The sequence below is a fragment of the Populus trichocarpa genome, chromosome 19 (genome assembly GCF_000002775.5).
Source record: "Populus trichocarpa isolate Nisqually-1 chromosome 19, P.trichocarpa_v4.1, whole genome shotgun sequence".
Taxonomy (NCBI): Eukaryota; Viridiplantae; Streptophyta; class Magnoliopsida; order Malpighiales; family Salicaceae; genus Populus; species Populus trichocarpa.
In genome coordinates, this window is record NC_037303.2 from 14,938,535 (window position 1) to 15,000,918 (window position 62,384).

Consider the following 62,384-nt stretch of genomic DNA (forward strand, 5'->3'; position numbering starts at 1 on the left):
TAGACATAAAATTAAAATAACCCCGTTGAAAGAAAATTGAAAAATAAAAACTAATTCCCAATAAATTAAATATTAAAGAATGGAGTTGAAAAAAATTATTTTAAAAAATAACAAAACAAAATTTTAAATCATCAAAATGTTAAAAAATAAGATTGAAAAAAATAATAATAAAAAATTCAAAAAACAAAACAATTCAAATAATAAAAATTAAATTTAATATAAAAATAATGAATAATTATAATAAAAAAACCTCTCAAGGTTTGATCGCGTGGTGGCTCTCCCACTATGCATCACTAACCAAAGAGATAAATAAATGAAAAGTTTTCAGTTCATTGGTGCACAGCTAGTATCCTGACTTTCTTGGCTGTCTTGTAGTGTCATCTGTTGATTCTCCTCATGAGAGAAGGAATCTATCACATATATTCATGTTTATTGAGCCATGAGATTAACATTAATTATAGAGTATTAGCAAGCAAGTGGGATGCTTTGTGCTCTGTGCTTAATTAGCACCCTCCATCAACAGCTTGCTTCACTAGCTATCTAGTCGGTCCTCGCAGTCTCAGTTGACACTAATTGTCTCGGGAAATAATTAATTAAAAAAAAAAAATAGAAAACAATTTTAATTACTAACAAATTAGCATTATAATATAAAGATTCCATTCTCCTTCCTCAATTCTTCTTTCTCTTCTGCATTGACTTTCAACCAAATATAGACTCGGAAAATAATCTGGAAACCATGGCTACAGTCCTACGCAGTTTTTGAAGGTAGTAAAACCACCATCTACAACAAGATTGTGACCACTTACATACTTGGATTCATCACTAGCAAGATAAAGAGCAGCCTCGGCAATATCCTTAGCTTTTAGTGTTGCTCCCTTTAGATTTCCAAGCCCTCTCACAAGTTCCTCCATCTTCTCCATTTCTTCCTCGCTTGGAGCACCAAAATCCATGCATTTCTCATCATCATCTCCATCTTCCTCGCAACCCCTCCATGCATTAACAAGCATGGAAGTAGCCACCCCGAAAGGAGATATACAATTAACCCTAATCCCATATCTGCTTAATTCACAAGCTGTGTTCTTTGTTAACCCTACAATAGCATGTTTTGAAGCTGTATATGCATGAGGTCCAAGCCCTCCAATTATACCAGCTACACTAGCTGTGGAAATGACGCAGCCACTTCGTCGAGGCACCATGACTCTTGCTGCATGTTTCATGCCAAGGGCAGCTCCTCTAACATTGATTCTCATGATATTATCAAACTCATCAGCATCAAAATTGATAATGCTTTTGTGCTTTGATTGATTGCCAAGAACTCCAGCATTGTTGAAAAGAATGTCCAGCCGGCCGTATTGAGAAATTGTTAGGTTGATTAGACTTTCTATTTCTTCTTCTAAACACACATCACAACGTACATAAACTGCTGAAGGAGATAAAGATTCAGCTAAAGCAATACCATTAGCATCCTCAATATCAGCAATCACTACCTTGGCTCCATGCCTCACAAAGAGTTTCACTGTGGCCTCTCCAATCCCTCTTGCACCGCCTGTTATAATCGCAACTTTTCCCTCCAACCTGTTTACGCAGAAGTAAAATTTAGAAATCAAGGTAACATTGAAGTATAAATAGTTTGAAAGACAAGCTATGCGTATCAGGTATTACTTTGATATATAACATCGATCTTACATTTCTGGCATTGACATGTCATATGCTAGCATGTGTAATAAAGCCACAAAAAAGAAAGAGGGAGAGAGTAAAAAAGGAGTGATGATCACCTTTTATATGAGAGAGATGAGGAGTTATCCTTGCCTATGACATGATCAATCCCTTGAACTTGAAGGGTTTGCTCTGGTATCACTTGAGCCAGCATGGTTGAAGGAGAGAGAGGGGGAGATCAGGGATCAGGGAGGGGGAGGGAGAGAGAGGTGATTTAATGAATATTGTGGTGAAAAAAAGGAAAGGCTTTTATAGGAATCCACGAAGGTATAGTGGCAGCCTGGGGTTGGCTTCTGTTGTCTAGTGGAAGGAGCTTTCTTAGTAGGTTCTCAAAGGCCACAAACCTCGCTTGTCCCTCAATTACCGTGCTTTTTTTATATAGATAATAGTCAATTATATTAAAAACAGTCATGACAAAGAAACAGTACAAGAGTTCCCTTAAGCACCCCATGTTACCAAAACTTTTACACCTAGTTATTCTCTGGCACAAAGTTTATCAATTATATCCCAGGATCTTAGATGAACAAGAACAAGGGATAATGTATTCAATGAATTAAGGGTAACTAACGATTTGATTATTGTCTCGGAGCAAGCATAGGAGACAAAGATTAAAATAATAAGTTTTATTGTATTTTCTGTTTTAAGAGTACTTAAATTTATTATATATAAAACTATTATATATAGAAATAAATTTATTTTATGTTTTTATTTTTTAAATCAAATTAATTTGTTTGTCTTCTTTTATTTGTCCTTAATTTCTTCTCATGTGTCATTAACCAAAGATAATCTAAATTAATTAATTTCCATTAATTTTTATCAACAAATAGCTGCCGCCGCCGCCTCCGCCGCTACCAATAACCTTTAGCATTTGAATCTTTATGGTGCATTCAATTCACTGCATTTATGTCACAAATACTACTTGGTTCAAGCTTATGAATTTCATGAATAGGGAAGGAAGTTAAGGTTAATTGGTTATTTATAAAAAAGAAGAGAAAATGGAAAAAGTGCAATAAGAGATTGTTTCCCAATTTGAAGGAATTGGTGACTTTTTCAAGCCTAGAGCTACGCTTTGTTGATTGCTCTTTTGTGTGCTTTTGCATGCTGATAAGATTGTTGCCTCCATCAGCATACAGGAGGATCAGTAGCTAGAGAACATGTATTGGTTGACCAAGAAGATATATTGGAGATAAAATGCAAACCGTTAGGCATGGCTGTGGCTGATACACGCAAAGGATTGAGGAGTGTTTTTAATAATGAATATTAATTTAAAATAAAAAAATAAAAAAAAATTAATTTTTTTCAAAAAATATTTTTAAAACATAAAAACAAACAGGCTATAAACCGTAAAATAAAAACTCAACTCCTTTATATTAAATAGGGCAAGCATGGAGAGGAACAACAAGAAATTTGTTTGTTACTTATTGGCTGTTGCTTCCATATCCAATGATTTCAAGATTTTGGGAACATGTAGTGATCAGATAAGCTCGATAAGACTTGACATTTACAAGATGCAAGATATGTTTTATAAGTAAAATCGTTGCTTTTATTTCATTAATTATTAGGCTAAATGTCCAGGAATGTTTTCTTTTTACTAGATCATATATAATTCTATGCTAATACGATGGATATATTCTTCAAATTGTTAGAAAAAAAAAGAGATAGTTTCGATTGACACATATGTTAATACGTTAGTATTTAATTAAAAAAATCACATCAAACATAATTTATGTCTATAAACATATTCAGTGACACTTGTCAATGAATTACAACATAACTTAAAGGGATTTGCACTAACTAGTCCTATTAAACAATGGTTGGTGCGCACTTGAGGTATTGGCTTAGCGGTGAAAGGGACTTGTTCTTTTTTTTTGTACCCGGGTTCGAATCTCTCTGTGCACGCCTGTCATCCCCGCGGTGCCTTACATGCTCACTGGTTTTGCAGGATATTTAATGGGCCGTGAGATTAGTCGTGGTACGCACAAGCTGGCCCGGACACCCACGTAAAAAAAAAAAAAAAAACAATGGTTGGTGCTATAAGTGATTGCTCCATTTTCCCATGAATGTGAATCAAAGTGTCTTACAAATATAAATAAAATTAACTAGAGCGAGGGAGCCAGCCACACGTTCTTTTATGATGGAACAATCACTGTAGTCAAGATTGGTCACTATGATTCATGGTGTGATGTGAGGGTTGAATATATTTGAGATTTGGGTTTAAAAATTCTTCAAAATTTGTATTGATTTCAACTATAATAAAAATTAATTTCAGCTCGTGAACATAGACACAATTGAATTTCGTAAAATCATTATATTGTTTGTTTGTTTATTTATTGTGATATATATTCTCTATAACTTCCATCCTTAACAAATATCCGTATTTGACCTGAGCTGTATGTGCAATGATCATAAAATTGCTTTTATCAACATCCATCCTTTTTAAAGGAAAAGAAAGATTTAGCAATCTTGAATGGTGTAATTCAACTGGTCAGATTCTAAATTAATTTTTTAAAGATTACCCGTTCGAGTCTTACAAATCTCAGGGTCATTGAAGATTTATATGGTCGTTAACTTTAAGCCCATAGAAATAGTCGAAATGCACGCAAGCTGGTCCGAACACCCATGTTAATAAAAAAAATTGAGCTATCATGATTCGACGAGAACCTCTCCTTGACCTAAAAGAATTCACGAAAATGAATGAAGCTGTTTGTGTTGCTTAATTAAAGATCAGCAAACAAAGAAAATTGCAGATTGTTGAAAATTAAAAATAATTAATACAAACTCTTAATTAATTCGTGCCGCTGATGTGTTTACATGGTATTATTATTATTATTATTATTGTAAGAACCATTTAGCAGGACCATTATGTCACTAATGAATGCGATACCCACCAAATTAAAGTACAAACCCTAGATAGTGCTTATTTAATTTAATAGAGGGTTTTTTCTTTTTTTTTGGATTCTAAACGCTAATATATATATATCTGGGCCCTGAATTCTAATTAAAGTTATCTTGAAATGAAATCTTAATTAAATCTTTTTGGCCGGCATGGATTAATTATCATTAACTGTTTAATTAATATTGTTGTTACGACTTATGACCTAATTTTGTTCATCCAAACTCCAACAATGCTGGTGCCCACAAATTCATATAGAACCATAGATGGATTAAAAAAGGAGAAGAGATTCCTGCTTTCTTCTATTAATTGGACTGGTCACTGTTCAGATTGCAGCCAGTTAGAATCTTTTTTTACGGGTTACGCAAACATGATATATATATATATATATATATATATATATATATATATATATATATATATATATATATATATATATATATAACATTTAACGATGAATTCCTAGCTAGTAAATACATGTCATCAGTTCATATATATCGAATATGTAAATGCCCATCATCCGTTGTTTCTTTTGATTGAATTGTCGGAAGAGCTTGTTTGGTATAGCTGTGATTGTTTTTTAAAGTAGTTTTTATTTGAGAATATATTAAAATAATTTATTTTTTTATTTTTTAAAATTTATTTTTAACTTCAGCGCATCAAAACAATTTAAAAATACTAAAAAAATATTAATTTTAAAAAAATAAAAATATTTCAATTTTTTTCAAAAGTAATTTTAAATGCAAAATAAAAAGAAAAAACTCACGTACTTGAATCACAGTGATGTGGGCAAGCCAGATAACGCTGTAGAATTTCAAGAACACCTTTATAGTTGTTGATAAAATCATATTATAATTCCAGTTCAAATCTAATTAAGGAAATTCAGAAAATGATTAATTGTGCTCATTAATTCAGATGTTTTGGATATGGATATAATAGTTTATATATATGAAATATTTTTTTTTTCTTATAAAAAAAAGTTCATACGAGGGAGGGTACGTAGTCCATTGAATTGAGTATACTAAATGCACAGAATAACAATCACATTTCCACAATTTTCTGAGTGGAAAGTAAGAAGAGGAATGAGCATAAGAAAAAGACAAGGCATACACCACATTTGATGTGGAAAACTAATATGCATAGTGGGAGGGACCAGTTTGTGTCGGTCCAATGCATGAGTTGGATGAAAATATATTACCAAAAGCATATATATATATATATATATATATATATATTGGGATCTTAATTAATATCGGGCAGTGCTCACTATTAAAGGCAGACGGTCCCAATTGGAAAAGCTTCGAAACAAGAATTGTTATCCCATATATATCACACAATCAAAACGTGATTGATATTAACAAAATAAAATAAAAACTAATTGAAAAGGCAACTTTATTGTTTCAACCACAATACCACCACACTTATTGACACCGTGAATTCACAAGAGTACCATTTTTTTTATTTGATTTATTCGTACTTGTTTTTTTTTATGGTTTGTTTCTAATTAGAGCTCGATATCAATTTCACAAGAACAAAATATTTGTCATTTTTATCACGCTGGATTATGCAAAAGATTGTTCGGTTTTTCGTCTTGGAAGAAATAAAAAAAATCAAGGGACAATAATTGATTATTAATAAGAAATCAGTCCTTAAAGGAAACAAATAGATTTCAAGGGGAGGAGAGAGAGAGAAAAAAAAACATTTATCGACGTTGACACAAGGAATCAGTCTTTTAATTTAGCAGGTCACTAGTGGGCTTTCCTGAACTGAACTTAGGTTACTCGCATGCCTAAATCAGCCCTTGTTTTTGTTTTTTTTTGTTCAGCCCCAAAACTTTGTTTTATCTCAATCAGCCTCTTCAAGTTTGAATATTCATTCAATTTCCCCCCATCTTTCCATTGAGCATCGATGATATGAATCCATTTTCGAAAGTATTCTAAGTTTCGATCTTCGCAAATCTCTGAAAGCATGTAGAGATACACTTTAGAAGGATGAAAATGAAATAGAGATAGCATTGTTCCACAAAAATATATATACTTATGTTGCAGGCCTAAGACAATAGGCAACTTTGGGTGGCAAATGTGTGCATAAAAAAACCTGGGGAGTAGTGATTTCTTGATCTTGAAGATGATTACACTCCTGTGAAAGGTAACATCAGTGGAGTTGCAGCATTTGAATTACTTGGATCTTAGTAATAATCAGCTCACGAGTCTTTCGAATTTTATTGGATCCTTAAGCGAATTAAGATACCTGGTCTTTACAACAATTTCTTTTGCGTAACTCTTCCATGTCAGCTTGGGAACCTTTCAAGATTGCAAACTCTTGATCTTGGCCTTAAATCTTTTGTTTGACTAACCTGAGTAAGGCCAATGACTGTCTTCAAGGGGTTAGCAAGCAATTAAATGGGGGTATTCTGCCAAATATAACTCCTCTCTTACTTTCATTTAACAGTTCTTCTAAATCTCTAGCTATCCTTGATCTTTCTTTTAGCCATGTTACTTCTTCAGTGTACCCTTGGTTACATAATCACAGTGAATAAGATTTTCAATCAGAAAGAACCCGATTATGATTCTTTATTTCTTCTCATCTTGACTAGATTATGTGCGGTCGAAAGCTCTTGACCCTGAGTTCCCTTATAATGCTTTAGACTTGCTGGTATCTGCTGAGGGATTAGTTAATTGGACCAGTCACAGAAAAGCTAGAATAAACATTATGTGGTCCATGCCTGCCATTGAAGAGCTAAAATGGAATATGGATGGTTCAGCCGTTGGAAAACCTGGTAAAGCTGTCATTGGTGGGTTACTGAGGGATCATAAGGGTGTGGTGTCGTGTCTTTTCTTAGCTTTTGTTGGAATCAAGGAGTCAAATGGGATTGAATTACTTGCAGTTTTGAAAACTTTGGAATTAGCAGCTTCAAGAGAAGAGTTGTGTGGAAAAAGATTTATCATTGAATTAGATTCAGCAAACATGGTTAACTGGATGAGGGATAAGTCGAAACGTCCATGGAAATCTCATGATATCTTCATGAGAGCTGCTAGATTTATACATGGCAGTGTTGAAACTGGTGCATTATGCTCATGTTTTGAGAGAAGGTTATATGGCTGATTCCTTGGCAAAGCAAGGCGCTAACAAAAAGGCAGTGACCTTGTAGCATGGCTCTAACAAATATTTTAATCTATTTTCTTTCTTTCTCAGTAATGAATTGGGTGATTGGTGGTCTTGGTTTTTCTGGCTCCATTCGATCGGAACTTGTACCTATGCATAGAGAACTCACGGGTTCTGAGTTGAATTAACTGTCTTAGATTATATTTTATTAAAGATCGGGATTTTTTTTTTATCAATTCTTGTAATTTTTCTTTTTTTAGAACTCTTGTTAGGCTATAAATAGTCCAAGTGTGTTGAACATTTACCAAGCAATAAAAATAAAATATCAAACACCTTTCTAAAACCTTAGAACATGGCTTTTGGCGCCACTATATCAACAGGGCCTGTGTTGAATAGAAAGGAAGACAGTGCGAGTATGACAGGATTCCTGGACTATTAAGGCTAATTGATTTTGCCAAAAGTTGTCATGCGAAATTCTGGAAGAACTAATTGATCTTCTACTCTTAACGGCATTGAACTTGTCCAGAAATACTTTGACTAGAGTAATCCCTCGAAAGATTGGTCACTTGAAACAACTGGAGTCGCTAGATTTATCAATAAATCGGTTATCAGGTGCAATTCTATGTCCATGGCTGATCATGGTTCTTTGAGTCACTTGGATCTCTCCTACAATAACCTGTCAGGAAAAACTCCATCAAGCAATCAACTTTTTTCCTGTAATCTAGCATCGTGAGGCTCCGCCTATCACAGAGACATGCCCTGGAGAGGATATGCCTAATTAAAGTCCACCAACCTATAATGACAGCCAAGACAACGAAGAAAATGTTGATGAATTCAAGTAATGGTTTTGAGACTGGATTTGGTGCATGCTTTGGGGGGGGGGGGGGGGGGGGGGATGTTAGCATTACAGCAGTGAACTTAAGGTGTAAGCGTGAATCTCTTCCTTTCAAATATCTGGGTCATTTAGCCATGTGGAAACCTGTCATTGACAAAATTAGCTCGAGATTATCTTCTTCGAAAGGAAGACATCTTTCTATTGGAGGCCGTGTCTGTCTTGTAAAATTAGTCCTCAATAATCTGCCAGTTTACTTCTTATCCATGTTTCCTATTCCAAAGAAGATCGCAACAAAAATAGAGAGGAAATCAGATCTTTCTTGTGGTCTGGGGAAGAGGAGGGAAGGAAGATTTGCAATGTAAAATGGGCATCAGTTATTCTTCCCAAGAGCCAAGGTGGTCTAGGAATAGGATCAATCTTAGCCAAAAACAAGGATTTTTTTTTTTTTTAGGGGAGACCTAAAAATGAATTACAAGAGTCTTTGTTATCTCAGATTATTTTTTGACTCATTGTTTTTGCAAATTCACTTTTGTCTCTTTTTTGTCTCTAATTTTTTTTTTGTCTTTTGATGCAATCTTATACTTATTAAAAAATAAATTTTTTATCTTTATTATCTTTGTCTCTTATGTCTCGAAATAATAATCAAATGCTACCTTGAACAATGATTATTACAGAAAAAACAAGACAAAAACATAGAGTTTAAATTTGATCAAAATGTAAAACAACAATTTGACATACATGATCATGACTTTTCAATTTTCTTCTATCAAAGAATCATCTCAATCCAATAACTTAAGTTGTTAGGTGAGGTCTCAGGTTATGATTTATATTATTCTCCAACACACCCCCTCAAGTGAAAGCCACATAGACTTGAAACTTGCACAGACCTGTATTATTTTATGCTTAATTTTTATCAATTAAATGAGGATGGTGAAATTCGAATTCATGACCGTTTGGTTATCAAAGCTCTGATACTTTGTTAAAAAATCATCTCAACCCAATAACTTAAGCTGTCAGGTGAGGTTCCAGAATATAATTTATATTATTTTCTAACATGTTTTATTTTTTTTATTACCCAAATCCCCCAAAGAATTCCATAAAACAACGATATTAAAATTAAAATTGCTCGTGTGTGCTACGCTCAAAGTCTCACACAAAGTAGATTATAAAGTGATATTACAACACTTCTAACCACATCAAGATATACAAGCCACATTGTGACATACCATGAACATTGATTAGTACTTTAATTTATTAATTAAGATATACTGATTGATTTAGAATGACAAAGTCCATGACCATTTTCTTAAGCTAATCATTCATTAGAGTGCCAAAACAAGACCAGGCACAGACTTATTATCAGAGACCTTGCTTTGCCAAACGCTTTGGCAATTAGCTCTAGGCGGAGAAGTAATACCCGGTGATGATGCTATTGATCCTCCATCTCCAAAACGGGTGACAGTGACGGAAGTATTGAAGTATTCTTTAACTTGAGTGATAATCCCATTCGTGACAGTCCATGCATGAACCCATGAAACATTCCAATCTTTATTAAACCCTTCAACAAGTACCATTGATCCGAAGGCAACAATATTGGAGATAGGGTGAAAAATGAAGGACTTGCTTGGTCTTGTTGATGAAGATGGTGATGTTGATTGGTTTGTGAGTAAGCTTATCAAATGTTGTTGGTGGATTGGTGGACCATGGAACCACCATTCTAGGTCAGGTGGTAGCAAGCGGTGTGCTGTTTTGATGTCTTTGCTAGCAAGGGCTTCATATAGGGCTATTACCACCCTCTTGTTATGTTCTTCCTCTATCTCCCCCAGGCTTGCTTGATTGGTAGCCAGTTTAAGCTGCAAAGAAATGTAGTCTTAGAGGAAGAAAAGAGAGGTGATTTGTGTTGTGCTTTTGTTGGTTTTGTTTGAGATTTGATGGGAGATATGGGGATGGCTTTATAAGGAATGTAAAGAGGATGTGGACGGTTTGAGCTGCGTGGGTGGTGATGAGTCAAGCACCTACTAAATCAAGCTTTAGTTGACATTATTTTGAGGCCAATATTAAATTATTTGCATGTTAAGTGAGAAACTTTTATATGGCTAATGATCGCTAAAATAAATGTTTCATTGTTTTAATATTATATATCATTTATATTTTAAATCAGAGAAATTATTAGGCATATCAATAATTATTTTCTTCTTTTTTTTCAATGTAAATATGAAATTCAACATAAAATTATATATGGATTATTACAGATATTTAAATCTTAAAGCACCGAGTAATTTCTTGATAAACGGAAAGTTTTGCTTTGATACATATACTTCTTTTTGGACTCATACACAATACATAGCAATTTTTAATTTTATAAAACTCCGTGATGATCCAATCTATTTATATTCTTTAAGTTTGAAATTGTTTTCAAGAGTACTTACACAAAAATTTTTTTTTTTTATTTCATAACACGTACGTACACCTTTTTTTTAAAATGTTTAATTAATGGGTCGATCTCCCCATGCTAAAAATCTTGCTCTATTTTAATTAACATGCATAATGTGATCATGTCCCTTAAAAGATTATAAAACCAACCATAGTCATCATGGATGGCATGGGTACTGTTGAAATCAAAAGCCATGTGAACATATTTGTTTTTACAGTGTCACTCGTGTGAAAACATGACATTACATATATACAAATCTTGACCTAAATCAATTTTGCTAGTTCATGATGAACCCTAAACTCAGAGAATATACTTTTTGTCTACGAACAAATCAAGTGTTGTACAAGTAACTTAGTTTTATATTGCCCTCCTTTAATTAGGTAGCTTTAATTTTGTTATGTATCTGTCTTCTTAGTAAAATGAAGGGAGAAGAGAAATGTTTGTGTCAAAGAATCATCTCAACATAATAGTTTAAACTGTTAAGTGAGGTCTCATGATATGATTTATATTATTTTCTAACACACCTTCTCATGTGAAAGCTCTTTGGGCTTGAAACTTGCACAGATCCATATTACCTTGTGCTTAATTTTTATCAAATAAATAGGGATGATGAGATTCAAACTCGTGACCATTAGGTCATCAAAGCTCTGATACCATGTTAAAGAACCATCTGAACCTAATAGCTTAAACTATTAGATGAAATTTCAGGATATAATTTATATTATTCTCAAACAATTTGTTCGTTGCATTTACAATTCAAAGGATATATGTGTTGTGTACCTAAATTAAAGTTCTAATGGGATTTTGGATAATTGATAGTGGCCTTGAGATTTTCCTTTTTTTTTTAAAAAAAAAAAAAGGCTTGATAACACTGAAATGAAGTGCTGCTTAGCAACTCTTAGGTAGCATATTAGGTAGACTAGAATGAGACGATGCCATAATGTTCCAAGCTAAGGTTTCCTATATTGGACAATGACATATACCTTAAACAAACATATTTTCAAAAGGCTCCTTGCATGCCATAACTTCCTATGCATTTCAAACCAAGATTTAATTAGCCACAAAATTAATCTGTCCAAGAGGCTCAACCAATAGGGCCAACATCTCTTCCTTTGACAGTGGACCAGGTGTCGAGCTTTTGCTTGTGTGCCTAACACTGGCAGAAATTTGACAATGACATGCATGACCTATAATAATTTAAATTTTCTGTGTGCCCACCAACTTTACAAGCTTTTCAATTATGTGCGATTTGGGCTTGAAAATAATGCTCATTGGAGTTCTCGACACTAATCTTTTTATAAGTTTCTCAAAAAGGTTGAACGAGACTAGTCACCTTTCGGCTATTTCTGAAGCCATTTTGGTGAGAAGTTACTGGTAGCGTTGATAATAGAATAAATTATATTTTGAAATTTTATTTAATAATTTAAAATATTGGGTTAAGATGATTTTTTAATATAGTATTAGAGTTTTGATGACTAAAAGGTCAAGAATTTGAAGCGGTCATGAGTTCGAATCTTACAATCTCTATTTATTTAATAAAAATTAAGCACAAAATAATATGAACATATGCAAGTTTCAAGTTCAAAGTACTTTCGCTTGAGGTGGTGTGTTAAAAAATAATATAAATCATATCTTGAAACCTCACCTAACAGCTTAAACTATTGAGTTGAGATGATTCTTTGACATCCCTATGTTATAACCTCAGCCCTCTAGGAGTAGTCCCTGGTAGCTATATTTTGATTGCTGTTATAATTTAACAAATTTTTTTCCTCTTCGATCGTTTGAATATATTTTTTTTGTGTGAGAACTTTTAAATCACATTTAATAAAAAAAATTTAAAAAAATTATACAATATTGGCAAGATTATTTGATTGAATAATGGATCTATTATAAGTATCTGGCAATAATTTGCTCATCTACCCTACAATTGTACAATGACTCTTGGTTTGCATTGAAGAAGTAGTTATGTAACTCCCTCGAATTATCAACAGATTGATTTTATGTTATAATAAATTTGATAATAATTCTATTTTTTTAAAATATATTATATCGATCATGGAGAGTGTGTTTTTAAAATTGCTCGAGGTTATCTGAATACCATGGAGCCAAAAATAAAAAATGAAACCCAATTTTCATTTGTGAGCAATAATCTCCGTGGACAGATCAAACTAATTGCATGCAGCTTACTAAAATTAGTGGGCTACAAATTAATTAGCATATATTAAAAGTCATATGCAATATGCAAACATGTACATATGCAATGCATTAATTTGAGGATTCAGACAAACAGTAAATTGCCTCGCTACATGCATGTCGTTAAGTGATTTTCGCATTGGCATCCTTGACATTATTGTGTTATCATTCTTGGACGAGCACTGACACTGAGAGGGCATTAGCTAGCTACGAGTCTAAAGGCGCACAATGAATCCATATATATATATATTACTAATTAAGGAATTAGATCTTACAATTACATAAATCATGATGAGCACTTACATTAATTATTTGTCTTGATTTACCTTTTCTCTTGATATTTACAAGTGGAGTTTACAAGTGGTGAGCACTTACGAGTCCATATATATATATATATATATATATATATCTGTGTGTGTGTGTGTGTGAGAGAGAGAGAGAGAGAGAGAGAGAGAGAGAAGGCATTCATAAGCTATGACTATGACTTGAAACTTTCAAGTCTTAATCACTTACATTTTTCTTGAGGGGTCAGTGTATCTCTACTTTACGGTAATTAGTTGTTTGATTATAAATCAATCTCTTGATTAACCTTGAAACTTCCAATTGTAAAATGGTATAATTCATTTGCTTGCGGTAAAACACCCACTTGATTAAATAAGATAATGTTTTATATACCTTTAGAGTGTTAGTGATTAAGAGCTTACTCAAATTGTGTAGTTCAAACAAACTTTTTTAAATTGGTAAAAATAATCTTTTGTAATTTAAAAAATTATTTTATAATAAACTCAAACTTATATTATGATCGGGCTATCTATGCACGCACATGTATATAACTTTAAGCCCAAAGTCTATTTTATTTAAGTTATATTTTTTCTAAAAACTTTGGATGTCATTTGAATTCAATATTGACTATTCATTTTCTTGAAATAAAAACAATAAAAAAGACTTATTTTTTTTCTATATAGGATATGGCTTTTAAAGGGTTTTGGGGTTATTTAAAATATATTATTCAATGATTTTTTAAAATTAATTTTTTATTCACTCATAATTTATTTAAATTATGTTAATTAAAAAAACTTATCTTGGTATTAAAATCTAATAAATTTTTAACTTCAAAAGTGATTGGACACCACTTTTATTTTTGCGTCAAAATGCCCATTAACCAACACCTCAGCAACCAAAAGAATTGCAATGGTCAGTATCAAATGCCCACCTTTGTCAAGTCTTTGATTCAACGTTCTGTTTAGCATTTTGTGGAAAATTTTACTGCTCACAATGTTCCAGCGACGTCTGAGATTTATGGCGTAATATCATTCCACTCTTTTTAGTTGAAATGAGCATGTGTATATATTGCAGATGTACCCTTGTAGAGACCTCACATTATTAGTCTATTGATCATCCTTTTACATGCCTCGAGGATTTGGCCCTTGAGATTTTGTTTTCTTCCACCTTGGACATCTTGAGATTTGGTCCTAGATAATCAATTTATCGAGCTCTGGACTGCTGGTTGGAGCTCAGTGAATGTGCACTTCATAACGGTCCAATTCAACAGCAGTTGTAAAGTTGCGCAGGGACTTGCCTCATGTTCCTTTAGATGCTCGTGTTAATTTACCTCGATATATTTTAGATGAATCAGATGCTGTTTGCCATTACCGTCACAGGTATGTAAAGGAATGCATATGCTTAAAAGGTAGGCTATATAAACGATGAAGCACACTTGCTTTCCCATTCAACAAGGCTGGATTCTTTCGATAATGCAGAACTAGCCAAATGCTTCCTCCCTTGTTATTTTCAAATGGCTTTTTGACCGTTGTCAAAATGAAGGGATTCTTGGTTTTGGACGTCATGTTCTCTTAAACAGCGTTTGGTTATAAAAGAGTTCCTGTTTTGATTTGAAAGTATATGAATTCAATGTCTCTATCTTTTATCTCTTGAACCAAACACGGGCAAAAAACTAAATGAGTAAACACTGAAACGTATATGAACAGTCGTCTGAACTAGTGGCAAAATTCTTGGGAAAATTTGATACAGAGACTAACTGTATACACTGCTTATAGTTGATCTATTTGATGGTGTCTGAGTATTTCACATTAATGTACATTAATCAAGCAGCCATGATTTTTCTAGTAGCATTGCTCCAATAACGATGAAAAACAAAAATAGTAAGAGAACTTGATAGTTCTTGCCTCCGAAGCCTGCATTTGAAAAGGGATAACAAATTTTGCCCCGTGCATGTTAACTTATTGATAAGAGTAGTCAATGTCAGAAAGGGAATTTCCACAAGATCTATGACTCAAAATTGATGTCGAGGTCAGAATGGAGACTGGCACAGTGGACATGATGATTTGTGAGAGGTTGAGAACCACTTGTAGAGGCAAGCCGAATGGAACTTGTGCTTGCAAGTTCTGCAAGCAAGCCGAGGAAGGCTGTGGTTGGTCGTATGAATGACACTATAACATATTGGGCACTCCTCGACACCTTCAAATTCCTTGTCGAAATTGCTTTTCCATGTCTGTATAGCTTCTGCTAAAGCTCCATTCTGCATCACAAATACGAAGCATCATGATCAGCTAAAATGTCTTTAAATTAATGATATCACCATTTATTGAAAACCAACAATTATTACCTTTTCCCATTTCGTTGTTACTTTCCTCTTTTTAAGACCATAAATGGATATGGTTCATAATTAAGATTGTAATATATGTCTAGGATTTCTAAGTTTTAAACTTAGCTTTAAGAACTTGAGTTTCTGGTCTATACAGGAAATACCCAGCTTTCTAAACCACACATAAGCTGCACCATAGCAGCATAAGTATCTCTGTGACAGTAACAGGAAATAAAAATGACATCCTTTGCATTTACCTGATTGCGAACAAACAACATCATTGACATCAACCATTTCCTCTGCTTCACCTCACTGATTCCCAGACTTCGCATACATTCAACATCCACAGGGCGCAATGGATAAGATGGAGGAAGACGAATAACTAGATCCATTCCTGTTTCATCCTTCATATATGTAGCAACGACTTCATTTGCTGATTTGCTCACACTGACTGAAAAATTCTCATCAGCAAAATTGGCTTTCTTTATCTGCATAAAAAGAAATTATATTAGATCTAAGCGATAATAAATTAGCATAGATTGCCAGACCTTTTGAAATTATCTAAAATGAACCTTCCGAGAATTCAAACTATCACCTGAGACAGTTCGTTCACAATAAGAGGAGGACTACACCATGTTCTTGTAAATGATTCAATAAGAGATGATGCAGTGCGGTCACGCAAGTCAGTAAACCATCCCCGAACATAAGCAGGAAGAATGCAAAGCATCAGTCCAAACAAAGCCCCAGCAAGCGAAGTCATTTTCTTGGGTTCAATAGGCCACAGTGTTTCAATGGAAAACAATAGTGACCCTGTTGTGATGGCAGTTTTTACTGCACTAGCAGCCTCTGAAATGTCTACAGGAAGCTCCATGTCTTTCTTCTTAAGATTATGTGCCAGACACAATTCCAGAGGAATATGCTGGAAAAGGCAATCTAATATCAATGAATTAGCAGAATCTTGCACATACTGGACTAATTGCTCCTTTGCAGATGATGATGATGATAATGACCACAAATGTGATAGCAATAAAGACCAAGCAAGGAACACATTTACCTGCAAATTTGATGATATTAGCTAGTGGAAAACCAAGCACACCTTCTCAGACTATTATTTGATCATACACTTCCATTTGATCGTTTTAAGTTTTTTGGTAGTTAATAGGGAATAGAAATTAGGAACTTCTCAATCCTCTACCAGTAGCAAGACGCTAAACTAAAAGGGAATTTAGTTTTTTTTCCTGTCCTCATCATTAGCTACTGCAGACATTTAAATTCAAACAAGAAAACAAACAAAATATAGCAATCAAGAAACTTTACCCGTTCTTGTGATATTAAATCGACTTCAAAAACTTCATCAGGTAGCTTTTCAATCATAAGAGATAATTCCTCCTTCAAACGTATGTTTCTTTCTGATGACATTTCAAGAGCACCTGAATTCCGGTCACCACTAGTCTCGCCATCCAAGGAACATGCAGTGTCTTCTTCAAGAATAGCCAACTGTGAAATAGGTGCAGTTGAGAGAATAACATAAGTAGCAAACTGCAATGGCGGAAATGGAGTAGAGGAGAACAGGATAGCATACAAAGAGCTAATCGGCCCTTTGATTAACCCCCAAAATTCAACTGATTTCACTGCTCTGTCTCTAGCATGTTGCGATGATTTAACCACGTTTGAGGCCACCAACTCCCAGAAGTAAGGATTATTAAACCGAGTTGCTGCTACAATGGATGCAGCTTCAACACTGTAGGAACTTGCTATGGACTCCGCAATGCCTGTGCAAAAGAACAACCGAAGAATGCCTTCTAGGATTCTATCTCTGGTTGAATCCCATCTTTCTGCTCTCAGGGGGTTATCCTCAGCAGGTTGTTGGAGTTCCAAAATAGCACAAAATAAAGAAAAGGATGCCAAGGCATTAATAGCAACAGTTATAGGATAAGAGTCCGGGATCAAAACAATCTTCTCAAGGTTCTTAAAAACATCCAAATTTTCAGAAGTAGAGCTGTTGGTGATAAGATCATTCACATTTTCCGTGACTTCCTCCATGATCACAACCGCTGACTGAATCCAGGACCTCAAATTTGAGAAGAAAAACTCCCAATCTTCTTCAGTAAATTCAGTCCAGCAATAACCAACCGAAAGAACCATTAACTTTGATAGCAACATCCGGAACAGTGGTAGTTGATTTGAAGCTACTAATGCACTAACACCATGTCTCTGCTTTCTGAATAAATCAAGTATGAGCATTCTCTCCTCAGGACTTATTTCCCTCACCAGCTTCAATGATTTTGTATCATCCATTGCACTAAGAGGATAGCAAGCAATAACCAGTTGGAACCATTCTTCCATATCTAAGATTGATAAAGAAGTTAGTTGTGTAAATTTCATTTTTTAATTCAAGGAAATATTTAATAAATGGATCCACTTGAATTTAAAATATAATGGCTAGACCGTACAAACACCCCTTGTAGTACAGGCCTACAATCTTATTTGATTCTAAGCCCTGAGGTATGGATGGGGTATAACCATAACCAGAATATCCTAATATCACTGAGGTCAAATTCAAACATTTTAATATTGACAGGGTGTCGATCAATGAACTATATTGCAGGGAGTGTTTCTGCATTTAGCCACAATAATGGTTCATCAACATTCGATGCTCCTGGATATGTCAAGTGTTTGGCAAATTAAGTCTTCCTCAATGTCACTGAGTGGCATATACACCAACCAAAAGAAAAGGAGAGAACGACCAACAGTAGCAAGGGTGAGTGTTGGTTCACTATCAATAGTGACACATGATCCTAATTCAGTTCTAACAATGGAACATTTCCTAAGCCAGAAAATGATACCAGACTATAACATGAACAAAACCTTGTATTTTTAAATAAGCATCATGTGTTTACCTTGTCCTGCCTGCCATGTAACTAAAGGTGGGTAGGATAAAAGCCTTCGTAGCCAGTCTTTAACAGTATCCTGCATCCGTTTTTCACCCAAAGAAGCAACTTGAGAATCACCGTTAGATTCCTCCGATTCGATGCTTCTCTGACATAATGGATGGACAAGAACACTAACAATCACAGGCAGAATCTTCAAACAATTTTGGTTTACTGCTTCACCGATAAAAAGCTTATGTATGAGTAGGTCAAAGAGTCTTATAGCTTTGTCTCCTTCCCATATATTTTCTTTGAACAGATTGACTAATAAAGATAAAAGAGCTCTCAAGAATGGTTCTTCAACCTTTTCCAATTCATCACCAAAAGCAGGCCATAGATTAAATGAACTTTGTGTACCACTTTCTCCGTGAACAAGAGCACCATCAAGTAAGATGTTGAAGATGGAATCTAAAAGGCTTTCCTGGAAAGGATAATTTCCACTCCGGCAACCTGCACTCAGAAGAGGCAAGAAAGAAGCTACAGCACTACCTCCTGGCCATTTCCATGTGCATAATATTTCAGCAGCAAGCCAGGCTCGAGAAGTAATCTCTTCTTTAGCTGCTTCCTTCAGGGGGGTTGAAAGAGTATTTTCAACATAGCCTGTTATAACTCTATTGATCCCAATTTTCAAGATGAGCTTGTCAACTAAAGAAACAAATTTGAGATTCCCAGTGGCCTGCACTCAGCATTTGATTGTAGTTCATTAGTTGGAATGAGTTATATGAGTTAAAATGATAAGACAATGTAACAAATCATATATTGAAGATGACTGCCTGAAAGATTGTACATAAATCTTTCACACAAAAAGATACTCGATTTCAATTCCAATATCAACCAAAACAGCATTCACGCATACAAATAATTACTCTCAAATTATGTAAATGATGAGCCATTTTTTATTATATAAAACTATAACCACTTAAAAGGGCTTTCCATACAGGCCTAAAGACCATCTAAAAATTTAAACCAATTTTGAAAAAATTGGAAAAAGAAAAAAAGTTCAGAAAATATAAGACAAAAAGCATACTAACTACAGGCTACCAAGCAAAATGAAGATAAGATAACTTGGAAAAATGCAGACTGTTAAACATGATAGAAATGCAGTTAAGCATGTTGGGGTGGAAAATAATAAACCAGCCAAATGCAAACTGCTTACACAACCAAGAAAGAAAAAAGTTAAACAATGAAGAAGCAAATATGGCATTATGACATATTTGGATTAAAGGACCAAGTTAAAAGGAACCTCTGACAAAAACCAATCAATAGAACCAAAGGCCCCCCCGGAGGCTTTCAAATGAGACAGAGAAAAAGATCTTAAATTCTTAAACCCAATAGGCATGTCTCATTTAAGTGTATTAAAGAATTGGAAACAAAAAGGAAAAAGAAATATATAAGAACAAATCAAACAAAGAACAAAAATGATCACAAAAAAGTAACAAATAACAATCCTTATTGCTACAAGTGAGCAAGAATAATGATCAAAATGCAACTCACATAGATATCAACAGAGACTGCTCCAGCATTTAAATTGACCAATCCTTTTGGAGCACTAAAATCTGGAATTATCCAAACCGGCCAAGTATCATTCTTGCTAAGAAGCTGGTCTAACAGATTTTGTTCCTCATCATGGTCATGGCAGAGACATTCAAGAACTTCAAGAACCCAAGAAAAGCACAGAGTGGTTATCTTATCCGCACCAAGTTTATCTTCCTTAAATATGACAGACCTAATAAAGCGAACCAAATTACTCCCCAATCTCTTTCTATTGTCAATGCCGAGGCTTTTCCAAAATTCATCATTCATCTTGGAACAGAAACCATTCAAAGATTCACCAAATCTCAACCTACCCTTGATTTTTTCCTTTGAATCATCATTAAGGACATCTTCTTCCAATGTATCCAAGCTATTCTCCCAGCCTATGATAAATACCAAAGTCAAAATACCTGAAACCAGCTCAATTTCATTGCTGACTGTCTTTAGGCAAAAGAAGCTGCCACCAAGTACTTTCAGAGCAAACTGAGCTGTCTCAGTTTTGTTTATGGAACTTTCATTTTCCACTGCGAAATTGGTTGATCCAGCAACTAATAAAGCACATGAATCTCTCACTACACTGAAAGAGGACTCAAGACCAAAAGCAACCAACTTTTTGAAAACTATCGTAAATATCAGAACCATTGCATTTTTGGAGGCGAACGAGATACAATTGTCTTTGCTTGAGCCACCAAGGACCGCACTGAAGATGAGACATATAAGAGAAGTCATGGAATGGAGTTAGCAGAATTAAAGACTCAGATTTATCAATTTATGCTCCTCTGGTACTGAAAATGCAGATTCATATTTAGGGAACACATTCAAAGTATGTCTATCTTTGCAGCTCAGAAATGCAGAAGCATAAATAAGCCAATTAATTAGAACATAATGTTTAATAACCTATACAGCGTAAATATGATCAGTGATTTTTACTACCATGGTAATCATTGTTTTAGCATTCAGTTATACAGAATAATGTATTATAGTGAGATTCGGTTCACTTACCACAAAAAGCGAGCAGAAGAAGTCATATGGGGAGAAGGTGAACAGGCAACAGCAACTGCAGCTGATTCCAGAAGCTCATGCTGCCACTTGTCTGGTGTGAACCAGAACTGGTGAATGAAATCATTATTCATCTTCCTCCTTGCAATTTCAGTTCTCGCTTTTTCTAAAAGCATTGCCAACAGATCTAAGTAATGAACTTCCTGTGGCCCAGGCTCAGATTCGGATTTTTCTTGATTAATTGCATATGAAAGGATCATCTGCCATTGCTCAGAGAAATATTCATCATTGAGCAATGCAAGCAATAGATCAAGTCGAGCATTGGGGGAGGAATTATATTCAAGCAAACACCAAGGAACAAATGTTCCTTCAAAAACTTGCATGAAAAGCTCTGGTCCCAATTCTTTGTCTTTGTGGGCAGGTACATAATAGGAGGAATTCGCTTCATTGGAGATGCAAAGTTCTTGGACTATCTTCTGCGGGCCAAATAATGAAACTGCAACTGATAAAAGTCTCACACCATCTGGTGTGTCCTGAGATCAAGAGAAAATTTAAGAGTAAATATTTGAGTAAGAATGTGATATTAAACAACAATATGAAAGAAAGAGAAAGTTGTCAACTTAAAAACAAAATACGAGCTCTCTTTGAGGATTCGGAAACAAAATTGAAAAAAATCATAAAAATCTACAAATACAATTCTTGCTAAGCATTTTAAGGGTTAAGTTGAGCAACATTAACTTACATGAGATCTTATCAACGGGAAAGACTTCGCCAACATTGGTCCCACTACATAAACCAAGGGCCAACTTTCACCTTTTCGCACAGAATGTTTTTCCAGCAGTGACAAGAACTTAATGACCTGTTCTACATTCTCAGTAGTACTTTCTGTGTTTCCCATTGGCTGAAACATCCGGAGGCAGTTTTCCTTAAATACCACAGAGAAAGTAGAAAGCAGATCATGCTCCAGTAAATAAACGCCAGATAGAATTTCCACAATACATTTTCCCAACTCTTGAAAATAACTCCTAGAATACTTGATCTTCAGTGGTTCTACTGACTTATGGTGAAAAGGTAAATTTCCATGCTCCAAAGAATTCCCAGGTGCTCCAGAGGTTACTCCGTCCTGATTCTTCAATCTGACAGAAAATAGGTATTCTTGCCACAGAAGTTTCACAAGAATATTGTCCACAAGACTGACTTGAAAATGATGTGTGGAATCTGAATCATCACAAATCCTGACATCAAAAGAGTTAGAATACCATAAAACTAAAACAAATACCCAAAAATACTAAACAAGATCACCAGATCCATCATTGGACACAAGCAATTGTATGAAACTGAAGATAGAATGTCATGAGAACAGCTAAGCAAAATCGCACCTAGATGCATTACATAGCCCCCATAGAAAACATTCTTTAAGTGCACGAAAAAATGCTAGACGATCCGGATTTGTTGCATTGGATGGGTTCCTTCCATCCCATAGGTTTTGGAAAAAATCAATAAAAAACTTTTCTCCAGAGATTGCTTTTGGAGGCAGAATGTCTAGCAATATAACTAGAGCAGGATAAGAGACCTGCTGAGATCCAAAGCACCCATTTCTAAGAAAATGCCACAACCGGTTTATTGCAGTTTTCTGAACATTGAACGAAGTCCAGCTGTCAGGAAATCTTTTTGAAAATAATAATATTGCATCCCACATTGATGAATGACAAGTAGGATCCTTTTCCTGAAAAGCACCAAGTATTGCAGCTGCAAGAGTTTTCATATTTCCTTCATTAAAAGCATCAGGAATATTTTTAATGAAACTCTTTAATGCAGAATATGTCGCTGACCGGATTGCAGGGGTTTTGGACTTCAGAAAGTCAAGAAAATAGTTCTGAGTAGAAAACAACTTTTCACCAAAAGAAATAGCAGTTTCCCTAGCCTTTGAAGCATGTTTTGGTTCTGAGGATATGTTCTCAAAACCAGGTCTCTCAGATTGCATACAGACCAAAACATCAAGAAGAGTGGCCAATGCCAGTAATGACGAAGATATCACCTAAAATCACACAAAAAAAAGTACCAACAAATTCATTAGTGGGAAAACAGCAAAACAGGGGCTACGTAAAGCAAACCCAGTAGCAACAATTGAGGTATGATTTTGAGCACAGAAACATCAGGTTTTAGAAAACACACCAGCTTTTAGAAGGAAAAAAAAACCATGATTTTGACTATTATCAGTCTTTCATTTCAAAGATAACATAAAAAATAAAAAATTTTAAATTTAATTAGTCAAAACTCAAATTTCAATTCTAAACAAATTTTATATATTCAAGGATTATCCAAGAATATTTTGATCAAGATACACATTTTTACATCACATGAACTGATTTGCTTTGAACTTAATGTTTACTGTCATTGAAGTAAACCCTTTACAGTTTTTCCTTTCTGTCATTTTATGTTCATTTTCTCCATCATTCAAGCTGCAGATGGTATGTTTTAATAGCATATTGAAAAACAAAAGACAGAGAACAAATAAGTGGTAAAAAAATATAGTTAATCAATCAAAGGGATAGAAACAAAGAATCATAGCATACCTGCTGGTACATCTCTTCTAATTCATCCAAAGCAGTTACTTTATCTGATGACATACTTTGTGGTGTGTGATTCAGGTTTTCTTCCAAATACATAAATATCTCAGATGTGCATAGAATTAAGGCATCTAATCTCTTTTCCTGAGCTGGGAAGGCTGCCTGTTGCACACAATATACAGTAAGACCATAACAAATTCATTAGCAACAAAAACTTGAACATTAGTTGCTTACTCAAAGCTCACATGAGCTATCATACATTAAAGGACTGTGCCCCAGAAATAAATGGAAGTAAAAGTTCATGAAGAAGCCAGTAACACTTTGCAAATACCAATTAAACATACTAATTCTTTTCTGAAAGGAATAAAACTAAAATATTTGTACCAGAGTAATCACGATCAAAAACCAATATATATAAATATCAGTCAATTTATTTTCTGCTAACCATGAGTATCCTTAGATACTTAGACAGAATGCAAAATGTCACTAATCAGATATTCATACTTTGTATGTATAATCAGGTATTCACAATGCAAAATGACAGAGAACAATTGTCCCAGGAGTTTATAGACCAGATTGACAAGGTCAAGCCCGAAAAGAAGTCCTTGAAGAAACCAAGAAGCATCTCATATGAAACTTAAAGTTACTGTTTTTCTATTTTAATTATTTTGCTAGTTAATTTTGGATTTTAATTTTTTGTTTCCCACTTAGCTTAGGACTTTTAATTTAATTAGTATTTTACTATTTAGGAATCTTAATGCTAGATGAATTCTATTAATTAGGTAAGTTTTAATTAGGAATCCTTTTCTTTAAAGGATTTTAGTAATAATATAAATAGGGATGTCTAGTTTATTTTATAGAGGTCAAGACTATTATTCACATTTAATAAAAATATCAGAGAATTTTCCCTAGATTTCTCAACAATTTGGTTTGTAACCTTAGGTCTTGAGAACCCTAGTTTTATCTTCGTTGTATGTTGCGTCACAAAATTTTGAAAAAGAATATATTCCTACTCTTTGTATAATCAGATATTCACGATGCAAAATTTCAGAAAAGAATATCAGAAATTCTGAGTAATTTCCAGACAAATATAACCAAAGTTGTGTTAGACTGAACCAGAATGCAGGCCCACATTATAAAACAGGTCAACCCCATCAATCTTCCAGAATACTGACTGGAGTGCCACCCAGCTTGATTTTCATTTAACTCTATTTGAACAGGCTTAATCAAATAAATTATCAGTGTGTTTCTTCCCCTCTTATAGATCATGAAAATTTCGATATTCACACCAGCAAACTGCTTTTTCAGCATCTGTCTGCTATTTTATTGACAGATTCCTTATCTGCCACTTCTAGCAAAAGAAACAATGGCAACCTTCTAAAGCTTGAATGAAATGATAGCAAACCTCCAATGATCTTTTGGCAGCTAAAGAAACTTCAGGAACTGTATCAAATTGAGAAAACCACCACGGTCCCATCAAAGACTTCAGATACGGAGCTAAATCTCTTCTGAGAAAAAATAAGATCCACAGCAAGTTATTAGCATGGACTAAGAATCATGCACCCTTAAACAATCATATTAAAAAGAAGCTAAAACATTCTAACAATCTGCCAACATGATGGCATCAGAAAAGGTAGAATACAAAGGATGTACAGAATTCCATCCATTTACTAATATTTCCAAACAGTTCTTATTTTACAGTAGGGAAAATCAAAAGTCCCCAGTAAGAATTATGAATGAGAAATGTCCTTTACCCAACTGCTGTAACAAGATTTGTCATGGTCTCATTTGTGGCTCGTCGAACTTCTCTATTATAGTCCAACAACAGCTTCTTGTATTCATAACCCTGAATGCAAAATAACATTCAAAAAATGTGAACTGAATAAAGTTTTCTTCAAATAAGAGTGAGACAGAGGAAATAGAAAACCAAAAAGAAGAAAAGAAACTATACCCATTGTGGAATAATCAGAACTATTTCCTTTCCAGACTTTTCCTTGAACAGAGCAGATAGAGTTTGCAAAGCTTTAAGCTGTCCAAAACATTAAAAACACCACAATAAGCTTCTTCTACTACTACTATGCAGTAATTCATAAAGCATGATCAAATATTCCCTTTTCTTTTGTTCATCTTAACAAAAAGTGGGATATATCTTACCTTTGTAGTAGGATCCTTCCTTCCTAATCGCTTTACATGTTGTGCCACTTCGCCATCTATATCCTACAAACAACCCAACCAAAATTTTTTTAAAAAAAAAATCCAAGAAACCATTATAGCAATAAGCTTCCATTTTTACACCTTCAGCATACAAATAATCACTATCAGCTTCACTAATTACATGAATCACCAACAAAACCAATCCATATCACAAAACCTGCATTTAAAAGCGCTTTTCAGAAGCACAAAATTGGTCTTTTTTCAGGCGGAAAGCACTTTACGTCCCAAAAGCAACAAACTTTCTAAAACTTCTGTTAGAAAATCCCTAAATTAATATCATTTAGGCACAAATAATCACTAATTACAAGAATTAACTAACAAAACCAATGCCAATTTAATTTAACTTCAGCAGAAGCATAAAGCACGCATACCAAAAAGGCGGTAGTATCATCTGTATCAAAACGAGAGCTACCAATATAACCACCGAACCCCACCGTTACCGCCGCCGGACCCGACGGCACTAGAGACGCCGCAAGACTGCAAAATCATATCAGAAAATCACAAAACTATCATTTAATTAAAAAAAAACTTAATTTCTCTTTAAGATTTAATATAAAAAAAAAATAACTAGCTAATTAATTAATTACCTGCTACTGGAAGCGCGAGACTTGCTTCTGTTAGCAGCTGCTTCTCCTTTCTGTCTGCCCATTTTCTTCGCCCTCTATTTGTTCTTAAACGAAGCGTCTCCGGAGAAGGATGATTTTTGGAGGTTTTAGCGAGAGAGAGAGAGAGATTTTCTGTGTGTTTTTCTGAATTTGAAGCTGGAGATACTTTTCTAGCACGGAAGGAGAAAGGAGGGCTAAGTGTTTGAACGACATGTCATTTTTCATGGAACCCATTGGATGATGAGTCGTCTAGTCTGATTTGGGGGAGCATGGGTGTATATGTTTTTTTCTTGAAGATAGATTTTTTTTATAAATACAATAATAAGAGTATTTTAAAACATTTTTCATGATAAGTTTCTTTTCTTATAATATTTTATTATATTTAAATATGAGACTATGTAAAATTAAATATTATTTTTCTTCAAGCATATTAATTCAATAGTTTGTTATTCATCCTTTAAAAAAAAAGAGAATGAATCATTAGTCTTTTAAATATTGTGAATTGTACATGCTAATTTAATTACTAATTAGATTTATGTGGATTAGAATTGTTTGATTATTAATACTTTTAATTATAATATAGTTATTGATTGGACATTGAATCTTTGTAACTTGATTGGTTTAATGCATATAGAACATCTAAATATAATAATGATATTTTTTTTACTTTAAAAATATAAAAATTACTTAAAACATTTTATAGAGAGAAATTAATTTTATATTTTTGTCCTTGTCTTTTCATCAAGCATATTTTCATGTTCTATATATTTTATTATTTTCAGACACTAACTAAATATATAGATGTTGAGTTGTGAAATTGCTCAAGTGTTATTACTCCATTTGGTGATTATATCAAGCAATAAATAACAGGAAATTAGGGCAAACAATTCCTCTAATCCAAGCTCAAATCAATTAGGTTTAATATCACCTGAACTTATATTACTTCAGTATTTGTTGCTTCGCAGCTCAGGATGTAAGCAAAACTTTAGCAATGTAGGATTTTCTGAAATAACAAGAATTAACATCACCATGAAACAGAAATTACATAGATTTTGAATAATCAAATGAAATTGGACAACCATGTGAGTTGATCATGAAGTAACCCGATAAATCAACCTACAACTTGATTAACCTCACCAAACTTGAATGAAACTTGATCAAGTTAACTATAATGAATTTTTAAAAAAAATTGGAATGATTATTTTTAAACAAATAATTAACTCAGGTCGACTTGATGATTTACTGGTTAACTTGGCAATCCAATGATAGAGGCCCTGAATTGAGTCAGATCCCATGCCAGGTTAGACAACTATCGCCAAGATCATTGCTTCGCATGTCCAATGTGGGATCATGAAGCACAAGATTGCCAGTTTCGTTACTTTTGTAGACTGAATTCTTAGAAGCTGTATTTCTAGCCAGTACGAGAGAAGAGTTGAGAGTGAGAGTTGTACACATACAAATCGGAAAAATGCTATAAATTATTTTTTGTTCTTTCAAAGAAATAATATATGCATTCTCGTGTGAGCATGGAGAAATTGATGTACAAATGTAAATGCTCAGAGTCCAATTTTTATTGTCCATATAAGAAAATTACAATCAAAGATGCAATCAAGGAATGATCTACAGATCCAGGAAATATGGTTAATCGATATTTACTCCGCCGGGCATAAATCTGGTGAAGCTTGTACATGAGACTAGTCTGCATCAAACCAAATGTGATATTAGAATCTGTATTTGATATCACAAAACAGTGATCATAACATGAACTTCCCATATCATGAAAAGCAGGAACTTCTAATGCAAGAGATTAAGCAGAATCCATGGCTGGTGAGCTATATACAGACCATAAACAGAAGGAAACCATTTTAACAGGACTGAACAGCGATGACTTTAATGAATAGTTCGAGAAAAGCATCCATTAAGATTGGAAAGAAGAGAAAAATCCATCGCAACAGAATAATATATGCACATGAATAGCACAAAGCACCCTGATGACTAGAGTGATTGAAATCGAACATTATAGATACTGCTGTGATTATCTACCTAAATATGGGGTAGATAATTCAAATGCAGAGGCAAGTACAGAAAATGAGTTTAAAGCAATCATTCAAAGTAGATGAACAATCCATAATTAAGCTAGCTTGCGAAAGTTGAAGCAGCTTATCAGGATTTTTTTAAGCGAAAAAGGAAAGATTAAAACAAAACGATTTTTATTCTTCCAACTAAATATAGTAATTGTTGATAATGTTCATTTCACCTCAACAGGCAATATTCTAAGCCTGTCTCAATTGCAGCTTATTAATAATACCTGGGCTACAATGGAATCGCTTCTATAGATTGTGCATGATCTTTGGAAAGGGAAACCTTTCACCTTAAAGTCAGGTGTCGACTCTCTCGAAATTTCTCCAACAAGAAAGACCTCAAGCTCAGTTCTTGTAAGCTTTTTCACAGTCCTTTTAACTCTGAAGATCAAGTCCTTCTCCCTATTATCACCACCCTTAAACCCTTGCCAAGAACCTTTCTGCAACCAAGAAATAAATCAAGTAGCTTCTCTCAGTCACACGGAAGGATAATCACACAGAATCTGCAACCAATGAAATGAAGCAATAACCTAATTAACTAATTAGGCATCATCCTTTATCAAAGAAAGAAAAGTCCATTGGAAAGATTTGGTTCTTAAATAAGAGATGCAAAACCATTACAATGATGCTCATGATGTCCCGGTGTTAACAAAAATGGGCATACAAGTTCAAATCACATATAGAAGAAACTGTCATAATAAGATAGAGACTTGCGTTTGATTAGTGTTCTAGAACAGAAGGTACAGATATAGAAGAAACAAAAATGTATTTGGTTACAGGGATGAATATTAAAAAAAAAAATGTTGGAGTGAATTTCTGTGCTTTCAAAATAAAAAATACAAGGGAACATGTCCTCATAAACTTGAAAATCCACAAGTAAAATCAGAAAATTTTTTGAATTAATCCTCACATCAATTTTTTTCAGCTAAATCATCATTTCTTCAAAGTTTGTAATAGCCATGAACTCAAGATAACATAAGCCGCGTGGGAGCCCAGCAAGTGGGTTGTTGTTTTTCCGTCTTTTGAAGACTCAACAAGAGCTTGAACACACACTACCACAGCATTCTCTAACATGTAAAAATCATGCAATTCAATGCTATAATAATCAACTTGGTTGGCTTAGATAATTACAATAATTAAACATTGCTAATTTACAAGCATCGATTTGTTGTCAAAGTTAGAAACTTTACTCAACAAAACATAAATCTCAATATCCATAGAAATGAACTCACACCATCACGAAACATGGTGATCAAAGGATTTCCTGATGCATCGAGAAGGACCCTTTTGAAGGATGACTTTGAAGACTTATCAAAATTGACCTTGAAAACAATATTTCCTAGAGAATCTGCAAAACCCAAGTCACCATTAAGACCAGGATGTTTCTTGGAGACAAAAAGATCAACCGGGATAGGCACAACAGCTGGATACACAGGAGCCCAAGAAGCCATAGAAAAGAAGAAAAGTCACCACTTTATGGTTTTCAATTCATTTGGACACAAAAGAATTATGGGCTTTGGGGAAGGGAAAGAGAAGAGAGTAAAGAGAGGAATGGAATTGGATTGGTGTTGATAAAGGAAGAGAATCAGAAATAAAGACAATTGGCAGACAACTTTGTTTCAAGACAACAAGATTGGGTGGGAAGAAGAGTTGAAACTCTGAAGGTAAATGACCAAACAGTTGAAAAGATCGCCTCTTTACAAAAGTTATTAAACTCGGCTGAGTCAGGCTCACGAATGGACAGGTTTGGTGAGGGCATGTCATGTTTTTCTAATCTACTATTTCTAGTTTTAGAATGTTTTTAAAAGTTTTTTTTAACTTAAAAAAAATATTATATTAAATTGATTTTTTCATATTTTATAATAATTTTAATATAAATCTTAAATAATTTTATTTTAATATATTTTTAAATAAAAAACTATCTTGAAAAGAAATTTACACCACAATCTTAAAAACACTCAAATTATAAAATTTATTTTTAAAATTTTAAAAAAATATCATTTTAAAATTTTAAAAAAATTAAATTAAATTTTAACTAAATCAATCCAGTGATAAATTTATCCATAATAATAAAATAGATTACACTAAATCAATTCTTATCTATTTTTTTTTAAACTCAACATAAACATCAAATTAACTTAAATTTAATAACAATAACACGGATAGTTTACAAGTACACCTAAATTTTTTTTTTACAGCTTTTATTTTAAGAAGTTAATAAAACTTGAATTAAAAATACAATATTAGATGAATCTTCATAATACTTAATCCAACTTTTTTAGAGGCATATCTTTGAGATCAGACATGAATGATTAAATATAAGGTAATGTAATATTATTAATTAATTATTAATGATATCTTAATTGTGGTTTAATAGCTACATTGCCTTGTACAAATAATTGTTAGTTGTCTCCTTTTGCATGGAAATGGATTGGTATCCCAATAAAAAAGTTGCCAAGCCTTTCTCCTTCTATTTTTGCATGGAAATGGATTGGAACCCCAATGAGCCATATTTGTAGTGGTCACTAATTAGCAGTAGAGGGAGATCTTCAACGCAATTTCAAAGATATTAAAAGGTATTTTTTATGATAATAGTTTATTTTTAAAATATTTTTTTTTGTTAAAAAATATATTAGAATAATTATTTTTGACATTAGCATATTAAAATAATCTAAAAATATTAATTTAAAATAAAAATAAAATTTAATTTAAAAAAAAAACATTTTAAAAATACAAAAATAATAATTAGTGGAGAATTTCTTGTTTCTCATGCCCTTGAAAGGATTGATCACAAGCTAGCAGCCCATCAAAGTTTGTGCGCCAGATATCATGTCAAAGCTTGTACAAGAAAGAATTTCTTGCATGTTATAGGCTTGTTTTCATATTTAAAGATTATAAAAATTTACTTTAAAATTATTTTGAATTATTTATTTTATATATTTATCTCTTCAATTAAATATATTTTTAAATCTTGTAATAGAAAGTTAATCTGCGCAGCGCAATCAAAGTAAGAAAAAATATCATCCAGATTAATTTATACATTCCCCCCGTTTAGAGGCATGAAGTTGATACATTACTTGGGCATGCATGATAATCAAAATAAAATTACAAGTACTTAGCATAATTTAGATATAGTACATACATTATGTTTTGGTAATTCCAAATCAAATTAATATGGCAGGTTCAAGCATTGGAACTATAATATCATCATCATCAGTACCGAGATGAGAGAGAGCATGCATCTCTTCCTTGAACTTGGGCATGACAGCTCTTGGGAGAGAAACAAGCACTCTAACCCCACCTTTTGTTGAAGGATCCAAATTGCAAGGAGGCAAGAAAATACACAAATAGACAAAACCAAACATCTTCAATGGCACTGGTATCATGTTCGCTAAGCCTTTCCATCCAAAATCTAGTTCCTCGAGGAGACCTAATTGTCTCCAATCAGTCAAAACCATGGATGCACCGTTATCTGAATCAATCTTGAAGTTCAGCTCCCTGACCTTGTCCAACATGCTTATTTGGCTCCAAATGTAGTGAGCATTGGAAGCATGTTTCTTGCTCTCTTTGATGAGCTTGGCAACCCTAGATAATGGTCCTTCGTCGAGGTCCTTCCCCGTCATGACCAGATTTGAGCCCACAAAAGCATTTCCATAGTATCCACTCGGCAATGGTGGATTCAAAAGGTGCCTTATCCCCATAGCTAGACAGAACAAGGTGTTTCCATCTGGGTTTAATTTGAAGGCTCTAAATCTTGATCTCCAGATATAAGCACCGAGAACTTCGATAGTAGTGAAACTTCCTTTCATCTCTTCATGATCTCCACACTCCTTCATGAGACTCATTTTGAGTCTTTTTATAGTCTCAGCTTTCACAAAAAAACATTCATGCAGAATGTCATTTGTTATCAAATACGGTGAAGATGCCAGAGAATTCTTGTCCACAGGAGATTGGAGAGGTCCCTGAGTAGACTTCGCTACCAGTCTCTCCCTCTCCCACACAGGTTTCACTAAGGGCTCACTTTTACCACTAGCAAGTTCAGCCATGGCTCTAAACAATTGTGATGCACCAAACCCATCACAAACTGAGTGTGATAAGCCCATTCCTATTGTGAAACCCCCACATGGAAATTTGGTCACCTGAAACATCAGAGGGTGGTAACCAAAGTCACTCTTTGATGGAAAATCAAAGACAAATTCTTCGGCAGTTTCAACATCAATCCCATCTAGGTATTTAAGAGAAGCAAGCTTGCAATTTGCTGTTGCCTCTAAGAATGGCACACCTTCACCATTGCAGTTGATATAAAGTTTTCCATCACTACCATCCCTCTTCAGCTTTCCAGCTAGAGGATAGTAATGAACCAAAACTTTAGATATTGCATCTTTAATTACACGAGCAGGGTCTGCTTGGCCATTAAGTTTTGATGCAAGATCATGGTCAGCAGTACTGCCATTATCAGAAGAAACAGAATTTGCTTTGTAAACATAAACACTATGACACACAAATTCAAGGTTGGGATCGTTGTCGATAGTAGAGAAAGAAAGGGTCTTTGAAGGAGTTGGTTTTGCTGGTTTAACAAGCACAACATCTTTTCTATCAAGCAAAAGAGGTGCACGATGGTGGGTTTCCATTTTGGAGTCTTGAAGTGTGAATGAACTCAAGCTATGCCATCATCATTTATATAGCCTTGAACCCTAAGTAATCACTGGCCTTATCCATTTTAATTATAATAATATCAATGGTATTATCATTTCCAGGTCCCCATCCCACAAAGAATTTCAAAGAATGCTGTTGATAGGGTTTGAATTTAGGACCTGGTTTAGAAATCTTGAAGTTGAAATCTTAGCAAACTCATTGCTTTGAACTGTAAGCTGTGACCAACCATACAAAAGATAAATTGTACACAAAGCAACTGTTAAGTGCCTACCACAGAAAAATGCACAAGGAAAGCATAAGGATTTTTCACTACCTAGTATAGATGCTACTATTATAAGACCTGAGACTCGAGACCTAAATTGGTTTAGGTTAAAGAAAAAAAATAGAGTAAGGAATGGAATTAGCCTCGCCTAGTTATAAATTTAAGTTTACCTGTCGCCTAGTTCATCCAGGATAAAACCCAATTAAAAAACCTATTGATTTTTTTTTTATTCAAACAATATTGTTTTGATGTTATTTAAAAAAAAAATTATATCAGAACTCAAATCTTACCTCAAATTGACCCTAGACTCAGATTTCATAACTATTTAATAAAACTCTAAATTATATGGTATTTTTATTGTAGCAATAGATATAGTATTATATGAATTGCTACAATAAAATTATTTATTTATCCTTTAGTGGGAAAAAGTTAAGCCTTGATGCTGGCCTTTTTTTTTGTCTTTTTCGCTGGCCTATTAGTCATTAAAAGATTATTTAGGAGTGCATGTATGTGTCTTTTTTATTTTTCTAAATAGTAAAAATATTTTACCCCTAAAATCAACAAAAACTAAAATTGTTGACTAAAGGCTTTCTTAACTTTTTACAAGCTTTTTAACAGTAAAAATACTTATTTGCTCTTAGGAACAAAAATTTGTTAGGTTGCTGGACAAGATTTTTATCTGTTTTTTCATTGTTTATGTACAGTACAAGTACGAATTTAACCTTGGACTAGATAAAAAAAAAAAAGTAGCTTTGCATTTAGGGTTTTTATTTTTTTACTTTCACACGGGTTTTTTGTGTAATTAACAATGTCATGAGGGGTGTTTTTGTATTTTCATGTTTACTTTTAAATATTTAAATTAGAAAAATTTTGGCTTGCGTTGATCACGTGTCAGCAAGTGGGTGGTGTCCGCGTCATGCAGGCAACGTTTGTGATGCCACCCGGTGGCCAAATTTGGCCTTCTGTTGTCTCTTTAGATGCGCAACTGTATCCTCTTCCACATAGAGTGGCGCGTATCTGCTTATGGTGGTCGGATTATCATCGACGATCATCTTTTCATTCTTTTCTCTCTCCTGACAAATAAAATATATTTTTATCCTTTTTGTTTTTTTTTTTCAATTTCAACTTTCATTCTTTTAATTTCTTATTTCGTTCTTATTCCTTTTATAGATTTTTTTTGTTTTGAAATTTAGTCATTCAATTACTTTCTCATATGTTTTATTTTTAATTTCAGTCCTTATTTTTTTAATTTCTGATAACATTCTTCTTCCTTTCATAGTTTCAGTTCTCATTCTTTTAATTTCTTATTCCTTTTAAAGAAGTTTTTTTTTCAATTTAGTCATTCAACTACAATTTATCATTTTGTTTTATTTTTAATTTCAATCCTCATTCTTTTAATTTTTTTATTTGTTCTTATCCCTTTTATAGAAGTTTTTTTCTTTTCAATTACAAATCCTCAAATTTTTTTTTTTTCATTTTAGTTTTTATTTTTTAAATTTTTAATGTTTTTATTTGGCCATTTTGTTGAAGTGTTTTTCGCTTTCAATTTCATCCTTCAACCAAAGTTTTTTTTTTCAATTTAACCCTCATTTTTTTGATTTTTTTCTTTTGTTAAAGCTATAATTTTCAATTCAATTTAACCGTCTAACTATAAATTTTTATTTTCCCTCTAATTAATGCTTTTTTCTAGCCTCAATTTTTTTTAGATTCTTTTGTGATTTTTTTTCATAGTTTCATCTTTTGACATTTGTTTTGTCAAGATTTCACCTTCATGCGATCTTATTATTCTGCATTAGTTTTTTTTTAATATTGATTTTTTGATGATTTTCAATAGATTTATTGTAGTCTCATGACCTAGGTAACATGTTTTGCATGTTATTTTTTAATAATAGATTTTTTAGAATTGTTTTGTTTGTGTTTGATTTTTCAAGATATTGTTTCTAAAAATAAAAAAAAATATTTATTTTTAAATAATATTGTTGATGTGTTAGGCCTTGCATAATATTTTTTTTTTAAGGGCGTGAGTTTATTCAATCAGTCTCATTTGTGATTATTTTTTAGGTCATGAGTTTTTTAGGGTATTGATTTATCTTTTATTGATTTAAATAAATAAATTCACTAAATACAATCAGGTAAATTTTTCATTTTATTAAATATTATTTATTTATTTATTTAAATATTTATCAATTCATTCAATTAGATTCAGTAAACACAATCAGGTAAATATCTCATTTTATTAAATAATTTTTTGTTTATTTATATAAATATTTATCAATTTATTTAATTGATGCTTTTACAGATTTTTCAATTTATATATAATTTTTTTATATAAAAAAATATTAAAATAATCTATATAATTAATATTTTTTTTTAAAAAAATTACAACCTGGATGAGATAGCTAGTTTGATATATAGATAGAGTGCTTAAATTTACGAGCTCCGGTGATTGACACCAATTTGCCTTTCTTGGGACCGTACAAGTCCTGTGGTCCCTTAAAGTGGTTCTCATCATGAAGGTAACGCGTTTTCGATTTTTTCGTTGTGGAATATTGTTTTAGTTTTTTTAATTTTTTTAAAAAATGAAAATTAAAGAAAAGACATTTATAATCATAAAATGAAAATTATTTTTTTTAGAAATATATTTTTTTAATTCTTCATAAAAAAAATCAAAAGTAGAGTTTTATAATTTCTAGATTAATATTTTTCAAAATCATCTATAATTTTTTAGATCCAAAACATCAAGTTTAATCTTATTAATTAAACTTGACTTAGTTCAATAAGTAAATTTGGTGGAATTTGACCTGATTTGAATTTTATATCAAAACTAGGTGGAACGTTGAAGATTGGAGATTCTACCTTGGTCTGAAGAGAGAGATAAGAGTGGAGAAGGAAGATTAAAGTACAACAACAAACAAGAACACTTGATTTGGGACGTTTCTTGGGGGGTTTTTGTCTAAACAATTTAGAAGCTTTTGGGTTTGGATTTGTTCTTGGATTGATAATAATATATAGCACTGATGCTTTGTTTATTTTTAAATAAAGACAGTATGATTTTGAGATTAATTATACAAAAAGGATATATAGTTTAGGTATTAATCGTAAAACTATCATATTCCTTGATAATCAATTGACAGTCAAGGGAGCAATGAATAATTTTTCATAGTTAATTACAGGACTAATTAATTTTTTTAACTAAACCAGAGGAAAACTAATTTTAATCATTTTTTTTAATTATGTCAAACAAGTCCCTTATTTTTTGTTTTCAAGAACTGATGACCAAGTTTCTTTAATTTTCAATAAAAAATATTCTTAGAAGGAAAAAAAAATCTGAGAGTAAACATATTTCCTTGCTTTTTTAATGGCTGACAGCAATAAAGGCATAGAAGAGAATGTGTGTAGTGGAGATAGATGACTATAGAAACAATCCTGCCCACCTACAATATCATGTTGAGTTGAATTCTTGCACTAAATCATTAGATACTCTATAGAGACATCTTACCTCTTCAACACGAGTAGTGTCATTCATTATATGCATCATTAGAGAAGGATTTCATTCTCCAAAAGACGGCATCCCATTTCTTCATCAGCTGTTCCCGATCGATCTCATCATCTGCATTATTTTTTCTGCACAACTACTACTCTGCATACCTAACCTAATTCTAGCTTTGTTTAGGAGCTGATAGACGAAGCATGATGCAAGCATGACCTTCAGTACCCTCTGAGCTTGAGAATGAAAGCTTCTGCATCACAGGAAGAGAAACCAGAGGGACCATCCCTTTGGATGGGTATATTGATACCTGCAAGCAGATAAAGCACTATAGATTTCTCACATGCAGCAGTGCCCTTAGCATGCAGCAGATGGTGTGATTATAGCGAAGTAGTGGGAGCATGATTGATCGATGCACTAGGCTGAAGTGGCAACAAGTATACATATGCTCTTGTGCACGCGCGATACAAATTAAACTGTGTCCCCATGTGCACGCATGTGTGTTCATACATGAAATCGATACAGCAATTAATTTAGGTTTTTGTACATTATTACGAGACTGGAAGTAATGATTTGTAGACTCGAAAACTTCGCTCACAAACATGGAGAAACCATACTAAATATACACCATGTTGAAGTATCACGATTAAATATAGTTCTAGGCTCACTTATTTGTTGTCTTATCGGTACTATATCTGCTGCATTAAGATTCATAATACGAAGGTCAATGGAGTGAGTGCGCCAAAACAGTGGATTGAAATGTAATCTTTTGCTTGATTTTTTATCATTTGTCTTCTTCGATAAAGGTTTGCAAGTATGATTTTTCATATATATCATTCACAGTGCTAATTAAGATATTCATCTCTGGATAAACACAAGCAAGAAACATGCAAGGAATGAAGTTCGATTTTAATGTTATTAATATACTGTAATTGAACTTGTTTCTATTTTTTTTAGTTTTTTATTAAATTTATTATGTTTCTTCCAGCTATTTTTTTAAATGGTTATTTTATTAATAAATCAATTGATTATATATATATATAAAGAAAAAATACAGAGGTCAATGGAGTTCGCTAAAATTAATTGTTTACATGTATATATTTATTATTGCAGAGAATATAACAACAATTATAAGATTATAGCTCAAGACAATTTCTTTCCTTTTCTTCCTCACTCTATTGTGGTATCAAAGCCTATTGCGGCTACTTCAGAAAATCAATCTCCTTCACAGATATTTTAAACTTGCGGGAAAGTATTGAAGCAATATAATCAAGCACAATGCTCAGTTATCTATAATATTACTAGTTATGTATTTATTACATTAGGATCCATAATACAAAGTTCATCAAGGCTAGTAGTGTTAATTGTCTACACACACACCAGACTTGGTGTCTATGCTTGCCACAGGGGTGATATTTTTTATTTGTATTTTTGCAAAATTGATGTTCAGGTGGTGAGGTGGTGAAATAAAGTGAAAAATAATTTAAAAAATTAATTATGATAAACTTGTATTTCTAATAATCAGGTTCGAATCAACCCAAGATGATTCATCAAATCGGTGATCTAGATCATGAAATTTGAATAACTTAAAAAAAATAAAAAGGATTACAAAGCTCTTAATTTAAAAAAAAATTGTGACATGAGTCATTAAACTTGAAGCACCCAATCTAGAAATTCAATTTTCAATCAATCAAATGTTAAATGATGAAATTAAAAAAAAAAAATTTAATTATGGAAAAGGATTTAAAAAAACATAGCAATTAAATGAATAAAAATTAAAAGATAAAATAAATGTTATATTTAATTGAAGGGTGAAATTAAAAAAAAAAATCAATGTAGTAAAAGGATAAAAAAATTAAAAGTAATGAGAATTAAAATTGACATAAAAACAATGTTGTAATTAAAAGGGTGGAATCGAAAAGAATAATAACTTTTACAAAAAGACCAAGAAAAAATATTAGGAATAAAAAAAACAAAGACCAAATTTAAAAAATAATATCATCAATTTGAATTGAATGATTAAATTGAAAACTACTAAAACTCTTATAAAAGAGCAAACAATAAAATTTAGAAATATAAAGAATGAGGACCACATTGAAGAATATGATATTTGATAAATTAGAATAGAAGGATAAAACTGAAAACAAATAAAACTTCAATAAAAAGGCCAAGATTGAAAATTAAAAATAAAAAAAATAAAAACTGAAGTTGAAATGTCCACAAACAAAAAGGTCGAGCTGTAATTTTTAGAAGAGAAGAGAGAGAAAAATGAGAAAAAAAAGGCTCATCGACGCTAAACTCAATCACCAACTGAGCCAAGCGTTGCACCAACAAGAAGAGAAGACAACTATATTTCCAATGACACAGCGGAATAACATTTTTGAATGTCAGGAGACGCTGCACACACGCCCATCTTTTTGGTTTTTTTAGCTAAATACGGATTTGCCTATGAGATGATTTTCTAATTACTAAAAAGCAATTGTGAAAAACTCAAAACATCCCTTGACCTTAGGCTTAATTTTTTTTTTTAAGAGTATTTTTATAGTTTCATTGTTCATTTGAATTGTTTATTATTTTTTACTTTTTTGCAAATACCAAAGTGCCCATCATTGTAATGAATAATAGCAAAAACACCATTGTGAAAATACAAATATACTAGTTGATGCCACATTTTTTTTATGCTTTCAAAAGTATTCTAATTATTTTGTGAAATCAAGTTGAATAAATATATATTTATTCCTGATCAATTTAAAAATAAAAAATAGACTACAGAAAAAAATCCCAATACCCTTGGAAGCCAGCAATAACTCTTTTTGGTTGGATGGGTAAAACCATCATCACTACACTGATCTAATGAACAGTGTTTCTAAGTGTGGAGCTACACTTGGGTTTTAGTTTTTGTTAGCGTATATAAAGAGTACATAACAAAATTTTATAGCTGATGATAATTTCTTCCCCTTCTCTCAAATTCTCTTCCTTGTTCTATCAAACCACATCTCTCAAATTCATAAGCTAGACAGCTTTATATATATGATGGAAAGTCTAAAATAAAAGCGTGTGTGCATTACTTTCCAATTCATAGAAACATATTAATTAAAGAATTATTAGCGATTCATAGAAATATATTTGGCAAAGCATTACTCGTAACCATTCAAAGAATTCATGAAGTTGATGGCAATGCGAAGGATGCAGTCGTGATCACGCAAAGCATCGACATCAGAAGAAAATTCGTTACTCATTCTTAGACAGGCAATGCTATGATCTGCGGAGGACACGATGCTGTCCATCGAAACGTCATTCACACAAGCAAGAATGCTTTATGGCTAATTCAGTACGCAATCGCATATATTCTGAATGCTGTAAGCAAGGGATTCAGAAAAGAAATAGATTACCTTAGCGAAGCACATGTAGAGGGTAAACAACCTTAGCAATAAACTTTAGGCAATCTGTAAGCATTAAAACCCCAAGTCTAGGTTCTCCAACCAAAGGATCAAAATATGAGCATCAGAGGGTGCTCAAGGCTACCTAGGAAAACTAGTAGAGCATTCTTTTCTCACTAATCAGAACAAAGAAATTTGGTATATCTCCAAAGTTCTGTGGCCACAGTGTCCTACATTCTAAGAGCATGTCCCTCTACAGTTTACCTTCACCAGTTTGCGTTGAGCATATATGCATTTTCTTTCCACTGCAAGCACAAAATCAAAGAGACAATGGCGGGGATCTCAAAATTTTGTTTCACTGAACAAATCACCTTCAATCTTCATCATCACTGCCATATTCACATTCAGGATAATCAAAGTAACTTCCGTGATCATCAAAATTGTCAGCATCATCAGATTCTGAATGCTTAATGCTGGGAGCATCACTTTCCTCCTCTTCCTCTTCCTCCTCTCTTTCAGATTCATCAAGAGATGCTTCACTTTCTGATTCATGGTCATCTAAAGATGCTTCATCAGGATAATCATTTCGTGGATGATCTTCAGCTGAGAACCACAAATAGGAAAGGGAAAGGAAGTAAAAAAAGAAGAAAGAAGACCATTTTGAACTTAAGAAAATGACAGTAGTAGAAACGATACCATTTGAATCATCAGTGTCATATTCTGACTCGTCATCTGGGCCATCATAGAAATCCTCTTCCTCAACTTTTACCCTGAACCAAAAATATACAGGTTTACACGAGAAAACAGGCTACTAGTCTCTATATCAAATACAAAATATGCAACACTTACAGAGGAAACGGGCTAGCAGTCTCTATATCATCTATGTCCATGTCGTCCTTCACAGTGTAATAGTCATACACATAATCATCTACATCTTATTCATAAGAACAAGACCACATCAAACAATGCTGAAGAACATGAACAATCATAACCAATCCTAGTTTTAGAGATGGGTTTAAAACTCAAGAGATAAGGAAATGAATCAGCAAAAGACCTAATGGGATTGCATCGAAAGCAGAACCTTGATTGGACAAGTAAGCATGGATATCAGATTCGACTTCTGCAACAGCACTTGGAAGAAACTCTCTTAGTAGAGGAAGATAGCTGGATAGAATCTTCTGATCCTCCAAAGATGCAACTCTGTATTACAAACATTGAAATTGAATTACTTGCAACTGAGGTTTGGACATTTAAAAGACTGATGAATTCCATGGTGACATATCTTACTCAAGCTCTTGCACCTCATTGAAACTTTCCTCAACACGAACAACATCATAAAAACTACACATATCATGCAGTGCTTTATCTTCTGATGCCCCTTTGTCTCCCCTTCGGCTTCTCCAAATTTGCTCAAAACGAGCATCCGACGCCAATACCTACCAGAAAGTGGTGTTGGGGGATGTTAAATGACCATGTATGTCAGAGAAACAGAAAAGGAGTTTGCAAATATAGTAAAAAAGTGGTATACTGTACATTTTTCAGGTATCAAGAGGCAGACATGCACAATCCAGCCAAATTTTAGGGAAAAAACCAGACTCGGGTAAAATAGTAACTTCTTTGGCTGATGTTCAGGTCTAATAAGACCCACAATTGAAATGACATTAAATCTCAGTTAAAAAATCTTCTCATAGGAGTCTCAGGTTGTGTTGATCGCGAGAAAAGCAGAGATTACAGCAGAGGAGTGACATGCATTTCCTAGTCTGTCATCACATATATTTCTCTATTACTATTTCATGAACTTGATGTACACAGATCTCATTTACTAGAAGCATTAGTAATCTAGAAGAAATTAAAGGATACAATTCATCAATTTGCATATGTTCAGAGTGCAGCATATGTATTGCAATTTGCAGCTGAACAGTGATCATTGTTAAAAACAAAAATGAGACAGAGCAGTTGGATGGAAAACCAAAACTGATAACTGAAGTTGTAATGCACATAAATGCATCAATGGAAGATTGAAGCATTATCCTCAGAAAACATATCCAACTGTGTACAAATCAAGAACGAATTTTACATAAGTTGAAGTATACCTCTTGATTTCGTCTGGATCTTGACAAAATCTGCTCTTGTTTCTGCCAAAATTAAATTGGAAATGCACAAAGTGTTAGATAACATAAATGTCTGAAAACCAGACTAAGAGACAAACTAACTGGTAGAAAGAGAACTTACACTGTACTTTTTAATGGTTCGTTTTTGTTCTTCAACTACATGAGCAGAATTAGACTGCAAAGGAACACCAACACATTTATTAAAAAGAGCAGTACAACAAAAACTAGAAATTTGCAACGGAAATGAACAACCAAGTACTAAGGGCAGGTTAAAGAAAAACAAAAACAAGCAGCATATTCTAACACACTCATAGTTCTATACTAACCGCAAATGATTGTACTATCTCCATTGTAGCGTCCATGCTAGTAACTGTCTCAACATGCTTCACCAAAACCTTCTTAGCCTTCAATTCCTCCACTGTAAAAATCACCATAAAAAGATATAAAAACCAATGGTCAAAATCACACCAATGGATGGTAGTAAATAAATAAAAAATGATTATTTAACAGACATGGCAAGAACATCAAAAAATTATCTGTTAATTTAAATAACTTAGTTTCATAAATTTGCAACTCAAAATCTTGTGTAGAACATCATACATTACGATATGATCTTAGTTCAAAAAATGCAATCACAATCCATCATTCCCCAATTAAAAAATAACAAATCTTTTACAGTCCTTCAATAGTTAACCACTTCAATTCAACAAATATGTCACAAAATTACAAGTCCTCAAAGCTTCCTTTTTTTCTATGAATCAGAATCAAAACTGTAGTAACTTCCTTTTTCCTACAGTGTCATTAAAAAAAACCCTAAAGAGTTACCTGCTTTTAAATCCTTTTATCAACACTTTAAAATTTTGCTTTTTTTTTTTCTATTTACAGACATGGCAAGAAAGAACCTTTTTGTTTTCTTAGTATTTAATATATGGAAATATGATTACTGTGCACTCAAGTTCCTTGTACACATAGGCAAGTCCAAGTGCCCACCATAGAACTGCCTGAGCTTGCTTCTGTTTTACTACAATATATATTAAGATAAGGTTAAGATAAGATTGCCAAGTTGTTTGCTAATTTGGACAGAAAAATTGATCTAGAATGATATGCTAATTTGGATTGACTGCTAGAATCTGATTCAATTTTAAATGAAAAAAAAAATAATGATTTGAAGTTTATATATCCAAACCAACCAAACTTCATTACAATTTTAAAGTTCGATCATGTAATGAACAAGCTTATATATAGCCTGCAGAACGGTGTTTGATAATTAGTTCACTGTGCTATTTTTGCTGATATTTAAAGCAGCCAGATAGTATTTGGATAAATACTATTGTCGTGCTTTTGCGACAAAAATGCCCAATAAAACTGTATTGTACTAAAAGTACTTTAACATAGATATTACATGATTCTTAGCTCAAAGAACCAACAGTAGTATCACCTCTTTGGATGTAAAGTACAGAATTTGGGTTGCCCATTGAATTTTTTTCATACAGGGTATTTTTTTTTTTATCATATTTCCTGATTAACATGAAAGTTATGAGAAGGAGAGGGCCTTTGTTTGTGTCTATTTCTAACCCTCTCGCACTTGTGATGGCAACCATTTTAGGGTCTACACTGCTAGGAGAAAAGTGGCACTTAGGAAGGTATTGATAACTATGTTTATTTATTTTAATTAATTTCCAACAGTACCTTTAAATTGTTAACTCATTTGTATAGTCCTTGCAAATTGAAGAGGTAAGATCTTCAGTTTTATTCTTTCACAAAAATAAAAGAAAAAAAAAATCCAAGTTCTAGTCATTTGTACCTGAGCCACATAAGAAAAAAAAGGTGCTATTTTTCCCATCCCTTCAAATCACAGCCTCTTTTCCCCTTCACCCCCACTACAAAGAAAACAGTACCATTTTTAAGTTTCTTCACTCTCTCCCTCTAATATAAACCCAAAAATCCCCAATTCTACTTCCATAAAAGTGATAAAAAAATCTTTTTCTCCTTGATCAAATCTCAGTCTCAAGGCTCTCAAATTCAGTTAGTTATCCTATCCAGCTAAATCCTATAACCTAAAGTTATGCAAATAAGTGTTAAATTCATTAACTCTTAATCCCTCTATCTCCTGATTTCATTAATAAAAATTAGAGATTTTTTTCCATGTATCAGATGTAACAGCTGCAACAGTATTAGGCTTTCTCTCAATGTTGTCTTTCCATCTTTTCAAATTCAAGGGCCTCATCTTTAGGTCTCAAGCCTTCAAGCCAAGGCCTTTATTTTAACTAATTAATTATCTAACAAGAATAAAATCTAAAATTTAATGCATTCCCTTTTGCCTAGATTATGTATGCATGTGCTATTCTACCGTTCCACTCTAGCAACTGGTTTGGTGTTATCACCACTTATCACTGTTCCGTTTATAGAAAATTCAATACTAACTTCCTAGATTATGACAGTTCTACACAAGCCTGACCTGAAATATAGATACAGTCCTAAAAAATTTCTGAAAAAAAAATCTTGTCTAAGCTGTACTTCCTGGAATAAATAACTGAAGTCTTTATCTCTAAGAAAAATTATTAAATTTAGAACTTCTCCAAATCCAATTGATGATAACAAAAAGGAAAAAGGAAAAAATGTTACCTTGAACATCAACAGTGTTATTACTAATTGACAACTTCTCCAAGTCCAACATCGCCTTCTTCGTTGGTTTCTCATTGATTTCAAGCCCTATATGCCACATATACGCACAAAATCAGTCAGACACCGAGTGATAGTGTGTGTGTGTGTGTGTGTGAGAGAGAGAGAGAGAGAGAGAGAGAGAGAGAGAGAGAGAGTTGTTAGTGACATACAGAAGGCGTCGAGGCGAGACTGGTGAGCCTTGCGTTTAACCCTAACAACGACGGGCTTCGACTGAGGAGAATTCATAGAGGTTTCGCCGATTGTCGCCATGGAATTTAGGGTTTTGGTGGTGCGTAAAAGGAGGGAAATTGGGGGTTGCAGCGGTTTTACTTATAACTCGTTTCGTATTAGTACTGTGGTAACTACTTTAAAAATATATTAAAATAATATTTATTTTTATTTTTTTAAATTTATTTTTTATATTAACAAATTAAAATAATTTAAAAATATTAAAAAAACTTAATTTTAAATAAACAATTAATATTGATTAGTGTTATGGGCTTTTAAATACTGATTTTATGATTGTTTTTTAAAATATTTTTGTATTGAAATATATTAAAATAATGTTTTTATATTTTAAAAATTATTTTTGAAATTAACGTATTAAAAATTAATTTTTAATAAAATTTTTTTAGGAATTACGTTTCCAACCGTTCTCGCAAGTCTCTAGAAATGGGCTAACAAAGCCCACAACCCAAAATCCTTATGACATGTGCGGATGATGCTGGCTACGTTGCTCCGACTCCAGATTCATATTCGACATTGGTGTCTATATACACGCAAGCCATGTCTTCCATGTATTATTATCAAACATGACTTGTGATTTATGTAAATTAATTTTTAATTGGATATTAAATTTTTATTTATCTTGAATTTAATCTTTAATTTTATTGGCTTAAGTCCTTCAGTGTTGCGCATTTTATGATGGTTTGATTTTTGGTTTGAATTTTTTTAATTAAATTTTTAATTATTTATCAAATTTTTATATTTATACAATTAAACTCATGATTTCATCAAATTAGCTTTTTAAAATTATCATTCAATCTCTAAACTTCAATTTCTTCTTATTAAAGCTAAAATTAAACTCAAAAACTAATTTTTTTTGAAATTAAATTCTTAATAAATTCAATTAAACCATGAAAAATTTCAATTAAATTATTAAACATCCAATTTTGAATATTTCTTTCCAAATTAAAATTTTCTTGTCCATAGAGCCTTCATAAGTCAAACTTAAACTATCAATTTTTCAACTATGGATTTTTTGATCCTCCCTAGTTAGTTTTTGATAATTTTCTAGACATACTTTATGTTCTCTCACTGATGTATTTTTTTATTTTTTAAATTTATTTTGCATTTTATATTTTATATATATTTTTTTGTATATTTATATAGGGTTCCAAAATAAATAACAACTCATGTATATGTGAAGAACTTAGTGTCCAACTTTGTTTTTATGAATTGAAGCAACGTTTTGGAGAAACCAAGAAAATTCTTTATATCTCTCAATAAGGAATTTATGAATTATCATGTGAATGTATTTCACCTAATTAAGTACTCACGTGAGCTATACTAGCTACTTGTAATAAAAAAGAGCATCTCGATATAACCTACAAACTAAATAATATTATCATGTATTATGTTTTAGAAAATGTTTTAGAATTATGTAATGAGGTTTCACTAGATAGACCAAAATTTTAAATTAAAATAGTTGTTTAATATTATTCAGTCTTAATAATTATTAATATTTATAAAATTAAACTCGAGTTAGGTAAGAAGTTAAGATAAAAAGATTTTGTCCTATTAATTTTTTTTTTCAAAATTTCTTTTCAGATTTCTTTTACCAATCAATTTAGTTGTCTCTAAACTAATTAAATTGACTAGATTACGTTAAATTAATTTTTAATTCAAACTAAATAAAAAATCAAATACTAATTAATGTTACAAAGTTAATTAACTCACTCAACTTGATTTAAAAATATCTTCTTCTCTCCCATTTCAATCCCTTTCTTCTCTTCGGTCAAACAAATGGGAGCTAGGCTTTTGTGATTAATTCCCAAAATAAAATCAAAGATAGGTCTTAAAGCCTTGTATAATTAATAATAGTTAATGCATTTAGAGATTAGTGGTAAGTGGCTAGCGATTCGGAAGATGATCTGAGTTGTCTTGCGCCACTATCAAGATAAGGACCTAACTATTATTATAAGAAGAGGTCAAGAGAGCTAGAGTGCCACCCTCTCAAATATGTAGAGCTAAACAATTCAACAAGCAACCTTCGAGACAAAGCACGAGACCAAATTATACCACTTTTTTTTAATTATTATTATAGTAATCAAGAATATTATAAATAAGGTATTCTCGTTAAAAAGATGAGGGCTGCAAGATAAGAAAGATTACGTACAGGAAGAATTAAAAAACATAGAGAGAACGAGGAATTTATAGCCCCGATTAATTAGTCCAGTTCATGATACATTCAGGATTTCTATAAAGATCGGAGTCTATATAACTGAAATTTTTAACAGAGAACTTCAATCAAAGGGCCAATCGATAAAAGGTGAGGTCAAAAATCATATCCCAATCTGGAGTTTTGAAGTCAAAGATTATATAGTTGTGTGGTATCCAAATTGACCAGTATAATCCTTTACAGAGACCAAATTATACCATCTTGCGGCTTTTATTCTTGCTTTGATATTTTTGGTCAAAAAGTTTAGTTGCATGTTTCTGTGAGGTGTTTACTTCTTTTTTCTTTTTCTTTTATGTGTTGTAATCTAGTTTTTGGCTATAATTATGATAGATTTAGGCAGAAAAGAATAGTTTGTTTTAATATGCTTGATATGAGGTATTGACTTAATTTCATACGGGGGGGCGACCATATATAGTTAAAGAAATATCAATGTTGTGCGTTTTGATTTGTTCTTCTGCTTAATGTTTGAATTCGATACGGAAGCTAACGTGGTTCAATTTTTTTTTAATTGTTTTTCAAACTATCTTTCATTTAAAAAATAATTAAATTCAAAAAAATAATAATAACAAAATTAAACATCATCATGATGTTAGCACCATGCATGCATTATGTAATACACACTTGCTAAAATAGAGTTAATTAACGGTTTGTCTTGCATGATAAAAATAGAAAATGGTGTGTTTTATCTATGTTATTATTTTAGGTTTGGAGTATATTTAGGTCTTGTTTATAAAGTGTTTTTATAAAAAAATAAAAATTTTTTTAAATTTTTTTTTGGTTTTTTTAATTGTTTTAACGTGTTGATATTAAAAATAATATTTTTTCTTAAAAAAATTATTTAGATATATTTTCAAATAAAAAAATACTTTAAAAAATAACCACTACCACAATACAAATTATACACTCGAACTTCTTCTTTTTTAATCTTTAGATTATTCACATGCCGTACGTATGTAATCTTTCAAATTTCAATCTTGACATTGGATGCAACATGCTATGTTGTGTGAGATGTATATATGCTGCCAACCTAGAATTGATCTAATACTATATGGAGTCTTTCAAATTAATTTCAATATATCCTTGGACTAGATTACAAGTTGGACAGTGGACTAAACCCTACCTTCCTTATTAGTTGCATAGATTAGCTGTCATGTCTAACTATGTCGACAGTGGCTAGTTATTTATAATATTTTAAAAACAAATTCTAGAAAGTGCACTAATTTTTATTTGTAATATTTTTTAAGAAATTTCTAGAAACGAGCATTTTTTTTCAACATGTCTTTTATGACAATGTGCAATGTCAAACATAGAAACCTGGTAAAGTTCGAACAAGATCTTGTCGAGGTTGAATGGATATAATACAGCAAGTTTATCTTGGCAAGTGGTCGTTAATGAACACAGTTCAGGCGGTGTCTGTACAGTTATATAGCGTACGTAGATGTATTTACAAGATTCACACTCCTATAAATTAATGACCAATTTCGAACCATTTCTAATTAACCTTAAACCTATAGCGATGTCTTCAAACGCCCTCCAATGGCTAACCCTAGTGGTTATCATATGGCTTCAGTCTGTCAATGGAACAAACACAACCTTTCCAGCTTACTCCCCACAGCTCAAAGAACTCCTCTCTATGTCTCAAACTGAGCTAAACAACCTTTCGTTTGCCTCGGATGCTGGGAAACTATTTGGTTTCTTGTCTGGCATGGCTGCTCTATACCTTCCACTATGGCTAGTTCTCTTGATTGGTTCGACTCTTGGTTTCGTTGGTTATGGTTTGCAATATCTCTTCATAACACACCAAATTTCTTCTCTTTCTTATGTCCATATTTTCCTGCTCACTGTTTTGGCAGGAAATAGTATTTGTTGGATCAACACCGTTTGTTATGTTGTTATCATCCAAAACTTCCCTTCTGATCGCCAAGTTTCTGTAGGATTAACCACTAGCTATCAAGGATTAAGTGCTAAAATCTACACAGTACTTGTTGATGCCTTGTTCTTTTCTCCTGATAAAAGAGCAAGAGGCTATCTCCTTCTCAACTCCATATCACCTTTAGTAGTTTGTGTGCTGGCTGCACCGTTTGTTAGGGATGTTAATGTTGGAACAAGCGAGAACATGAAAGCTGGGTTCATAGTCATGTTTTTGATAACTATAGCCACAGGAATCTGTGCTGTTATCAGCAGTTTGGGATCCTTACCAAGTAGGATACCTCCATTAGGCAATGTAATTGGTATCTCAGTGTTCCTGTTAGCCCCACTTGCAATTCCCATTGCAGAGAAAATCAGAGAAGTGTTGTTAAATGGAGAGATCACGAATGTTTATATAGAGAAGAACGTTGGTGATGATCGTGTTGAGAGGATAGAGAGTGGGATTGAAGAGGGCGATGATCATAGAAGGGAAAATGAGGTGGGTGTGAAAGAGGAAATTGGGGTGATGTTGATGTTAAAAAGAGTTGATTTTTGGTTGTATTTCTTTGTGTATTTCTCTGGTGCAACACTTGGTCTAGTTTATTCGAACAACTTGGGACAAATAGCTGAGTCTCGTGGGTTCTCAGGGACGTCTTCACTGGTTTCTTTATCTTCCTCGTTTGGGTTCTTTGGCCGTCTCATGCCATCTTTATTGGACTACTTTTTGTCAAGGTACGTAATTCAACCTATAATTTCTCTGTTCTAAGGTCTGCTTGATATTACAAAATTTGGGCGAAGGAAGAGATTTTCATCCTGTTCTTTTCTAAAATCATAAAGGGCATAGATTTATTAATTCAGTGCTATATGCCTCCCCTTGGTGCATGCAAACCAAGAATTTCCATGTGTTTTCCGGTGATTAAAGGCTTCATTTCAATTTTTGTTCAGGAGTAGGTATAATTTGATATCAAGACCTGCAGCTTGTATAGCAGCATTAATGGCCCCAATGGCAGGAGCTTTCTTCTTGCTTCTCAACTCAACAAACATCTCCCTCTACATCAGCACTGCTATTATAGGTGTTTGTACCGGGGCAATCACTTCCATTTCTGTCTCAACAACAACTGAGCTTTTCGGCACTAGGAATTTCAGTGTCAACCATAATGTTGTGGTTGCCAATATCCCAATAGGGTCCTTCATTTTTGGCTACTCCGCAGCACTTATTTATCACAGGGAAGGTGATGGATATGGCAAGTGCATGGGGATGCAATGCTACGGGAACACTTTTATCATCTGGGGTTCAGTTTGTCTGTTTGGCACCTTCCTAGCTTTAGTCCTGTATGCTCGCTTGCGAAAGTTCTACTCGCATAGATAGATTAATTTATAAGAAAAGGAATTGACACGAATTGAGTTCATGTGGATCAAAATTGTCTAATTCATATATGTTGACATGATGACGAATGTATTTACTAGTTGTATCATCTATAATTTTCTTAATCTCAAGATGTTATTTGACTAATCACAATATTATTATATATTAATTATTATCTATTTTGTTATTTAATTGGTTTGATCACGTTTACTAAGTCATAGTAAATGATACCATTTCTTTTTGTAAATGATAAGTTTTTTTTTATTAATTTTGTTTGGTAATTTAGATTAATTCTTTATAAAAACTAAACTGAAAAAATCAAATCAAACCAAAAAAATTATTTCCAAACTCCTATCCCATATATGTTTATTTTGTTATGTACTTGAGGAATATGTTGCTCAATGACTTTGGGAAAGTTTAGCTTGCTGCCTAATTTTTTTGCTAGGGAATGTTTAGATAGTTGAAAACATGATGAAGAGATTATTTTTTCTTTCACTTTCAAAGAGTCTCCATGAAAGAAAAATCTATTCTTTCTAAGTTATACACTGTATCTGATGGTCAGCAGATACTATGATTAACTAACTACCAATTGTCTTATGAACTTGAATTTCACTCAGTTCATAGCATGTGTGTGGGTGGGCGGCGGCGGCGGACACACACACAACTACTTCAAACTTGAGCTTTAAAGTTAGTATTTAGAAGATTTTTTTTTAATACACTATAGATACAAGAAATGCATTCTTAAGACTTTTTGAAAAAAAAAAGTCTACAGAAGATGCTCTTGATTGCAAAATTGATTTATAAAACTCTATGTATCTCATAGAAAAAAAATCTAATCTTGTCAGTAAATTCACTAAAATTAAATTAATTTTGTAATGATTTTCAACTGTGACATTTTATGAAAATGCCGTTACATATGTATACTGGGATCAATTTTTTGGTGCTCCGAAGGGGGAGGGCTAGGATTAAAATAAATTATTCACTAGACCAGAGACTTATTGGGAGTTTACTGACATAAAATGTTTTCAAACGCCATAAATTAAGAGTGTCTCTCGCTTCATCACAGTTCCTAATTGCGCCATATGTAGCAATTGCTCAGAATGGCAAGTCATGTCATGAAGTCTCCTCTTCCTTCAATCGAACTTTTGATTCTAGTCTTTCTATGCTGCCTCCTAGGCCTTTACACCACAGCCCTAGATCGCCTCTATCCTTTGAACAATGTCAATGAGATGGTTGCTACTGACTCCATCCATTGGTCAAACCAACATGCTTTGATAATACTTGATGCATCCAAAAAGTTTAAAAACAATGAAGACAACAAAACCATAGAACAATTTAAGTTTTGATTCTTATTGATAGAAGATAAATCATTTCAAAATCTAAATACAAAATAAAAAAATTAAATGACATGTCCAAATCAATCACATGCTAAACAAGAAATAAAATAACTAGAAATCTAAAATTATTGTCAGAATAAAGAGAAGAAATCATTACAAATGTGGTGTTTCATTAAAAATTAATTTGTTTTAGTATTTTTTATCGTTTTGATATATTAATGTTAAAAATAAATTTTAAAAAATAAAAAAATATATTTTAATGTATTTTCAAACAAAAAACATTTTAAAAAATAATTTTTATCACACTTTCAAACACCCTTGAAATATAGTATAATGCAACACGGCCCACTAAACTTGGTGATTAGGTTTAAGCTTGCAAATAAATAGTTAAATGGCCCATTAACAAATTAAACTAAAAATATTCAATAAGAAGAAGGTTATCTAATTGAAACATAATCTTTTTTTATGCATTAAACCCACAATGTATCTAAGTTATTAAACTCATTTAATCCATAAAATAATTAGAGATTTGAGTTATAGGTTAAACAATTTAATCCAAGTTTATCTAACTCAATTCAAAATGATAATATTTTAAGATTTTTTTTTTAAAATGTCAACACAATGTCATTTTGATTTTTATGAGATAATCAACTTTCACCCATTTTAAAAACATTGCCATATATAGATGGGTAAATGCAAACATGAAATTGTTTGTAACCGAAAAAACAAAGTTAAACTAGGCACATAAATGCATGTACCACACATAGTAAGCTCTTTCCCCTTTATTATGAACCAGTCCCATAGGTATGAAATTAAGACACCATCCTTAACTTACCTTACCTAGTATGGGTAAAGAACTTGAATTTCTGTCTCAAACTTTGTCTTTCTCAATTGACATGTTTGCATGAACGGTTTGAAGCAATTATGAAAATTCTATATATCTAGAATTTATGATTTATATTCTATTAACTTTGTTTTTGTTGTTTTTCACTTATATTTGCATGTGAATATATTTCTCCTAATATAATTACTCACGTAAGCTATGCTAGCTTCTTGTAATAAAAAAAGAGTTTCTAGATATAACCTACATACTAAATAGTATTACTATGTATTATGTTTTAGAAAATGATATAAAATTATATCTAAATAGATCAAAATTTTAAATTGAAATAGTTCTTTAATATATTATTTAGTCTTAATAATTATAAAGTTAAGAGTTTGAATCCTACTATGCATACTCATTCGATGCACACTTATTCGAGACGTAAATATAACTCAAAATAAATATGAATGGCGTACATATATAGCATATCAAAAGAATGGCTTACATGTGATTGCCCCCTCGCCTGTATGGTCTGGGAAGCCCTCCCTGAGCAGCAGGATAGGCTGGCTTTATTCAACACAGAATTAATCTCATGGTTCATCAATAACCTTGCGTCCAGTAAAGGTACACAAGAAGGTAAGCATTGGTCAATTACACATGGAGTTGCAATATGGTATCTTTGGAAATGGAGAAATGCTAGAATTTTTAGGGATGGTAGCTCTATAAGCTATAAGCCTAATGGTCATATCCACTGTATGTCTGGGGATATTCAACACGCGATGGATAATAGAGCCGGAGCAGTTAACAGGCAGAAATAAATGAGCCTTGTTAGCTGGAAATACCCTTCAATGGACTGGATAAAATTGAATGTTGATGGATGCAGTAAAGATAATCTAAGATGTGCGGGAGCAGGGGGTTTGATTAGAGATAGTCTTGGTTCGTTGATTAAAGGATTTCCAATCAACACGGGTATATATTCGTTGGTCATAGCAGAATTGTGGGCAGTGGTTAAGGAGTTAGAGCTGGCCTAGATGCTGGGAATTCGACGACTTATATTAGATTCAGATTCCATGCTGGCTATTACACTCTTAACATAGGATACTGTTACAATAGACGTGAATTTTACTTTGATCACCAAGGCAAAGGAATTGCTGAAGGGAAATTGGGATGTTCAGGTGCAACATGCTTTCCGCGAAGCGAGTGAAGCAGCAGACTGGTTAGCTCATTTTGGGTTATCTAGAAACTCTTTTGATAGAAATGATTGGATCCTTGGCGACCCTCTACCGGAGTTATATTCTTTTTGTATTTTGACCTCGTCGGGTCCATGTTAATTACTATGTTTAATTTAAGATTTTTTAGGCTTCAAGCCCTGATTTTAATTATAAAAAAAAAATGGCTTGCATGTGTTATTTGAAAATTTAATGGGATCATAATATCATCAAATCACAAATAGTTAGAATTACAAGAGCATGCTGCACGTCTTATTAATTAAAAAAAAAATGATATTATTGAATGTCACGTGAGCAACAAATAAATATAAATTTAGAGTCAGAAACGGACCAAATCAACATGGATTGTTTAGCTCAATTTTGGCACTAGAGAACATTATATTGGTTATAAACGTATCTTGTTCGTATAGAGATTATGTCGACACAAGTATGTTTGTTATACGTACTATCTATACTATGTTGTATAATAAGTTATCATAAAATTCAAATAAAAAAAGTTTAATTATTTTTTTATCAGAATAAGAAAATATTAAGTTAATTCATGATTGCTGATAATCAAATAATCTAAGACTACAACATATATTATAGCAAGTAGTAGGTTACTTCATGCGCCATACTGCATGTTAGACTAGCTATTTTTGAACATAAAAAAATGATTTGACTTTAAATGATATTTTAAAATAGATTTAAAAAAAAAAATTGAGACGAAGATATATTGAACCGACTCAAGTTTTGTGGCTTAACTCGCCAAACCTGCGACCTACGTCATTGACTTCACTGAGATTAATAATTTTCTAAAAACTATTTTTTACTTCAAAAATTGATAAAAAAAGAGACGCTTAAAAAGTTAAGCACTAACCAAATGCTGGAATGTTTATTTCAAACTATAATAACCCTATAAAAAGTACAAATCACGAAGATCAATTCATAATTAATCAACCAAATATTGAAAGGTGAAATTAAAAAAATAAAGAAACTCAATATTGAAGGATAAAGCTATAAAAAAAAAGATAAAAAAATAACTAAAAAACAAAAAAAAAAACATAAGCACGCGGACCTAGCCTGGGTAGGCTAGCACACTTGAGCCTTTGAAACAAAGACCAAGCGTGTGGACCTTCTAGTTCAGGTCCACGTGCATGAGTTTTTTTTTTTTTTTTCTAAGAACAAGATGAGTTGTCATCTCTCTTATCCTTTTTCAAAAATTAATAAGTAAATAATTCAGGTTTAATTTTGTTTGTGTTGAAATCCTATTTTTTCCCTACTTTCACCTAAAAGCATATAATAAACATTAGTTGAATCTAAAACATAAAACTATGTTTATCAACCCCAAAAAGATTTAGAAATACAAAATCAAACTTAGAAAGATTTTTTTTTTCTCAACCTCGATATATTTTTCTAGGCAAGATGAAAGTTAAAAAAAAACACAATCAAAATCCCCTTATCAAATGGAGTTCGTTAACATCATGAATGACGAGTTTTGTTTTTAAAAAGTGGAGAAATCCATGATTTTCTTTTATTTTTTTGGCAATTTTTTCTCTCCTTTCTTGAACTCAGGAAATAAAATGTAAAGTCTAAAATTAAAATTTCTTACCATGGAGGAAAGGAAAAGTTTTAAGAGTGAAAAATAACTTTTCCCTTTAATTTTAGATTGCCGTGAGTTTTCTCATTGTTTTATATTATGGTTTTTTTTTAATGCTTTTCTAAACTTAATAAATTCACCATTAAATTGAGCATGAAAGGCTATAATTGAGAGAGATAAATTGATGACAATTTTTTTTTAAAAAATGTGAATATTGTGGACGGCTACATGGAAAAGTCTAAGCATTTTAGTATAGTTTGGAATTGTAATTGTATTAGTTGTTTATTTTATATTAAAACGTTTTCTTTACTATTACATGCACATTTTTTATTATTATTTTAAAATTACTTATCTTTCATATATATATATATATATATATATATATATATATATATATATATATATATATATAGTAATCCTAGATGTAAGGAAGCAATAATTCCAAAAAATGCCAGCTGAACAACACTATATCCTTCTCTTGGCATAGTTAAAACTGTATATACCTAGAAGTCTCTTGGCACAGTCTGATTTATAGCTGCCATTATTGTACTTCTTTCCATTTGTAAAATTATTCCAGTGTGATAAGTATCACATCACCTCAATGTACAAATAATTCAAAAAAGCTGTATGTTCTTAATCACAAGCTCTGGCATTGTTATTTTTGGTGGAAGAGAGAGAGAGAGAGAGAGAGAGAGGATAGAATGCAATTCACTGTTCCATATAAATGCATTCGTTATTTTGAAATACAAAATGGGTACCTTATATATCCCATCCGCCTTATGTTATATAGCGATGGAATTTAAGTTATTAATTAAAATCCCACAACAATTTTATATTAACCCGTATAATTATTAATGTTTTATCATGAATGCAATAAAAAAAAAGGGATATTAAAAGAATTGAATATGGACTCAAATAAATTAACTTGAGAAATAATAGGACATCAAGGTTCAAGAAATGTAAATACTTCATGAACTATCAAGGTAAAAAGATTTTTTTTTTTTTTTACTCTCAAAACATATATATCTTAATCCTTAAAACATTAATCATACAAAAACAAGAACAAACACTTGTATTTATGGAATTTAAAGCTATTTCTTTTATTTATTACAATTCTCATTTAAAGTTATTGACTTTATCATCGAAGAGTCTCTAAATTTCACCGATAGGGATTGTTTTGCAAATATCAGGACATCTACCATCAATTTTGTACTTCCTAGACCAAGAAGAAGAAAATATCAACATGAACAATTGATTAACCAGTATCTAAACACTACATAACCTGATTTCTGATTATATTGGGTTTTAGGACATCATTAGTCAGCGTTGTCTATGAGAAAGTTTCAAAAAGCCATTAATTATTCTACTGGTTTTTTTAATATGCCTACTCATCACCAATGACAAACAAACAGGACACTCCTGGGATAGGATGTGTTACAAATCTTTCTGCCACAATAGGCACTTCTACCCAACTCATCAATCAGGTGCAACTTCTTACCCAAACAATGTTAGTGAATCAGCAAGTAAAAGAAACCTTACCTCAACAAGTCTCGGCACCACTTCATCAAGTTATTGCATCCTCCCTACCACATTCACAATAATAGGTCGCACCCAATGTCCGCAAATGATTACATTACTTAGAGAAATGTTGGCATAATGAAACCATGAGGGATTTTCAGCCTAAAAGGTCATCCTACCATTCCAAAAAGCATACGCACCTTCAAGATGCTCAGGCATAAAACAAGTATTCTAGACATCCATTTAGCCATCGCAGGAAGGATACTATCCATAAATCTTGTCGTTCCACGCTAAAAACCTCAAGTTCCCTATAACCCTATAGGCATATGAGTGGAAAACAGCTTGAAGTAGAATACATGCAAAAGGATGCCTACACCTCAACCAGATTCAAGATTTTTCCCTATCGAGATGAGTGTTGCAAACTCGTATACCCAAGGACTATATCTTCACCAAAATGACCTTGGATAATTATAATGGTCTTACTAAGGGAATATGTACAAAATGTGCAGAGCAGTTTGGAAATAGTTATGCAAGATAACTATGCCATGTGCAAGATCTTCCCCATAACCTTCAGGGGGTCGGTGTGTGCATGGTACAACAATTTGGAGTCAGGCTCCTTAACAAGTCTTGGTGACCTTTGTACCAAACTAGTGGCATGATTTAACACAAGTATCCCAATAAAAAAGAGTTCCACAAAACTCTATAAGGTCACTCAGGCAGATGATGAGTCCACGCTAGTATACTTGAAAAGGTTTGATGAAAAAATGCTCAAGGTTAAAGAATTAATTGAGCATATGGCTTTCAAAGCCCTAATACATGGAGCGAAGGGAAGAGCTTTATAAAAAAATAATTGTTCTCTACCAAACATAAGTTTATTGAAAGTAAAGCAAGCTATGAAGAACCATAAGCTGTGTAGAGAAAACAAGTATATTATGTCATGGTCCTCCCTATTTCTCTAAAGAAAAACTATCTGAAAGGTCTCCCAAGCGAGATCGCTCTCATAAGAGGGATAACAACTTAGGAAAAGTATAAAAAAAAGGTCGATCAGGGAATGCCTTAGCTACCATGAAATGCATACCACTCTACTAAACATTACCCTTATTGAAGTCTTTATAGACATCTAGGGTAAAAACATTTATACGTTATTTTTCACCTATGAAATCACCACCTAATACCCATACATTCAAGAAGTATTGTTGTTCCATAAAAATAAGTGACGCGACACAAAGAACTGTTATATCTTGAAGAAAGAAATAGAAATATTGATAGCTAATTACAAAGTCAAAACTTCTTTTTAAAATATTTTTCAAGTATAGGTATTAGACCCATACTGGCTACTTAAAGAAATCCCTCCTATATTTTTATAAGTATATGACGTTGGATCCATTTAGGTTTATACAACCTACCTAGAGAAGACTTTAGTTTATCAAAAAATTAAATGTACTTAGAAAATATAACATATAATTCAAAGGCCTCGTGGCCAAATCCAAGGCTAAAAAGCCAAAATATTCATTATATAATAACAAACCACTAAGGCAAATGTAAAAGCTCCTACATCTTCATGCCAGGCTTTTAGGCAAGGTAGACTCCACCTTTGGCTATAACAGTTTTGGCAGGAAAGACATCTTCAAGGTCAGGAGCCTAACTATTAAGAAAAGACTTGCTGAAATCCACTTGTATTCCCCTGGAAATGTTAAAGAAATATAAGTTGGACATAGATAAAAAGAATATGTACCATGTGGTTTTTATCAAGGAGACAAACTCTTCATAATTAGTATAAAATTCTTATGAGGAGTTCTTTAATGTTTCCATCCTCAACCGAGAATTATAAGCCTAATCGTTGAATGTCTTCAGCTCCTCAATCCTTGTTGGATTCTTTAAGCTTAATGACCTTTTTTTTTAAGAAGTCTATCCGGTTATCAGTCTTCCCAAACTTTTTCTCAATAGATTCCAAGATGAAAGTATGTTTTTATAGCTCTCTTTGCAGTTGAGTATAGATAGCATTAAGAGTTTTCAGCTCTATATCTTGGGCAGCTTTCTGCTTTCTCAGTCTTCGCACCTTAGTCATGTTAGCGCGATACTGCTTAATGACTCTTCTCTCCCCAACCTATCGACTTCTTGAATAGGCATACATTATGAAAGTCTAAAACAATGATAGATAACAAAATAAATTTAAATTCTTATTAACTAAAGTTAGCTAGTATGTTAGATAATAAAAATTATTTAAAGGCTCTTCATGCCTAGAATACCATATGCCTAGTAATACACAAGTAGCGCTAGTAGTTGGGGTGTGTCATTACACTCACATCAGAAAAAATAGTGAGTAATTTGTTCATGGTGTCTCCCACCTCCAACCCTCAAGGCCCAAAGGTGGGCCTCCTTTATAAGATAGCTTCCATAATCCTTCTTTTCTCCTTGTTGAGGTTAGGAAGCATATGGGAGTACAATACAGGTCTAACCTAAAGAAAAAAGTCCTCCACCCTTGTGGCGTGAGACATCTGACTGGAAGAATCAATGAGCATTTAAACTAGGTTAGCTAGATTAAGAGTGTTGATGGGACAACAAATCACTTTTATATTAGAGTAAAAAATGATAGAAACCCTTATACTCTTCTAGTGTGAGACAACATTAAGGATAACTAAGGTTAGAGTTGGCATCCTGTGACCCCTCGATATGGGAGATTGACTTCCCTTTATTATTTTTTGGTGCACTTTTTTAGTTGAAGGAGTAGCTGTTAGGGTCTCCTCAGTATCTATTGGAGTTATTGTTGTAACCCTTCTCATGAGTATCAAAGGTTTCTTATGGAGAGAGATTGGGGTATCTTTATATAAGAAAACACGAATAGGTGTTTGTGTGGTCATATGATCAAGCATAGATGGCATGGACTCGTCGACCTCAGACCTAGCTACTATTGGTAAAGATCCTGCATAATGAAAAAGTTAGAAGATGAATAACATATGAAATGAAAGTAACATTAAATTAAAATTACTAGAAGAGTTATATAACCTTTGAGTCATGTCGTTGATCTTGTACTTGGTGTTAAGATTATACAATCTATTGTATATCCTCTCCTCCTCTTCGTTGAGGAAAAACATGGCATTTACACTAGCATAGGGTGCTCTCCAGAGGTGGGTACAACCTTAGATTATATTATATCCATTATGAGGTCTTTCTATATCCTCATATTTTATTATCACCCACTTTACTATCCATTTCTTTGAATGAGATGACTTTTTTAAAAAACTATCTTTCATAGGCCTTTTAAGCCTACTAGAGAAATTAAAAAAAAAAAGGTACAGAAAGCCCCCTTTAAACACTACTAATCAGCATATAACATTTTTTGAACACCCTGGCTATGGGTTCCTCCTTAAGCACCCTCAGTAACTTGTTAAAGCCAGACCTGTTGGGGTGGAGTTGAGTGAGACTTAGGTTAAAGTAACGAAAAACACCCCTTATAAAACTTTGAAAGGAAATGAGTACCCAAACTCGTACATGTATATGGGTAGTAATAATAAAATTTCCTCCAATAGGTTTGCTAGTGACCTAGTGATATGATCATTAGCCTCTACCAACAAGACCGAGTAAGACCTTGGTTTTTTAGAGTTGGCTAGGGTTACTTGCTAACAGAACATAGTACTTTCTACTTTATCCAGAGATGTCCTGGGTAATCTTAAATGTACCTTGAGGTTTGAAACCTCCTTGTGAATAATCTTGTTCCCTCTTCCAGTAGAACATGATTGGCCTTACATCACCGTCTTCTACTCCCAGCAATGAATAAATGATATATGACATCCCATTATAACCCTAGAGAGGCTAAACACCTATTATATTGATGACACTCAGCCGAATGGTTTTCTCAAGAAGATTTATTTTGCCTCCCTCTAATAACATTTAAAATCAATATGGGAAAACACCCATTTTCTAGGGAAGAGGAGACAAACCTGACCTATGTATTTCAAAAAGCTTTTCAAGTCATTTTGCTTCAAATGCATAAAGACTCAGCGGCAACTGATGAGTCAGTTTTTTTACTCAATTTTTTTTGCAATTTAAAAGAATCCAAACGCATAATAGGGTGATAACCTAATCAAACACGAGTTTGACAAAATATCACACACAATATACTTGAGTTCAATAGCGAACCTCAAGGAACCATGAGTCTGGAAAAATATCAAACCCAATATATTTAGGTTTGATGATGAGCCGAAGGAACCATAAGTCTGGCAAAATATCAAACCCAACTTGCTTGGTTTCCATCACGAGCTGAGCCCAAGACATTATAGGTCTAGCAAGTTGCTAGACCCAATATATTTGTGTTTAGTTATAAGCTGAGCCCAAGACATCGTGAGTCTGGAAAGTCAGCAGATTTAATATTATTAGGTTTGGCTATGAGTTAAGCCCAATGCATTATGTGTTTGACAAGTCTTCAGACCCAATATACTTGGATTCGGTCTTGAGCTGAGCTCATGGCACCATAGGTCTGATAAGTCTGCAAACCCAATAGATTTAGATTCATCAATGAGTTGAGCCCAAGACACTGTGGGTTTGGCAAGTCGTCATACCCAATACACTTGGGTTCAGTTGTGAGCTAAGCCCAAGGAACTGTGGGACTGGCAAGTTACCAGACTCATCTCCCCTAAGTTTAGCTATGAACCTCACTCAATTGATCTTAGAGATCCATGTTAGGACCATAAGGTTCTATCTTAATATTATTCATGTGACCTATTCATATCAGAAATAATCATCTCCCTACACCTATAAGTGTATGAAAGGTCTTTTAAGGACCTACCATTTTCTCATCTCAATTAATGCCCATTAATTTGTAAGGGATATTTATTACTCATTAATGATCTATAAGAGATCTTTATCTCTTATTAATGTCATTAAGTGAAA

General features: G+C 32.9%; 6 protein-coding genes across 13 annotated transcripts in view; 1 reads left to right on the top strand and 5 right to left on the bottom strand.

Moving 5' to 3' along the window:
* LOC7498136 (short-chain dehydrogenase reductase 2a) overlaps positions 1-1,952 on the bottom strand; it is a 3,047-nt gene extending 1,095 nt beyond the window's left edge. Inside the window, exons 1-2 of one of the 2 annotated variants that reach the window (XM_052449283.1) lie at positions 1,776-1,952; positions 811-1,575 (exon numbers count right to left, since the gene is read on the bottom strand). In XM_052449283.1, coding sequence (XP_052305243.1) covers positions 811-1,575; positions 1,776-1,870 — 860 coding nt within the window. In that variant the 5' untranslated portion in view covers positions 1,871-1,952. Of the gene's footprint in view, positions 1-617; positions 1,576-1,775 lie in introns of those variants that run through there. The other variant, XM_002325630.4, reaches the window with a different exon arrangement.
* Positions 1,953-15,153: 13,201 nt separating this feature from the next.
* Positions 15,154-26,802, bottom strand: LOC7458833 (E3 ubiquitin-protein ligase listerin). Of its 2 annotated transcripts, XM_002325628.4 has the most exons (16): positions 26,615-26,802; positions 26,399-26,504; positions 25,968-26,030; positions 25,765-25,842; positions 25,568-25,659; positions 25,219-25,321; positions 23,820-23,975; positions 22,623-23,281; positions 21,986-22,478; positions 21,247-21,776; positions 20,206-20,944; positions 18,682-19,387; positions 17,099-18,129; positions 16,377-16,835; positions 16,039-16,269; positions 15,154-15,715 (listed from the first exon to the last, which is right to left on the bottom strand). In XM_002325628.4, the coding sequence occupies exons 1-16, from the start codon at positions 26,674-26,676 to the stop codon at positions 15,488-15,490; spliced, it is 5,736 nt and encodes a 1,911-aa protein (XP_002325664.4). In that variant the 5' UTR covers positions 26,677-26,802; the 3' UTR covers positions 15,154-15,487. The 2 variants fall into 2 exon arrangements, with proteins under 2 accessions (XP_002325664.4, XP_024447593.2); XM_024591825.2 differs by lacking the exons at positions 23,820-23,975; positions 25,219-25,321; positions 25,568-25,659; ... (2 more) ...; positions 26,399-26,504; positions 26,615-26,802 and having other exon boundaries at positions 22,623-22,992; positions 23,076-23,220.
* Positions 26,803-28,077: 1,275 nt separating this feature from the next.
* LOC7458831 (protein LURP-one-related 7) lies at positions 28,078-30,440 on the bottom strand. Of its 3 annotated transcripts, none has more exons than XM_024591093.2 (3): positions 29,946-30,440; positions 29,004-29,153; positions 28,078-28,331 (listed from the first exon to the last, which is right to left on the bottom strand). In XM_024591093.2, exons 1-3 carry the CDS (start codon positions 30,162-30,164, stop codon positions 28,203-28,205), a joined length of 498 nt encoding a protein of 165 aa, XP_024446861.2. In that variant the 5' UTR covers positions 30,165-30,440; the 3' UTR covers positions 28,078-28,202. The 3 variants fall into 3 exon arrangements, with proteins under 3 accessions (XP_024446861.2, XP_052305295.1, XP_002325662.4); XM_052449335.1 differs by having other exon boundaries at positions 28,941-29,153; positions 30,036-30,434; XM_002325626.4 differs by having other exon boundaries at positions 28,941-29,153; positions 29,946-30,432.
* A 1,281-nt stretch (positions 30,441-31,721) lies between these two features.
* On the bottom strand, positions 31,722-33,486 carry LOC7458830 (spermidine coumaroyl-CoA acyltransferase). Its single transcript, XM_002325625.4, has one exon. The coding sequence runs from the start codon at positions 33,342-33,344 to the stop codon at positions 31,878-31,880; it is 1,467 nt and encodes a 488-aa protein (XP_002325661.3). The 5' UTR covers positions 33,345-33,486; the 3' UTR covers positions 31,722-31,877.
* A 7,056-nt stretch (positions 33,487-40,542) lies between these two features.
* On the bottom strand, positions 40,543-45,613 carry LOC7498135 (RNA-directed DNA methylation 4). 4 transcript variants are annotated; one of them, XM_024590954.2, is made up of 10 exons: positions 45,444-45,613; positions 45,235-45,321; positions 42,936-43,027; positions 42,731-42,784; positions 42,592-42,633; positions 41,786-41,934; positions 41,580-41,698; positions 41,348-41,426; positions 41,195-41,268; positions 40,543-41,101 (listed from the first exon to the last, which is right to left on the bottom strand). In XM_024590954.2, exons 1-10 carry the CDS (start codon positions 45,541-45,543, stop codon positions 40,872-40,874), a joined length of 1,026 nt encoding a protein of 341 aa, XP_024446722.2. In that variant the 5' UTR covers positions 45,544-45,613; the 3' UTR covers positions 40,543-40,871. The 4 variants fall into 4 exon arrangements, with proteins under 4 accessions (XP_024446722.2, XP_024446721.2, XP_024446720.2 ...); XM_024590953.2 differs by having other exon boundaries at positions 41,348-41,432; XM_024590952.2 differs by having other exon boundaries at positions 41,553-41,698.
* A 3,484-nt stretch (positions 45,614-49,097) lies between these two features.
* LOC7498134 (protein NUCLEAR FUSION DEFECTIVE 4) lies at positions 49,098-51,088 on the top strand. The gene is made up of 2 exons (XM_024590861.2): positions 49,098-50,374; positions 50,588-51,088. The coding sequence occupies exons 1-2, from the start codon at positions 49,173-49,175 to the stop codon at positions 51,009-51,011; spliced, it is 1,626 nt and encodes a 541-aa protein (XP_024446629.2). The 5' UTR covers positions 49,098-49,172; the 3' UTR covers positions 51,012-51,088.
* Positions 51,089-62,384: the final 11,296 nt, after the last annotated feature.

Bases quoted from the DNA above. Each gene is read 5' to 3' on its own strand.
- LOC7458833 (XM_002325628.4), bottom strand. From the start codon at position 26,676: ATGGGCAGACAGAAAGGAGAAGCAGCTGCTAACAGAAGCAAGTCTCGC. The intron at 26,031-26,398 runs GTATGCGTGCTT...GGTTGTTTGTAG, and splicing joins ATGATACTACCGCCTTTTTG to GATATAGATGGCGAAGTGGC. The intron at 16,270-16,376 runs GTGATAGTTTGA...CTTTTTATGCAG, and splicing joins TTGTGAACGAACTGTCTCAG to ATAAAGAAAGCCAATTTTGC.
- LOC7458831 (XM_002325626.4), bottom strand. From the start codon at position 30,164: ATGGCTTCTTGGGCTCCTGTGTATCCAGCTGTTGTGCCTATCCCGGTT. The intron at 29,154-29,945 runs GTGAGTTCATTT...TCTTGGTTGCAG, and splicing joins TCACCATGTTTCGTGATGGT to AAAGGTTCTTGGCAAGGGTT. The intron at 28,332-28,940 runs GTATTATTAATA...GGTTTGATGCAG, and splicing joins GCGATTCCATTGTAGCCCAG to ACTAGTCTCATGTACAAGCT.
- LOC7458830 (XM_002325625.4), bottom strand. From the start codon at position 33,344: ATGGAAACCCACCATCGTGCACCTCTTTTGCTTGATAGAAAAGATGTT.
- LOC7498135 (XM_002325624.4), bottom strand. From the start codon at position 45,543: ATGGCGACAATCGGCGAAACCTCTATGAATTCTCCTCAGTCGAAGCCC. The intron at 41,935-42,591 runs GTATACTTCAAC...ACTTTCTGGTAG, and splicing joins GATCCAGACGAAATCAAGAG to GTATTGGCGTCGGATGCTCG. The intron at 41,699-41,785 runs GTAAGATATGTC...TTTGTAATACAG, and splicing joins AATGAGGTGCAAGAGCTTGA to AGTTGCATCTTTGGAGGATC.
- LOC7498134 (XM_024590861.2), top strand. From the start codon at position 49,173: ATGTATTTACAAGATTCACACTCCTATAAATTAATGACCAATTTCGAA. The intron at 50,375-50,587 runs GTACGTAATTCA...ATTTTTGTTCAG, and splicing joins TTGGACTACTTTTTGTCAAG to GAGTAGGTATAATTTGATAT.